Here is a 72,089-nt window from a genome sequence, read left to right on the forward strand (position 1 = left end):
TATATAGACGAAACAATGTCCCTAGTGAGCCTCTAGTTGGCAAGCTCGTTGATCAAAGATAGTTAAGGTTTCCTAGCCATAGACAAGTGTTGTCACTTGATAATGGGATCACATTGTTAGGAGAATGTTGTGATGGACAAGACCCAAACTATAAACATAGCATGTGATCGTGTTATTTTGTTGCTATTGTTTTCTGCATGTCAAGTATACAATCCTATGACCATGAGATCGTGTAACTCACTGAGCCTAGAAGAGTGCCGTGTGTGTATCAAACGTCGCAACATAACTGGGTGACTATAAAGGTCCTTTACAGGTATCTCCGAAGGTGTCCGTTGAGTTCATGGATCAAGACTGGGATTTGTCACTCCGTATGACGGAGAGGTATCTCGAGGCCCATTCGGTAATACAACATCACAAACAAGCCTTGCAAGCAATGCGACTAAAGAGTTAGAGATGGGATCTGTATTATGGAATGAGTAAAGAGACTTGCCGGTAACGAGATTGAAATAGGTATGGAGATACCGATGATCGAATCTCGGGCAAGTAACATACCAGAGGACAAAGGGAATGATATACGGGATTAACTGAATCCTTGACATAGAGGTTCAATCGATAAGATCTTCGTAGAATATGTTGGATCTAATATGGGAATCTAGGTCCCGCTATTGGATATTGACTGGATAGTGTCTCGGTCATGTCTACATAGTTCTCGAACCCGCAGGGTCTGCACACTTAAGGTTTGGTGACGTTTCGGTATAGTTAAATTATAGATGATTGGTAACCGAAGGTTGTTCCGAGTCCTAGATGAGATCCCATACGTTAGGAGGTTTTCCGGAATGGACCGAAGACAAAGATTGATATATAGGAAGAATCAATTTGGCTTCCAGAAGGTTTTCAGGCATTACAGGTAAAGTACTGGGAGTGACGAATGGGTTCCGGAGTTCCACCGAGAGGGACCACCCACCCGGGAGAGAACCAAAGAGGCCCAAGGGTGGCGCACCAGACCTTGGTGGGCTGGTGGCCAGCCCAAGAAGGGCCACTTCGACCGAAGAAGTAGAAAAGGAAAGGAGAGGTGGGAAACCGAATTCGGGAAGGACTCCACCTTCCAAGTTGTGTTGGAGGAGCACTCCTCCCTCTCCTCTTGCGTCGCCTGAACCCTAGATTTTTTACCTAGGAAGCCACCCCTCCCTCCCACCTATATATAGTGGAGGTGAGAGCTAATTTTGGCACTTAAGGCATAGCGCAGCCCTCTCTCCCTCCATTACTTCGTGAGACCCCGTAGCTAGTTCGGTACGGCACGACGAAGCCTTGCCGAAGTAGCACCACCACCATCATCGCCACGCCGCCGTGCTGCCAGAGAATTCAGCTAACTCTTCGTCTCGTGTTGGATCAAGAAAGCAGAGATCTTCACTGAGCTGAATGTGTGCTAAAGGTGGAGGTGTCATCCGTTTGGTGCTAGACCGGGACGGAGTTCGTGGGACGCTTTAGATTCGGATCGCAAATTCGTTCGACTACATCAACCGCGTTTCTTAACGCTTCCCGCTTAGCGATCTACAAGGGTATGTGGATCCGATCTCCACTCTCGTAGATGATCATCACCATCGATAGGTCTTGTGTGTGCGTAAGAATTTTTTTGTTTCCCATGCAATGTTCCCCAACAAACAGAACTGGGTTATCAGCCATCACCTCCCTTCCGATAAGCTAATTCTCATGCTCTACGCAAACATGAGTAGTTGTACCTGCGAGAACACTCTCAATATGACCCGCAATCAATGGCTAGTCGCTCGCTGCCAATGTACATGCGATGCTGTGCTAACGGTATCACATCATTAGGAGAATTATGTGATGGACAAGACCCAAACTATAAACGTAGCATCTGAACGTGTTATTTTGTTGCTATTGTTTTCTACATGTCAAGTATACATTCCGATGACCATGAGATCATGTAACTCACCGACACCGGAAGAGTGCCTTGTGTGTATCAAACGTCGCAACGTAACTGGGTGACTCTAAAGGTGCTCTACTAGTATCTCCAAAGGTGTTCGTTGAATTAGCATGGATCAAGACTAGGATTTGTCACTCCTTATGACGGAGAGGTATCTAGGGTCCTATTCGGTAATACAACATCACAAAAAAGCCTTGCAAGCAATGTGACTAAAGAGTTAGCCACGAGATCTTGTATTACGGAACTAGTAAAGAGACTTGCCGATAACGAGATTGAAATAGGTATGGAGATACCAACGATCGAATCTTGGGCAAGTAACATACTGAAGGACAAAAAGAATGATATACGGGATTAATTGAATCCTTGACATAGAGGTTCAACCGATAAGATCTGTTGGAAATATGCCATAGAGGCAATAATAAATTGGTTATTATTATATTTCCTTGTTCATGATAATCGTTTATTATCGATTCTAGAATTGTATTGAATGGAAACACAAATGCATGTGTGGATACATAGAAAACACACACTCCCTAGTGAGCCTCTAGTTGACTAGCTCGTTGATCAAAGATGGCAAGGTTTCCTAGCCATAGACAAGTGTTGTCCCTTCATAACGGGATCACATCATTAGGAGAATGATGTGATGGACAAGACCCGAACTATGAATGTAGAATATGACCGTGTCAGTTTATTCCTAACGTTTTCTGCATGTCAATGTATATGTTCCTGTGACCATGAGATGATGCAACTCCCGAACACCGGAGGAATACGTTGTGTATATCAAACGGCGCAACGTAACTAGGTGACTATAAAGGTGATCTACAGGTATCTTCGAGGGTGTCTGTTTGGTTGGGGTGAATCAAGACTAGGATTTGTCACTCCGTATGACGCAGAGGTATCTCGGGGCCGACTCGGTAATACAACATCACAATAAGCCTTGCAAGCAATGTGACTAAGGGGTTAGTCACGGGATCTTTTTTTATGGAACGAGTACAGAGAGTTGCCGATAATGATATTGGACTAGGTATAGAGATACCGACAATCGAATCTCGGGCAAGTAATATACCGAAGGACAAAGGGAACAACATACAGGATTAAATGAATCTTTGACATAGAGGTTCAACCGATAAAGATCTTTGTAGTATATGTAGGATCCAATATGGGCATCCAGGTCCCGCTATTGGACATTGCCCGGAGAGTGTCTCACGTCATGTCTACATTGTTCTCGAATCCGCAGGGTTTGCACACTTAAGGTTCAGTGACGTTTCGATAGTATTGATTTATGTAGGTTGGTGCCCGAAGGTTGTTCAGAGTCCCAGATGAGATCCTAGACGTCATGAGGAGCTACGAAATGGTTCGTAGGTAAGGATTGATATATAGGAGGTCCTGTTTTGGTCACCAGAAAAGTTTCACGTACTTTGGTAGTACACCGGGAGTGCCGAGAGGGTACACGGGGCCATAGGGAGGGGTGTCTCGACCCATTTGACCTCATGGGATGTGGGAGGAGTCAAACCAGCCCCTAGTGGGCTGGCCGGAGCACCCACTAAGGCCCATGCGGCTAGGGGTGGGAAAAACCCAAATGTGGAAAAGGTGGATAGGGTTTCCAAGTGGAGAGGAGGAATCCTACTCCTAGTAGGATTGGAGTAGGACTCGTCCACCTCCAATTTCGGCCAAACCTTGAGGGTTTGAGGCTGCCTCCTCCCCTACCTCCCTCCTATGTATACTATAGTAATTAGAGGCAGCCCTAACTCTAATTATCCACGTGCTACCTGATACGTCTCCATCGGATCTACTTTTCCAAACTCTTTGGCCCTTGCTTTGGACTCTAATTTGCATGATTTGAATGGAACTAACCCGGACTGACGCTGTTTTCAGCAGAATTGCCATGGTGTTATTTTTGTGCAGAAATGAAAGTTCTCGGAACGTCCTGAAAATTTACGAAGAATTTTTATGGAAAATATGAAAAATACCTGCGCCAACATCCACCAGAGGGGGTGGGCCAGTGGGCCACAAGCCCTGTTGCTGCGGCCACCCCCTGGCCGCGGAAACCAAGCTTGTGGGGCCCACGTCGCTCTGCCGCCCGCAATCTCAGCTCTATAAATTCACTTTCGCCCATAAAAGAATCAGAAGAGAAGATTTCGTCGCGTTCGCGATACAGAGGTGCCTCCACATCCTGTTCTTCATCTGGAGGACAGATCTGGAGTCCGTTTTGGGCTCCGGAGAGGGAAAATCATCGCCATCGTCATCATCAACCTTCTTCCCTCTCCAATTCCATGAAGCTCTTCATCGTTCATGAGTAATCTATTCGTAGGTTCGCTGGGTGGTGATGAGTAGGATGAGATCTATCATGTAATCGAGTTAGTTTTGACGGGGATTGATCCCTAGTATCCACTATGTTCTGAATTGATGTTGCTACTACTTTGCCATGCTTTATGCTTGTCACTAGTGCCCGAGTGCCATGATTTCAGATATGAAATTATTATGTTGTCACCAATATATGTGTGTTTTAGATCCGATCTTGCAAGTTGTAGTTACCTACTATGTGTTATGACCCGGCAACCCCGGAGTGACAATAACCGGAACCACTCCGAGTGATGATCATAGTTTGAGGAGTTCATGTGTTCATCAAATGCTAATGCGTTGTTCTGGTTCTTTATTAAAAGGAGAACCTTAATATCCCGTAGTATCCTTTTGGACCCCGCTGCCACGGGAGGGATGGACAATAGATGTCATGCAAGTTCTTTTCCCAAAGCACGTATGACTACACATGGAATGCATGCCTACATCACATTGACGAACGGGAGCTAGCCACATATCTCTCCGTGTTATAACTGTTGCATGATGAATATCATCCAAACGAATCACCGACCCATTGCCTACGAGTTTGTCCTACTGCTGCTGGTACTTGTCTTGCTCTGCTGCTACTGCTGTTACTTGTCTTGCTCTACTGGTACTATCGCTTGCTACTGTTTCTACTTACTACTGTTGTCACTACTGCTGTTCCTTGCCACTGTTGTTACTCGTTACACTGCTACTACCTTCTACAATTTTGATTCGCTGATCGTTGACGGGAACAAACAATTTCCGTCAACGAGGCAACTTCGGGCGCCATTGATAAGACAGTTAGGAATAGTCTGCCGTCAACAGATCGTTTCTGACACCATTGTTATCATACTACTTTGCTGCTGACTCTTTGCTTGTAGATACTAATCTTTCACGTGTGCTTGAATCCGACATATTCAGCTGCTAATACTCGAGAGTATCCTCTCACCTCCATTTGGCGTATCAACAAATTGGGTCGAATACTCTACCCTCGAAAACTGAAGCGATCCCACGCGCTGGTGGGCCATCAACAACATTCTTCTAGTTTCGTTACCGGGGAGTGCTAGGAGCACTCTTCTGGTGCCGTTGCAAGGGAAGGTCTGTTGTCACACGGAGTCACTACCCTCTCTCTCTCTAGATCCTTTTCTCCTCTAGATTAGTTCTGCTACATCAACTGCGTTATATTCGCTTCTGCTTAGCGATCTACAAGGGTATGTGGATGTGATCCCCCCTCTCGTAGATGATCATCACCATGGATAGGTTTTGCGTGTGCGTAGGGAAAATGTTGTTTCCCATGCAATGTTCCCCAACAAGATATTCGTGGAATATGTAGGATCCAATATGGGCATCCAGGTCCCACTATTGGATATTTATCGGAGAGTGTCTCGGTCATGTCTACATCGTTTTCGAATCCGCAAGGTCTGCACACTTAATGTTCGGTGACGATTCAACATACTTAAATTATTGATGATTGATAACCGAAGGTTGTTCGGAGTCAGAGATGAGATCCCGAATGTCACGAGGGTTTCTGGAATGGTACGGAGACGAAGATTGATATATAGTAAGTATCAAGTTGGCTTCCGGAAGGTTTTCGGGCATTACCGTTAAAGTACCGAGAGTGACGAATGGGTTCATGAGTTCCACGAGGAGAGGCCACCCACCCGAGAGAGAACCAAAGAGGCCCAAGGGTGGCGCACCGGCCCTTGATGGGCTGGTGGCCAGCCCAAGAAGGGCCACTTCGTCCTAAGAAGGAGAAAAGGAAACGAGAGGTGGGCAAACCGAATTGGGGAAGGAGGACTCCACCGTCCAAGTTGGGTTGGAGGAAGACTCCTCCCTCTCCTGCTGTGCCGCACGAACCCTAGGGGTTTTCCCCCTAGTGTGCCACCCCTCCCTCCCACCTATATATAGTGGATGTGAGAGAGAATTTTTGCACTTAAGCCATAGCGCAACCCTCTCTCCCTCCACCACTTCGTGACACCCTGTAGCTAGTTCGGTACGACAGCGCGCAGCGCTGCTGGAGTAGCTCAACCACCATCATCCCACACTTTCGTGCTACTAGAGAATTTAGCTACCCCTTCATCTCTCTTGCTGGATCAAGAAGGCGGATATCGTCATCGAGCTACACATGTGCAGAACGCGGAGGTGTCGTCCATTCGGTACTAGATCGGGACGGAGTTCGTGGGATGCTTGCGATTCGGATCGTGAAGACGTTTGAGTACATCAACCGCATTTCTAAACGCTTCCCGCTTAGTGATCTACAAGGGTATGTGCATCCGATCACCCTTCACTACAAGAAATATGCTCATACATGACGTTTTTTAAGACGTCGTTGATGAATTCGTCATAAGTCTATGACGATTTCATCCGAGATTGTCGTAAACCGTTTGAGGGGATCAAATCTACATATAAATTACGAAGATGTGAGTCGAAAACGTTGTAACCGCATAAGATGAGATCGTCATAACTTTTACGACAATTATAAAAATGTCGTAACATGTTCTAGCTATGTTGACATGTCACTCGTGGGTCCATTCTATGTCACGCGCCAAACCCGCCTAGTTTGTGAAGCAACCTACTATTCTGTCATTCCAAAAATTCTCGAAAAATTCTCATAAATACTTTGGATCATATATTCCTCAAATATGTGAAAACCCTTCCTTCCATAGTTAAAAAATAATTCAGCAATATTCATTTTCCTATTATGTTCAGAATAGCACTTTGTGAAGGAAGTGCTATTTCGATTTTTTTGATTGCCTCAAAATTGTTGGGCACTCTTTCCTATCCAAGTCATTGCCTCGTGAAAACTTTTGTAATCATTTGCCTAGTAAATCTTTCTTGGCAAATTTCCAAAGTTTGTGTTCAGCTTACAACTTTGTGAAGGAAGTACTAGCTAGGAATATCGTGATGAGTTGAATTTTTTCCACATCTTCTATATGCCAAAACTATAGCTCTCCATAAAATTTCAGCGACATGTTACAATCCATGTGAGCTCAGCATCCAATCTTTGTTTCTAGTAATATTTTCAGTTTGTGAAGCAATTACATTTTATATTGCTTTATAGTTGATGAAAATTTACCACGGAATAAATCTTACCATATAACATAACTCCACCAAATTTTAGATCATTTAATTTGGCCAGTTTCCATCGATATTTTTCCCAATATTCTGTTCAGCTGAGAGCATTGTGAAGGCAGTACAATTTTTATTTATCCAAAATTTATGAAATTATTAGAGTGCTTTAATGTGCCCAAGTTATCATCTTCCAAATTTCAGCTCAATCCAATCATGTATGTCAGCTTAGTTTCAATTACCATTTTCTGTCAGGATTAACACATTGTGAATGAAGTGTCACTTTGGCAAGTCCAAATGGTATAATAAATTTATGTTTAAGCTTAATTCGGTCTCCTCGTGACATTCTTCTATTGTATTCTTCTTCCTGACATCTACCGAGGGATTTTCCAACCCACCACACATGCCTATTCCACCCCGAACGTGTGGCAACACAACGGTTAGGCGGTGACCACGTGGCTCGCTTGCAAGTTTACGCGCTCTCGAGTTGGGTCCGTCGACCACCTTCCAAACCTCAACGTCAAGACACCACACCATGTATTTATGATGAAATAGATTCTTATGTATCTATAAATGATTTTTGAGGAAAATAAAGATCAAACTATAATGCAGCTGTAGTTCAAATTTGACCCCCTTCCAGCTGATTCGATGAAAATTTGTCTTTTTCACAAGAGCTGGATAAAAGCTTTTAACACCCAACCATTTTGTCAATTGTAAATTAAAGGTGTCCTAGTATTTTATAAAAAATGATTTGGTACAATTTTGAAGCAAATATATGATAGGTCCTTCACAAAAAAACTAATTTTGGACACTTGAAAAATGGAAAATGATTTTTACATACAAAGAAAATGAAAATTTCCTTAATCAACGTTGTTTGCCATTCCAACACACACTCTTGTGCATAATATTAGATCATTTGAACAAACTATGAAATGAATGTGGCCATAAGATTGATCATTTTGCTTGAAAACCATGGATCTTCACACATGATAGCCCATTTTTGAGAACACTTTTTAAAAATAATTGTCGTATTAAAAATTTATTATTTTTCCTGGTAAATTTTCCACATATAATGACACAATGCAAAGATTTTCCATTTTTTTGATTTTTTTAGAATTTTTCATGGTCATTTCAAAATGCGGTCAAAACGGCGGGTATGAACGTTCCTAGCTAGTAGTTGAATCTTGAAAAACTTTTGATATTTCTATGATTAAATAGATACTTTTGTACCTATAAATTATTTTTTGGAAAAATAAAAACCAAACTATAATGCATCTGCTGTTCAAATTTGACCCGCTTCCAACTCAGTTGCCAAAAATTTGTCTTTTCCACGAGAGGTGGATAAAAGATTTTTAACACCCAACCATTTGGTTAATTGTGCATTTAATATGGCCTAGTATTTCAGAAAAATTATTTGGTACAATTTTGACATAAATATATGGTAGGTCCTTCCTAAAAAAAACTCATTTTGGACACTCGAAAAATGGAAAATGATTTTTACATACAAGCAAAATGAAAACTTCCTTAATCAATGTTGTTTGCCATTTTAGTGTGCACCCTTGTGCATAATGTTAGATCATTTGAACAAACTATGCAATGAATGTGACCTTAAGATTGATCATTTGGCTTGAAAACCATGAATGTTCACACATGATAAACCATTTCTGAGAACACTTTTTAAAAATAATTATAGTATTACAAGTTTGTTACTTTCCCTGGTAAATTTGTCACATATCATGACACAATGCAAAGCTATTCAATTTTTTTTGAATTTTTCATGGGCATTTCAAAATGCGGTCAAAACGGCGGGTATGATCGTTCCTACCTAGTGGTTGAAACTTGGAAAACTTTTGATGTTTCTCTGATTAAATAGATACTTGTGTACCTAGAAATCATTTTTGGAAAAAATAAAGAGCAAACTATGAGACAGCTGCAGTTCAAATTTGACCCACTTCCACCTGATTCGACGAAAATTTGTCTTTTTCACCAGAGGTTGATCAAAACTTTCGACACCCAACCATTTGGTTAATTGTACATTAAATGTGGCCTAGTATTTTAGAAAATTGGATTGATCCAATTTTTCAACAAATATATGGTTGGTCCTTCACAAAAAAACTCATTTTGTTATTTGGTGTTTTTCTCTTTCTAAAAAACTCAATTCTCAAGACACCTTTTTAAAGATATGGATGCTCATGGATCCAACGGCACCAAACCTGGCCAAACGGGTCGTGCCACGCGGGCCGGCCCGACTGCCCACATGCCAGGCACGACACGGGCCGGGCCCGACACGGCCTAATCGTGCCTGGGCCAGGCACGAGCACGCCATCGGCCGTGCCCGGGCTGCCACCCCGAGCCCGTGTGCCGGCACGGCCCGACACAATTAGGAGGGAGCGAGGCGGGCCGGCGGGGGGCACGTCTTGGGCCGATAGATCTGGCCATCTGGGGGCGTGGTCAGCGACATATCTGGTCAGCGGGGCAGGGCCGCAGGGGCGGCTGAGCGGGAGGGTGGGACGCGCGCTGGAAAAGGGAGGGAGGCGCGCGGGAAAAGGGAGCATGTCGCGCGGGGATAGAAGGGGTCACTCTGGAAAAGCGAGGGAGAGATGATTTTTTTACGGGCCTAACGTGTCGCGGGCCAGCCCATTTGGCCTGTATGAACGACACTCCTCAGCCCACCTAAGCCGAAACCCTAGCCATGTCTTTGTGGACATATGCCATCCACCCCCCCGCCTCCATTCTTTCTCTCCTCCCCTGGATCCATTCCTCCCCCTTCCCTCGCCCCAGATCCACACACGGCCGGTGCTCAAACTAGCCCGCGCCGATGGAGCCCGAGTGCTGGAACCAGCCCTCGCCTCCATTATTTCTCTCCTCCCCGGGATCCACTCCTCCCCCAGAACCCGAGATGCATCGTCCCGGTGCACGGGTCCCCGCTCGCCGCTGGCGGAGAGAGCGCGCGGGGGACGGGGAGTGGCGGGGCGCTGCTTGTGACGGCCGGCCTCGCAGTCACAGGTGAGCTCCGGCCCATCTCCTCTGTTTTCTGATCAAAGCCCTGGTTGTCCTCTCCATTAATTTAGTTGGTTCATGAATCCGGTTGGGAACTTTCTTGCTTGAAGGAAGTTGTCCTTAAGCGATGGGATTCTACGAGTCCGGATGCAGAGTTGGGTGCCGTCACCGTGCGGGTCTGTGTAACGTTGTTAAATACGTCGCAGATGTGTATATAGAGAAAAACCATACGTCTTATCATATTGGACTACCATTGGCTGAATTCTCTCTGGTTTCATTGCTTCTGTTTCTTGAATTCAGGGGGAGATCATAATTGAGCGAGGACTGGAGGGGATTGCTAAGAGGGAGGCGTCGAGATGGGGTCCAAACCACTGGAATGGTACTGTGAGCCGGTGAAGGATGGGGGGTGGTCTCGCGCTGTGGAGAGTGCATTTGGCGCATAAACACCTTGCGGCATCGACACCCTGGTGGTGTGCATCTCGTACCTCGCACTTTCCGGCGTTTGCTTCTATCGGATATGGAGGACGACCAAGGACTACAAGGTGCAGCGGTACAAGATACGCTCGCCCTACTACAACTATCTGCTTGGGCTGCTTTTGGTCTACTACATAGCAGAGCCGCTGTACAAGATTGTCACTGGTACCTCCATCATGAACTTGGATGGGCAGTGTGGCCTTGCTCCATTTGAGGTGAGAATGCTTTAGATCGTCGTTGCCAAATCTTGGCTTGATTTGTATGCTGCTATGCTATTCCTGCTTGACAAGTATAATTCCCGAGAACTGCACAGCAATAGATTCTAGGGCTACCTGTACTTATGCAGTGAATAAATATTGGACTAACATTAATTAGTGTTAACTACTACTACTTCTTAACATATTGACTGCATCCCCAGATTAACCATGTCTAATGATCTAGTACCGTCCTAAATTCCTTTCCAAACACATCATCTGGCAGAAATATTTGGTTTGGATCTCCTTTTCTCCTGATATTCTCGACACATCCTTTAGCGGAGATATTTAGCTGGTTAATATATGTGTTTTACATACTTAATTATTCTGTTTGAACACTTCATGCAATTCTTTTAATTGATCAACATACTTGTAGATCTATAGTGTCATTTTAGGTGTTGGATGTAATGAATGAGATTAATCAGAAAATTCCTAGTAACTTAATTTGTTCTCTAACACTTTCCAACACTTGTTTCTGGATCTGCCCCCTTGCCTCCTCTGAAGAAGTGAGCCAGGCTCCTGGTGCTGTGGTCGATGGAACTGCTCATGAATATGCTTCTGCCACGAGCCTACTTGACAGCCACCTCACAGTCGGTAAAGATGATGGCCACGACCAAAATGGATCTAAGCCAGAAGCCTGAAGTGGCATATACACACACAGTATATTGGAAGGTAGTATCTCGTTGATTCTTCCTGCATTGTTTGCGACGATGAACATGCAGAGATGGTTTTACATGACCATTCAGATCTTTCTATGAAAAAGGCCATATACTCGTGATGATGCCTGTTTCGCCAAGTGTGTGTTGTCTTTTCCCTTAGCAGCCAGTATTTGTTAATTTCACTCAGATTCAGACAAATTGAAGAGATTATCTCCGAATCATCGAATTAAACAATAACTAAACTAGTATATGTTGTTTTCTGATTTTTGCTGTGCATACATTGTGGTTTTCCATTTCTGTTTGATTTTTTTCTGATGCTTTAATAACCTGGCCGCTAGTAGGTTTCTCCATTTCTGTTTGATTTTGTTCTGATGCTTTAATAACCTGGCCGCTAGTAGGTTTCTGTCTGAAATTCTACACAATTCTTGTTATGATACAGTCCGAATCCAGTGATTTCTCCATTTTAACGAATCAGTCAATTTAAAGGCAAAAGCACAGCCTAGGCATACTGTATATGTTGTTTGCCACACTGGGCGTGAAGTTGCGGCAGGACTGAAGCCTTTGTTATTGATAGTGACATATGTCACTATTAGTTAGTAAAACAATGAAAATTGCATTCTCGATGAACTTTGAAGCTCTTAATTAGCGACAATGTCGAGTTGACATGGACCTATTTCTTTTCTTTTGTCATTCCATACAACACTTTCACTAGTCTGATGCACTGGTTGGGCACAATGTTGTGCACAATGTTGACTAGTATAGTCCAAACAATACTATCAGTTTCCAGTTACCAATTCTTTCCCTTGCTTCCAGCCGGTCCTCATTTTATTTCGACAAGTCATCTGCCACCAAGGTGATAAGTTTCCTCACATGGAAATTGCCAAACTGAAAAGTCTTTCCAACTTGTACTCCACATTATGATCACCAGATGAAATTAACAAATGAGGATTAATACTATTACTAGTGTGGTGCAGTTGTCCACCTGCCTAATGGATTATTTTAAATAAATAAATAAAGAAAATCCATGGGCCATGGCATGACTTAGTATTGAGTTTGGAGGACTAAATAAATAAAATCCATGGGCCATGGCACGAAATTAACAAATTTAGCTGCTGACGGATTGAAAATTTTCTACTGTTATAGTGTTTATTATCACAGAAGAACAACTGCAGTATTTCGTGGCTGCATGCTTAACCTGTGATGCCTTGTGCTGCAGTTTGTTCAAATTCACCTAAATCATACACTTACTTTTCATATTCATTCTTTTCCTGCCATTTGTCTTTCCATGTGCGTTGTCTGGTTGGTAGGCCCATCTAATTTGAGTTGATCTTGGGCTCTCTGTCAGTTGGCTTCACCAACCAAAGTCCTTTATGCAACGTGCTGAATTACTTTGCCTCAAAAAAAAGCTTGCTGAATTACTTTGACTTATAAAGAATGTTTTCTGATGGAAACCCACTATATGTAGAGAAATTTATTTTCTTCAAGATATTTTTTCCGGGGTTTCTAGCTGTGTGCTTACAGCTCATAATGCTGTTGTTTACATAGGCTGCCTGCGTTATGCGTTATGCGTTATTACTATGTCAGTATACTCAAGTAACTGAATGAATTCATGTAAATTTTTTGAAGTACTAGTAGATTCAGAAATGCAGGTCTTAGAATTAATGGTAGGAGTAGTAAACGAGTCAAACAAAATATCCATATGCAAATGTCGGTCTATGTTTGATTCAATTTGGTTTGCTTTGGTACTGAAGATCCTATCCGGTCTAATTTTTTTGTTTTTTCTCTTTTTCTATTGTTAGGAAAGCGGTGAGAAGATATCGATGATGCCTACTTGGGACATTCAAATCAACACAACATAAAAATTTCTGAACCTATGTCTCATAGGAGAGTGGAATGAACTCCATTGTTAGCAGATGTGCTATTGTTTTATTGTGCAATTTTGTCCGTTCTTGCTATACTCCTGTGTAAGGAAATGTATTAATGAGATGAGTTATTGTGTTATGTAAACCTAGGAGATATATTATGTGATGTTATATGATGGATGATTTTAATTCGACTTGGAGTTTTTTTGATTTGAATATGAAATAATGTTGGATTTAATATTGGACAAATAATTGGGTTGAAAAGGCCCAACAAATAGAAATGAAACCAAATTCTGAAACAAAAAGTTGCTGAATTCAGAAATGAAAAAAGGCCAAAACTTAAACTGGATCAAATGTATTTGGGTACTAAAAGGCCAGGGCCCAAATTATAATGATATAAAAAAATTTGAAAAAAAACTAGAAGTGGTTGTAAATAGTCTAAGGCCCAAAATAAGCCCAATAAGAAAAAGCCCAGAAAAATAAAACCAGCCCATGTGATCAATTGAAATGGGTTGGGCTGATTTCAACCACGACGTTTTGATTTCGTCGTAATTTTGCCACGTAGGACTGCCACGTAGGAGTGGGTTTGATTGCCAACGACGATTTAGGATCGTCGTAAAGGTTACGATGATCCAGGAATTGTCATAATAGTTATGATGATTTTGATCAAAACATCGCTATTGTTCATTTGTGACGCTCCGTTTTTGACGCTTGGTTTTTCGTCATGAGATCGTCGTAAATTAAAAACCGTGACGATGTAGCGACCAAAAAATAGCGTCGTGTATTAGCATATTCCTTGTAGTGCCTCTCGTAGATGATCATCACCATGATAGGTCTTGCGTGTGAGTAGGAAATTTTTTGTTTCCCATGCAACGTTCTCCAACAATGGCATCGTCAGCTTGGTTCATGTGTAGATGATATCTATAGTAGAACACAAATGAGTTTGTGGGTGTTGATGTTCAATTTTCTACCCTCCTTAGTCTTTTCTTGATTAAGCGGTATTGTGGGATTGAAGTGGCTCGGACCAACATTACGCGTACACTTATGAGAGACCGGTTTTATTGACTAACATGCAACTTGTTGCATAAATATGACTTTCGGGTGTGTGTTTCTTCAACTTTAGTTGAATCGGATTTGACCGAGGCGGTCCTTGGAGAAGTTATACCAATTTTCATAACATCGTTATGGCTTTGCATAAGTAAGGTGCGGTCATACTAGATACCCATAGTAGCCACGTAAAATTTGCAACAACAAATTTGAGGACGTCTAACTTGTTTTTGCAAGGTATGCATGTGATGTGATATGGCCAAATACATGATATGATATATTGGATGTATGAGATGATCAAGTTGTAATAGTTAACATATCGACTTGCACGTCGATGCTACGGCAACCGGCAGGAGCCATAGGGTTGTCTTTAATAATTTTGCGCATGGTGATGCTTTGCTTTATCGCTAGTAGTAGCTTTAGTAGTAACAACATAGTTATCGCGACAACCTCGATGGCAGCACAATGATAGAGATCATGATGATGGAGATCATGGTGTGGCGCCGGTGACGATGGAGATCATGCCGGTGCTTTGGTGATGGAGATCAAGAAGCACAAGTTCATGGCCATATCATGTCACTTATGATTTGCATGTGATGTTAATCCTTTTATGCACCTTATTTTGCTCAGGACCACGGTAGCATTATAAGGTGATCCCTCACTAAAATTTCAAGATAAAATTGTGTTCTCCCCGACTGTGCACCGTTGCGATAGTTCGTTGTTTCGAGACACCATGTGATAACCGAGTGTGATAGACTCTACGTTCACATACAACGGGTGCAAAATACTTGCACACACGGAACACGCGGGGTAAGCTTGACGAGCCTAGCATGTACATACATGGCCTCGAAACACAAGAGACCGAAAGGTCGAGCATGAATCATATAGTTGATATGATCAACATGGAGATGTTCACCATTGAAACTAAACTCAACTCACGTGATGATCGGACTTGTGTTAGTGAATTTGGATCATGCGACACTCAAATGACTATAGAGGTATGTTAATTTGAGTGGGAGTTTATTGGTAATATGATTAGCTAAACTCAATTATCTGAAACATAGTATAAGTAATATTTGCAAAATTTTATGTTGTAGATCAATGGCTCGCGTAGTAGCAACCCTAAATTTTAATGTGTTCCTAGGGAAAGCTAAGCTGAAAGATGATGGAAGCAACTTTATTGACTTGGCCCATAATATGAGGCTTATCCTCATGGCTGCCCAAAAGAAATATGTTCTTGATGCACCTCTAGGTGATGAACCAACCCAACTGGCGTTGCTAGAAGTTATGAACGTCTAGTAGACGCGCAAGGATGACTACTCGTTAGTTCAATGTGCAGTTTTGTATGGCTTATAACCATGACTTCAAAGACGTTTCGAATATCATGGACCATATGAGATGTTCTAGGAGTTGAAGTTTATCTTTGAGAAGAATGCCTAGATCGAGAGGTATGAGACCTCCGATAAAGTCTATGCTTGCAAAATGGAGGAGAACGCGTCTGTCAGTGAACATGTGCTTAGAATGTCTGGTTACTCTAACCGTCTGGGTGAGATGGGAATTGCTCTCCGGCCAGAGGCTATCACTGACAGAGTTCTTCCATCACGGCCACCTAGCTACAAAGGCTTTGTGTTGAACTATAACATGCAAGGGATGAATAAATCACTCGCCGAGCTGTTTGCGATGCTGAAAGTCGTAGAGTCAGAAATCCAGAAAGAGCATCAAGTGTTGATGGTCAACAAGACCACCAGTTTCAAGAAAAATGGCAAGGGACAGAAGGGTAACTCCAAGAAGAGTGGCAAACCTGTTTCCCCTCCGACGAAGAAACCCAAGTCTGGACCCAAGCCGGAAACTGAGTTTTATCATTGCAAGGGGACTGGTAATTGGAAGTGGAACTGCCCCAAGTATCTGGCTGATAAGAAGGCGGCCAACGCCAAACAAGGTATATTTGATATACATGTTATTCATGTGTACCTCACCAGATCTCGTAGTAGTGCCTGGTTATTTGATACCGGTTCTGTTGCTCACATTTGCAACTCGAAACAGGAACTGTGAAATAAATGAAGGCTGGCGAAGGATGAAGAGATGATGCGCATGGGAAATGGTTCCAAGGTTGATGCGATCGCCGTCGGCACGATCTCACTTCTGTTACCATCGGGATTAGTGATGAACCTGAATAAATGGTATTTAGTGCCTGCGTTAAGCATGAACATTATATTTGGATCTTGTTTATTGTGAGACAGTCACTCATTTAAATCTGAGAAAAATGGTTGTTCTATTTATATGAGTAATATATTTTATGGCCATGCACCCAATGTGAGGGGTTTATTCATGTTGAATATCGATAGTGATGATACACATATACATAACATTGAGACCAAAAGATGTAGAGTTGATAATGATAGCGCCACTTTCTTGTGGCACTGCCGCTTAGGTCATATTGGTGTAAAACGTATGAAGAAACTCCATGCTGATGGACTTTTGGAGTCACTTGATTTTGAATCACTTGACACATGCGAACCCTGCCTCATGGGCAAGATGACTAGGACTCCGTTCTATGGAAGAATGGGGCGTGCAAGTGACTTGTTGGAGATCATACATACTAATGTATGCGGACCGATGAGCATAGAGGCGCACGGTGGATATCGTTATTTTCTCACCTTCACTGATGATTTGAGTAGATATGGTTATATTTACTTGATGAAGCACAAGTCTGAAACGTTTGAAAAGTTCAAGCAATTTCCGAGTGAAGTAGAAAGTCATCATAACAAGAAGATCAAATTCCTACGATCTGATCGAGGAGGTGAGTATCTGAGTTACAAGTTTTTACTCACTTTAGACAATGTGGAATTGTTTTACAGTTGACATTGCGTGGAACACCACAGGGTAATGGTGTGTCCGATCATCGTAAGCGTACTTTATTAGATATGGTGCGTTCTATGATGTCTCTTACCGATTTGTCGTTGTCGTTTTGGGGCTATGCATTGGAGACAACTGCATTCACTTTAAATAGGGCACCATCAAAATCCGGTGAGACGACACCATATGAACTATGCTATGGCAAGAAGCCAAAATTGTCGTTTCTTAAAGTTTGGGGATGTGATGCTTATGTCAAAAAGCTTCAGCATGAAAAGGTGGAACCCAAAGCGGAAAAGTGTGTCTTCGTTGGTTACACAAAAGAGATAGTTGGGTACACCTTATATCTCAGATCCGAGGGCAATGTGTTTGTCGCTAAGAAGGGAGATTTTCTTGAGAAAGAGTACCTCTCGAAAGAATTGACTAGTAAGAAGATAGAACTTGATGAGGTTGTAGAACCTTTGCTTCAACCAGATGGTGGCACACGACGGAAAGAAGTTTCTGTCAAAGCTACATCCAGTTGAAGAGGAAGCTAATGATGGTGATCATGAAACTTCAGATCAAGTTGCTATCGAATGTCATGGGCGACAAGGGCACGTACTCCTCTAGAGTGGTACGGTAATCTTGTCTTATCAATCATGTTGTTAGACAACAATGAACCTACGAGCTATAGAGAAGCAATGGTGGGCCCGGATTCAAATAAATGGTTAGCGGCCATGAAGTCCAAGATAGGATCTATGTATGAAAACAAAGTATGGACTTTGGAAGTATTACCTGAAGGCCGAAAGGCCATTCACAACAAATGGATCTTCAAGAAGAAGACGGACGCCGAATGTAATGTGATCGTCTATAAAGCTCGACTTGTGGCAAAGGGTTTTTCACAACATCAAGTATTTGACTATGATGAGACTTTCTCACCTGTAGCAATGCTTAAGTCGGTCAGAATCATGTTAGCAATAGTTACATTTTTTTATTATGAAATTTGGCACATGGATGTCAAAACAACGTTCCTTAATGGGTTTCTTAAGGAAGAGTTGTATATGATACAAGTGGAAGGTTTTATCGATCAAGGGAATGCTGACAAAGTATGCAACCTCCAGCGATCCATTTATGGAATGGTGCAAGCATCTCGGAGTTGGAATCATCGCTTTGATGAGGTGATCAAGGCGTTTGGGTTTATACAAGTTCTTGGAGAAGCTTGTATTTACTTGAAACTGAGTGGGAGCTCTATAGTGTTATATAAGTCGATGACATATTGCTGATTGGAAAAAATATAGAATTTTTGGGAACCACAAAGGATTACTTGTATAAAAGTTTTTCAATGAAGGACCCGGGAGAAGCTGCTTATATATTGGGTATTAAGATCTATAGAGATATATCAAGGAGCCTCATAGGACTTTCACAATTCACATACCTTGATAAGATTTTGAAGAAGTTCAAAATGGAACAATCCAAGATGGGGTTCTAGCTTGTGTTACAAGGTATAAAGTTGAGTAAGACTCAATGCCCAGTGACTACAGAAGATAGAGAAACAACGAGTGTCGTCCCCTATGCTTTAGCCATAGGGTCTATCATGTATGCAATGTTGTGCATGAAAACCGGATGTCAGTCTGGCCATAAGTATGGGAGGCAGGTTTCAAATAATCCAGGAATGGAGCACTGGTAAATGGTCAAGAATATTCTAAAGTACCTTAAAAGGACTAAGGAAATGTTTCTCATTTATGGAGGTGACGAAGAGCTCAACGTAAAGGTTTACATCGATGCAAGCTTTGATACACTAGTAGAAAATGGCCCATTTGTCCCGGTTCTAGAGGCCCATTAGCCCCAGTTCTTGAACCGGGACTAAATGGTCAGGACTAAATCCCATAACCTTTAGTCCCGGTTCCCTTACTAACCGGGACCGAAGGGTCTCCACGTGGCCTCTGCGGGTAGCCCGGGCAGGAGGTTCTTTAGTCTCGGTTGGACACACCAACCGGGACAAGATGGCATCCACGCGTCAGCATCTGGACAGAGCTGGGGTTTTTGTTTTTTTAATGGGGGGAGGGGTGGGTTTGGGGGGGGGGGGGGTAGAGCGTTAATTTAGAGGTTTCATATTGTGTTAGCTAGCTAATAGAGAGAAGTGTCCTCTGTTTCTCCATGCTTGGTCGAACAACAAGTTTTCATATATCTATCCGACGCTATTACATATATACAATATAACGTATTTTACAATTAATCCAAAACATCATCTAATTAAGATCCAATGACAAATCCACATGGCATTCTCCGTCTTTAGGTATGACGTGGTCAACAAAGAATCCGACCAATTCGTCTTGAATTGCTCGTATGCGATCATATGGTAGGAGTTGATCCTGCATCTCGTAGATCTAATTAAAAAAGGGGTTCAATACATGCATATATATGAATAAAAATCAACACAATTGTGAATATTATTTACGTATTTGAATTTGTTTCTCACAGAAGACCCGCTCAGAGGTCGAGTGGCGAATGAACTCGCGTACGTAGTATGCACATAAAACAGTGCCTTCTTTGTGGTACATACACTTTACGAGAATAGAGTTCAATCAAACTGATAAGCAAGCATGGTAATGATATATTGATGAAAATTTGAATCAATTAGAGATGCGCGGAACAAGCTAGTACTACTTACTTTGTTGTGCGTAAATTGCAACTCTTTGTTCAGACCGAGAACCATATTGGCAAAATTCGTCCAAACCCTGCGAGGCAAAGAAAATAATTACTTGATATCAGGAAATTAACGAAAGTTGCATGCCGATATGGTCTCCGTATATTGACTTAACTTACTTCTTGAGCATTGAAGTAATGTCCTCATAATCCTCTTCAGCTTTATGTCTCAAGTCTAAGACATTTACTACTGCCCTGCCAACGTCAATGGGTAGCAGAATAAAGTGGTCTCTGCACACGCATATATAACTCATCAATTACATTACTTAATTAACCTCGAGTAAGCAAAACCAATTTGACAGAGAAGACAACAACACTCACTTGAAGTTGTAAGGAAAGATTTTTTCCACTTTTTTATGTATAAGGAACGAGTTTAGCAAGTTCTCCTCGGTCTCTTTGATTGAGTTTCGTACCGTCAATTCATTTACGACATCTGGGGTACTGAACCCAACGTCGACGATTCCTGCTTTTTTAATTCAATGATCTTCAATCTGCATAATATATATAGTGAGGATAATTACATATACGTGCAATGAATGAGTTGAGCTAGAGACTTAACTATAGAAGTAATACTTACAAACAGTAGCAAGCCATGAGTTGTTTGTCGAGGGCGAGTTGATTGTATAACTGAAATAACTCCTCAAATGGAATAGTAATCATGGGAAGTCCAATGAATTCGTGCTCTGGTTTCACTGCCACATACATAGCTTTTTTCCCAGACTCCCTGTATGTTTTCATGTACCACTCATGCAATATGTGCATCATCGTTGTTAGAGCATGATGACCAGGTTTGACGAGAGGCTTCCCGTGCACGTATTTATATTGTTATTTTGTTACATCATCCCCCAAGTAATCATCAGGATTGGTACCGGGCACCATCTCCGGATGATTAGCGACGACGATATCGAGCTCGGGAATTGTTTTCCCACTTGTTCGTTCTGCTAACCTTGCATCACTAGAAGTAGTTCCCGACTGCACCGCTTGTGCATATGTCTTTTTAAGAATGCGGTCATAGTTGGAATCCGGCGGAGGCGATGGTGGACGCTGCAGTTGATTCATAGTGCGCTCCACTGTTATCGGATCTACGTTCTCCTTCGGAGGTGGAGTTTTCTTTTTAAAATGGGCCCTCAATTCGGCACGACATATCTCCTCGTTTTCCTCCTTGGTCCTCTCATATGGTAACTTTTCCAAAGGCTTGAGAGATGGACCAAATTTCCCGCCTCTGCTTGTACTGCTAGTTGCCGGAGAGAAGGAGGCGTATCTCTTCCGCTTGAGAGAAGGATGCGGACTGCTCTGACACGCCGGACAAGCCAGAGCAGTAGCGTTTATCTTCTGACGTTGCGGACGAGGCAAAGGAGGAGGCGGACTTCTCTGATGCGTCGGAGGAGGTGAAGGAGGAGGCGAAGTTCCCTCACGCGTCGGAGGAGCTGGAGAAGGAGGTGGAGTGCCCTGATCACTTGCCAGAGGAGGAGGAGGAGGAGGAGGAGGAGAGGGAGGAGGCGGAATGCCCTGACTCGTCGTCGTCGTCGGAGGGGGCGGAGGCGTCCAGTTTGGAAGCTTGATAAACTCCTTCTGCCATAGACATGTACTCCCCACAACACGAACGAGCTGAATCTCCCCTTCACCTATAGGGTGGTCAAGCTCGAGTTGCTGAAAATTCTCCACTACTAGATCCACCATCACAACACCATAGCCATGTCGAAACGGAATGCACTGAAAAGTTTTGCTGGGTTGAGGAGGTTCAACAGAGCCGACAACCGCCATAAAGTGAGGTTCTGACATTTCATCATAAGCTTGCAACATTGAGCCTCCGTGATAGTATCCACGGGGTAGCTAGGAGCCGTGAAGTCATGCTGAACGGGCTCGATGGAAGCCATGCTGCTTATCCGCTGAGATGGTGGGGTACCTTATAGGATAGCTTCGTGCCGCTGAGATGGTTGGTCGGCAGCTCGCTGGCTCTCAAGTTCTTCTAGCTTTTGCAGTCTTGCCTTGATCTGCTGCATGTCGCTCAGCTCCGCTTTCCTATTTCTTTCCCGGCTTCTGTAACCACTTGCGTTAGGAAACCCAAGCTTCCACGGAACAGAGCCTGGTGTGCCTCGTGTTCATCCAGGGTGCTCAACATTCCCTAGGGCCTCAGTCAGCTCGTCATTCCCTCTATCTGGAATGAACGTCCCTTCCTGCACTGCGGCGATACACTTCTGAAGCTTGATCATGGGTATTGCAAGTTGCTCGTCCGTCCAACAACACTTCCCTGTTTTAGGGTCCAAAGTTCCCCCAACCCCAAAGAACCAAGTCCTTGAACGCTCTGGCCAGTTCAATGTGTGTGGTTGGACCCCTTCAGCAATCAGGCCATTCTCACCTTTGTCCTAGAACGACCGAGCTTTGAGGTAGCCACCTGACCCCGTGTGATGGTGATACTGCTTCTTTGCGGCATTGTTCTTGTTTGTCTTTGACATTTTCTTACTCTTCTTCGATGACTTGTAGGCCACAAATGCGGGCCAGTGATCTCTTATCTTCTCAAATCGGCCGATAAATTCTGGAGTCTTCCCTTTGTCGACAAACATTGATTTCAAATCATTCTTCCACTTCCGGAATAGATGTGCCATATTCTTAAGAGCACACGCCTTGACAAGGGGCTCTATAAATGGCTTATTCAGATCTTCCTTTGGCGGTAGGGTGAAATTTGCCTTCAGCGGGGTCCAAAAATCATCTTTCTAGCTATCGGTGACATAATCACCTTCAGGGACATCATCGGCCTTTGGGTTTTTCCATTGCTTGATGCTGATCGGGATGTTGTCCCTAACAATAGCTCCACACTGAGCAGAAAATGTGTCCTTGGTCATCTTGGGTTAGACGGTAGGCCATCGGCCGTGATTGCTGTGATTGTGAACTTTTCATCCATGTGCAACCTTCTCTTCGGGCCTCGTTTGTTTACCAAAGTTTGGCTCGATCCGGAAGGCTATAGAAGAAGAAAGAATGAAGTGTTAATATATGTACATACCTTCGGGATTAATTAATATATATACCTCGCCGGACTTGCAACATCTCCCTCCTCTGTTCGGTCACCGGAGCCTTCATCATGGTCTCCTTTTTCCTCCGGCCTTCGGTCATCGGAGCCATCATGATCATGTCCTTCCTCCTCCATTATTCGATCATCCGAGCCGTCATCCTATCCTTCCAGACCATCGGTGTCACTGAGATACGACAAATAATCACCGACCATTATCTCCCCCAACAATTGTTCTCTTTGATCCATATAGTTTCTGCAAATAATCACTGAGCATTATGTCCCCCAACAACTTTTTATCAGTATAATGAAATTTTATATATTAACATTTTGTTAAATCTCAGGTACCTCAAATACTTCAAAGATAGAAACATACAGGTAGAAAACAATATCGGTCGATCTGGCGAACTACATTAAAATAGATAATTTGTATCTTTCTTATATTATCCGTTTAGTGCTACATGACTAGAATAGATAACTTTTTCTCTTTCACCTACAAAAATGTCGTTTAAAAATGCCGTTTGATATGTATTTTTTCTAGACTTTGGCATGTGCCTCCCTGGTGCCGGATGATACTATCTGGATGCTGCACCATTGGGAACTTTTGTCGAACCGACGAATCCTGCTTTATACTTTGCTACACTTGCACGTTACAAGTTATTGTTATTGTTCTCCTCTCCCGTTGCAATGCAAGGGCATGCTTACTAGTGATATATAATGCAATAGATCTCAAGAGGCAAAAAGGTTTTCTTTCAGTTAGCACCAATAATCAACTTAATACATCTCGAATTTAATCTCGAATACATATCTACTATAATCTATATATGAAAAAAAATTGTATGAATAGCAATATGCACTGGTGGCAGCGGCGACAAGCAGAGCACGCGCAGAGGAGGAGCTCACTTGGCCGACGGGCTCTGGGCGGCGACAACGACGGGCACAGGGCGGCAACGATGATGGGCTTGGGGTGGTGACGACGACGGGCTCGGGGCAGCGATGAGGACGAGCTCGGGGCGATGACGACGAGCTCGGGGCGACGGCGACGGGCTCGGGAGCGGCGACGGCATCTTGCTCGGCGCGTCGACGGTGGCGAGAAGGACTAGATCGGGAGTAGCGGTGAGGGCGACGAGCTCGGGGACGGCGGCGAAGATGAGGAGGACTGGATCGGGGTCGGCGATGACGAGGACTAGCTCGGGGGGCGGCGGCGAGCAATGGGAGAGTTTTGGCGGAAATTCCGATAACTCCCGCCTATATGCGAAAAGGATTGGTGGCCCGAACCAGCACCAATACCACCCTTTCGTCCCGGTCGACTCAGCAAACCAGGACTAAAGGTCAATTTTCAGTTGCCAAATGGCAGGGAAGAAGATACCATTACTCCCGGCTTGCGGAACAAACCAGGACGAAAGGGTGCCATTTGTCCCGGTTTCTTCCACCAACCGACACTAAAGTCCTTTTCTGGTCCCGGTTTGTAGCACAAACTGACACGAAAGGCCTGTGCCTGGAAAAGCCGTGGTGCAGTTAGATGTTTAGTCCCACCTCACTAGCCGAGCGAGAAGTTTGGTGGTCTATAAGCGCTTGTGCGCACACTATCTCGAGCTCCTCTCATATGGAGGCTTCCGGGCCTAAACTATCACTAGTTGTTGGGCTTTCTGCGGGCCTGAATCCTGGCCCAACTGTCTAGTTGGGTTTCTAGTCGTATTCAAGCCGTGGTGGCCCATTAGTTGACATTTTTCTAAAGAATATAGTTTTTTGTTCCTACCTACTGTTTTTGCGTGATTCTTTCATTTTTTTGGAATTATTTGAACTCCAGACCTTTTGTGTGTTTAAAATGCACCATTCAAAGCCACATCATCAATTTTCAACTATTTGTGACTTCATTTGGTATTTTTCATGCATTTATTGATTTTTTTTAGCTAAATGACCCAGAAATTGAAATGCACTACAAATGAACTCTGAAAATGTTGAAAGTCGGCATGGTATCATCATTTCACCCACATAGCATGTGCTAAAAAGTTGAGAGGGTCCGGCACAAACTGGACGCACTTCGTGTCCAAATCAGACAATCTCTTTCGAAGTATCAGGGTTTCATACGATAACTCATCTGTTACAAAAGGGATTTCATTTTTTGGAATTATTTGGACTCCAGACCTTTTGTGTGTTCAAAATGCAGCATTCAAAGTCACATCACCAATTTTCAACTATTTCTGACTTCATTTGGTATTTTTCATGCATTTATTTATTTGTTTTGAGCTAAATGACCCAGAAATTGAAAAGCACTACAAATGAACTCTGAATAGGTTGAAAGTTGGCATGGTATCATCACTTTACTCACATAGGATGTGCTAAAAAGTTGAGAGGGTTGCGGCAAAAACTGGACGAACTTCGTGTACAAATCGGACAATCTCTTTCAAAGTATCATGGTTTCATACGAAAACTCATCTGTTACAAAAGGGATTTCATTTTTTGGAATTATTTGAACTCCAAACCTTTTGTGTGTTCAAAATACACCATTCAAGGCCACATCATCAATTTTCAAATATTTCTGACTTCATTTGGTATTTTAAATGCATTTACTGATTTGTTTAGCAAAATGACCCAGAAAGTCAAAAGCACTACAAATGAACTCTGAATAGGTTGAAAGTTGGCATGGTATCATCATTTCATCCACATACACTACTGGAAATCAGTTTTTTGCCGTCTGCCAAATCTTTGTCATCTTCTGGCTGATGGCAAAGACTGTCTTTGCCGTCAGCTCCCACTAAGTAGACGGCAAAGAACTTGTTGATGGCAAAGAATGTCTTTGCCATCAGTCAATTCTTTGTCGTTAGCCGCAGACGGCAAAGATGAGGACATCAGACGGCAAAGTTTTGGGCTGGTCCCTCCTGGCCGAGGAAAGGTTAGGTCAAACTACAGTCGTTTCTTTGTCGTCTGCTAGCGGACAACAAAGAGTCCTGAGGCAGAGGGCAAAGAGTGTAGACCCTTTCTCGTCCGCCAACACACGACAAAGCTATCGAATCTACTAACGTCCATCCCGATCCACCCCGTCCCTCTCTCTCTCTCTCTCTCAAACGTCCACTCTTTCCCCTCCTCTCCCCCGACCCCACCACCGCCACAACCATCGCGCCGCCGCCCCCGGCTCCCACAGCCCCGCCGTCGCCGCCCCACCGCCCCTGGCGCCGCCCCGGTGCCCCACAGCTCCCCGGCGCCGCCGCCCCATCGCCCCCGGCGCAGCCCCGCAGCCCCAACACCCCGGCGCCGCCCCGCCACCCACGACACCACAACCGCCCCTGCCAGTGAGCCCACACACCCCCTCCCTCCCATGGGAAATTAACTTGTTGTTGTTGAGTTTTTTGGAGGAAGAAGAAGAAGATGAGGAGGAGAAGAGGAGAAGAAGAGGAGGAGGAGGAGGAGGAGAAGAAAAAAATAAGAAGGAGAAGAAGAAGAAGAAGAAGAAGAAGAAGAAGAAGAAGAAGAAGAAGAAGAATATGAGGAGAAGGAAAAAATAAGAAGGAGAACAAGAAAAGAAGAAGAGAAGCATAAAAAAATAAGAAGGAGAAGAAGAGAAAAAAGAAGAATAAGTAGAAGAAGAGGATAAAGAAAAATAGAAATAGAAATAAGAGGAAGAAGAAGAAGAGGAGGAAGAAGAGGAGAATAAGAGGAGGAGGAGGAGGAGGAGGAGAAGAAGAAGAAGAAGAAGAAGAAGAGGAGCAGAAGAGGAGAAGGAAGAGGAAAAATGAAAAGAAGAAGAAGAGAAGAAGAAGGAGGAGGAGGAGAAGGAGCCCTCCTCCTTCTTCTTCTTCTCTCCTCCTTATTTTTAGCTTGTTTAGCTACTTATCCTCCAAAATTACATAATAAGCTAAAAACCTTGGTTAGCTCATGAATATATATTCCTAGCTTGTTTTCCTAAAAAATGACATAATTGAACATAATTAGCATATTTGTGTTGATTCGGTGGATTTACATGTGACAGTTGTCTTGTCACTGTGAGGTCTGCTGTGCGAAGACCTCCCCGTGCGTTATACGAGCTCCGCCCCTGCATTCCTGGGTTAGTACAAATGTCATCTCCGCCTCGCCCCTTCATTTACCGTGGGTCGGTTTCGGATGAAACTTGCTAGATTTAGGTAATGAAAATAATTTATCAGTATGCGTGACCAGTATGCGTCTCACGTTCGAAAGGGTTACAGTTATAATTATGCATGCATTTGCTTATATTTATAACTATGATTCTTTCCAATTGTCCAAAGTTATCCATGGACAGCCCGAGTATGTGTAGATTGGGTTCGTTTTCCCATATGCTGTGTTCCGGATCCGATGCATAATTTCGTTAGTGCCTCCCTGTTGTTCTCCGGATACACATCCTCTCTGTTTATTGCGGAGACGTGTATGAGGAGAACATCGGGGAGGTGCTGCCGAAATTTTGTGTGGGATCCGAAGCAGAGCATGGGAAAACGAACCCAATCTACACATAGTCGGGTGGGATTAGGACCTATCTTTACCTATTAGCGTGTAGGTTGCATGGACGTAATAAAAATGGCGAACTTAATTAACTGATGAATATATATGCTAAATTATATATAAATATATTTCTTGTGTCTTTAGTAGCTAGGAAAGATGAGTGATCGTGCGTGGATGTATACTGGTCACCCTAGTCATTAAGAGATGACGAAAGAATGGTTTCTAATAACCAACGAATTTGTGAAAGCTGCATTTGCAAATGGCCAGGAAAGAAACTATTGCCCATGTCCTAGATGCGACAACTATAAAAAGACGACAGAGGCTGTAATGATTAAACACCTGCAGAGAAGGGGTTTTAAGCATAATTATACGGTGTGGACATTTCATGGTGAGTCTATACAACGCAACAGAGCTGAGGTGGTCCGTCGTTGCACCGACGAGCATGGTACCGAGATCGAAGACATGGTGCAAGACTTTGATGATGCTCGGGATTCGGCAGATGAGATGGAGGAATCTACAAAGGCCTTCTATGAAATGTTGGACTCTTCAAAACATCCTCTCCATGAGCACACTGAGCTTTGTCAGCTGGGTGCAATTGCACAAGTAATGGCTCTGAAGGCTCAGTTCAACTTGGGAAGAGAATGCTATGACGCGATGATGAAACTATTTGGACGCTTCCTACCCAAAGGCCATGTCATGCCTGCAAACCTGTACCAGTCGGACAAAATACATCATGTACTTAAGATGCCCTATGAGCAGATAGATGCATGTGAGAAAGGATGTGTCTTATTTAGGAAGGAGTATGAACATTTGGACTATTGTCCCAATTGCGAGTCTTGTAGGTATCTTGTGGTAGACAACGGTATGGGTGAGAAGAGGCAGACCAAAATCATAGTTAGTGTTCTTTGGTATATGCCAATCGTACCAAGGCTTCAACGTCTTTTCATGGTCGAAGAGACATCCAGACAGATGACATGGCACAAACTGGGCAAAAGAACCGAACTAGATGCGGATGGGAATAAGATGTCGGTACACACATCGGATGGGGAAGCTGTAACGACTAAGATGCGGTCCTTTCCGATCTGGGGATCGAGGCCCCGAATTGGAAAGAAGCGCATTGATACGTCTCCATCGTATCTACTTTTCCAAACTCTTTTGCCATTGTTTTGGCCTCTAATTTGCATGATTTGAATGGAACTAACCTGGACTGATGCTGTTTTCAGCAGAATTGCCTTGGTGTTATTTTTGTGCAGAAATCAAAGTTCTCCAAACGTCCTGAAAATTTACGGGGAGCAGTTTTGGAAAATAAGAAAAATATTTGCGCCAAGTTCCACCTCAGGGGGTGGGTCAATGGGCCACAAGCCCTGGCTCCGCCACCACCCCCCTGGGCCGGTGGGCAGGCTTGTGGGGCCCACACGGCTCTGCCGCCCCCAATTCCAGCTCTATAAGATCCCTTTCGTCCCAGGAAAAATAAAAAGAGAAGTTTTCGCCGCGTTTACGATACGGAGGCGCTGCCACCACCTGTTCTTCATCTGGAGGGCAGATCTGGAGTCCGTCTTGGGCTCCGGAGAGGGGAAATCGTCGCCATCGTCATGGTCAACCTTCTTCCCTCTCCAATTCCATGAAGCTCTTCGTCGTTCGTGAGTAATCTATTCGTAGGCTCGCTGGGTAGTGATGAGTAGGATGAGATCTATCATGTAATCGAGTTAGTTTTGATGGGGATTGATCTCTAGTATCCACTATGTTTGGAGATTGATGTTGCTACTACTTTGCCATGCTTAATGCTTGTCACTTGGGCCCGAGTGCCATGATTTCAGATCTGAAATTATTATGTTGTCACCAATATATGTGTGTTTTAGATCCGATTTTGCAAGTTGTAGTTACCTACTATGTGTTATGATCCGGCAACCCCGAAGTGACAATAACCGGAACCACTCCCGGTGATGACCATAGTTTGAGGAGTTCATTTGTTCACCAAGTGCTAATGCGTTGGTCCAGTTCTTTATTAAAAGGAGAACCTTAATATCCCATAGTTTCCTTTTGGACCCCGCTGCCACGGGAGGGATGGACAATAGATGGCATGCAAGTTCTTTTCCCAAAGCACGTATGACGACACACGGAATGCATGCCTACATCACATTGACGAACGGGAGCTAGCCACATATCTCTCCGTGTTATAGCTATTGCATGATGAATATCATCCAAACAAATCACCGACCCATTGCCTACGAGTTTGTCCTACTGTTGCTACTGCTGTTACTTGTCTTGCTCTGCTGCTGCTACTACTGTTCCTACTGCTGTTGCTACTTGCTACTGCTGTCACTACTGCTTTTCCTTGCCGCTGCTATTGCTCGTTACACTGCTGCTACCTACTATAATCTTGATTCGCTGATCGTTGACGGGAACTCACAATTTCCGTCAACGAGGCAACTTGGCGCCATTGATACAATCGTTAGGAATAGTCTCCCGTCAACACATCGTTTCTGACACCGTTGTTATCATACTACTTTGCTACTGATACTTTGCTTGCAAATACTAATCTTTCAGGTGTGGTTGAATCTGACATATTCAGCTTCTAATAATTGAGAGTATCCTCTCACCTCCTATAGGCGTACCTACAAATTTCGGTTGAATACTCTACCCTCGAAAACTGCTATGATCCCATGCGCTTGTGGGCCGTCAACAACATTCTTCTAGTTTCGATTGCCAGAGAGTGCTAGCAGCATTCTTCTGGTGCCGTTGCAAGGGCATGAAGCATTTTTCTGGCGCCGTTGCCGGGGAGGTATTGCTATATTCTCTGAGTTACTTGGTATTTATATCTGCTGATCACTATGAAGAATCTGAAGGATCCGAAGACCAAAGTCTTGCTATCAACTACGAGGGGAGGTAAGGAATTGCCATCTAGCTCTGCACTTGATTCACCTTCAGTTATGAGTAAGTTTGTGACATCACCTCCTGCTAGAAATCTTGGTATGTCGCCTGTGCTTGATGATGCTTATGATACTACTGCTAGAGATGCTATGCTTGATACTATGCCTGATGATACTATGCTTGATACTATGCCTGATGCTATGCCTGATACTGCTAGAGATGCTATGCTTGATATTGCTATGCCTGATGATGCTAGAGATGCTATTTTGCCTGATGATGCTATGCTTGATACTACTAGAGATACTCCTTTGCCTGATGTTCCACTCGGGGTATTCCTTGATGCTCATATTGCTAGAGTTACTGCCAATGCTCGTGATGCGTCTGAAACTGCCGATACTATTGAGATAGAACCTGCTTTTGCTCCTACTAGATCTAGCTCTCCTAGATATGAATTGCCTGATATACCTGAGGGTTACGTTATGGAGTGAGAGATAGCTGAGGATTTTCTTGCGTGTAAGGATGCCTATGACGCTGAGAAATTACTTCTCAAGTGGAAGGAAAAATCTCAGGAAGCTAGGATGAAATATGACCCGAAGTTTGCCACTTCACCTATCTTTATCACCGATAAGGATTATGAATTCTCTGTCGATCCTGAGATAATCTCTCTAGTCGAATCTGATCCTTTTCACGGTTATGACTCTGAGACGGTCATAGCCCATCTTGCCAAACTGCACGAAATAGCCAACCTTTTCACTAATGAGGAGAAGATCCACCACTACTATATCCTTAAGTTGTTTCCTTTCTCTCTAAAGGATAATGCTAAAGCCTGGTTCACCTCTCTTGCTCCTGGATGTGTGCGTAGTCCCCAGGAGATGGTCTATTACTTCTGTGAGAAATATTCCCCTACCCATAAGAAGCAAGCTTCCTTGTAGGAAATATACAACTTTGCTCAAGTCCAAGAAGAGAGTCTTCCACAAGCTTGGGGGAGGCTCGTCCAACTAGAAAATGCTTTGCCTGATCACCCTCTTAAGAAGAACGAGATACTTGATATCCTCTATAACGGACTTACCGATGCCTCTAGAGACTACCTAGATAGTTGTGCCAGTTGTGTTTCTAGGGAACGAACTGTAGAACAAACTAAGACCCTACTGAATAACATCTTGATCAATGATAATGCTTGGACAATTCCCGAACCACCTCCTAAGCCAACTCCGAAGAAAAGAGGTATTCTATTCCTCAGTCCCGACGATATGCAAGAAGACAAGAAATCTATGCAAGAGAAAGGCATTAGATCTGAAGATGTAAAAAATCTACCACCTATCGAAGAGATCCATTGTCTCGATAACCCGATACAGGTAGTAGAAGTGAATTCTCAGCGTAGGTTTGATGAGAGTGATATTCCTTTTGATAAACCTGCTAGCCTATGCTTTGATAAATTTGACAACTTTGTTGCCAAACAACAGAGTTTCAATGATTATGTTAGCAGACATTTGGAACAAACTACTCGTATGCTTAGCCATTTAAGTGCTTGTGTAGACAGAAATGTCAATGATCTGAAGCTTCTGAGTAAACATGCCTCTATGATTACTACTCAGGTAGAACAAGTACTTAAATCTGAGAATGACCTGCTCAATGAATTAAATGACAACTCTGTCAGAGTCATTACTAGAGGAGGCAAAATGACTCAGGAACCTTTGTATCCTGAAGGTCATCCTAAGAGAATTGATCAAGATTCTCAAGGAATCAATGCTGATACACGTAGTCATCCTAAGGAGAAGAAGAAGGATGATAGAAGCCTACACGCCAGTTCACCAAATACTGTCACACCTGAAGAACCTAATGATATTTCTGCGTCTGATGCAGAAACACAATCTGGTGATGAACATGAACCTGGTGACAATATGGACAGTGATGTTCATAATAATGCTCAACCTAGCAATGATGAGAATGTGGAGATTGAACCTTCGGTTAATCCTGATAATCCACAACCTAAGAATTACGATAAGAATGACTTCACTGCTAGGAAGCATGCTAAAGAAAGGGAGCCATGGGTTCAGAGACCTATGCCCTTTCCTCCTAAGCCATCCAAGAAAAAGGATGATGAGGATTTTGAGCGCTTCGTTCAGATGATAAGACCCCTCTTTCTGCAGATGCAGTTAACTGATATGCTCAAGATGTCTCCATATGCCAAGTACATGAAAGATATCATGACTAATAAATGGAAGATACCAGATCTTAAGATCTCCACCATGCTTGCCAATTATACTTTCAAAGGTGGAATCCTAAGAAACTTGGTGATCCCAGAGTGCCCACTATACCTTGCTCCATTAAACGAAACTACGTAAGAACTGCCTTATGTGACCTTGGAGCCAGACTTAGTGTTGTGCCGCTCTCTCTTTATCGTAGACTTGAATTGGATAAGTTGACACCCACTAAAATTTCTCTGCAAATGGCTGACAAATCAACTGCTTTCCCTATCGGCATTTGCGAGGATGTGCGTGTTGTGGTTGCTAACACCACTATCTTAACAGACTTTGTTATCTTGGATATTCCTGAGGACGATGCCATGGCTGTCATCCTCACAAGACCCTTTTTAAACACCGCAGGGGCTGTTATAGATTGCAACAAAAGCAATGTCACTTTTCATGTCAACGGTAATGTGCACACCGTGCACTTTCCGAAGAAACGATATCAAGTACATTGCATCAATGCTATCGAAAAGACTTCATTGATTCTCATTGGGAGCTTTGAATGCCCTATTCCTCGTTTCAAGATGAAGTATGATTTTCTTGTTGGGGAGATACATATCCCCATTGAGGTGACTTAGTGGCTATTCGGAAATTCTTCGTTCTCTCTTGCGATTCGAGAAGGTTTTGTCATAAGGACTTGTTCAACCCCATTGACAGATTTCTTTCGATGACCATGAAACGGATGAATCAAAGAGTCACATACCTCTGTTTTGAGCTTTCATTTTCTGATGCTTAGAAGAAAAATGATAGAATTAGTTTAGTTTTTCCCTGTTTTCTGTTTTAGCATCCCGGAGAAAAATACCTCAAAAATAAAAGTTCTCCGATGGTCCTGAAAATTTAGTATGATTTTTTCTGGAATTTTTTAAAATTTCTGGGCCTAAGAGCTGGCCTGGGGCCCAGACCAGTGGGCGAAAAGCCCTGCCACCGCCACCTACCCCCCTAGTGGCGGGGTGCAAGCTTGTGGGGCCCACAGGCACCCCCTCCAATCATTCCAGCTCCCAGCCTCTTCTTCCACCTCCAGAAAAAATTGTTTCCCAGCTCAAACCCGTGTTCTTGCTCATTTGGCTGTGATTTTCGATCTCCTTGCTCAAAGCACCATTCTCCGAACCGTTTTGGGGAAATTACTCCTTGGTAAGTGACTCCTCCATTGGTCCAATTAGTTTTTGCTCTAGTGCTTTATCCTTCGCGTATTCTTGCTACCTTGGTGACCCTGTTCTTGAGCTAGAAATGTTGATTTTAGTTGGTCCCAAGTAGTTTTAGCGCGTGATACGGTCTCTAGGCACTAGTAGGAGTAGTTTCTACAAGTTGGGTTAATCCTTATTCACTTTTCTTTTGAAGTCTCTAAAAATTTCAGAATTTTTCAGAGCTAGAAAAAGGAAAAGTAGAGGAGGTTCTTGAGAGGCTCTTCAAGCCGTAACCCCAAGGAGGATGAGAAGAACCACCCCAAGTACGTAGTCCCTCGAGTCACAGAAGTTCGAGCGTGCGAGTGGCCAAGTGATGAATTTTTGCGCCCCGCCGGATTTTATGAAGACTTTTATTACTTGGTGGAGAACACAGGTCTTACTGCGTTCGTTGAAGATAAGTGCCCACAATACCTCCGCCTCACCAATACTTTCGTTCAAAGCTTCAACTTTTACCCGAGGAAGAATCCTCCCATGGTTGAGTTCATGATATACGATGTCCCCCAGTGCAAGGCCAGGACTTTTGCAATGTATGCGAATTACCTTATGTTGGGGATATCCGTGACCCTCGTCCACGGGACTTGGAGGATTCCATTGGTTCTATTGCTGTTGGAGAGGAGAGAGAAGTGTCTCGCGCTTCAATTGCTAGCATACATTTTCCTGTGCTTCGGTACTTCTCACTATTTGTGGGAAAATGTTTGATTGGCCGTGGAGAGGCTGGATCACTTAGTTCTCCAGACCTTGCGGTTTTGCGCGAAGGCCTTTATAACGATAAGACTTATAGCTTGGGCGCTATAGTAGCTCAACGGTTGAACCTGAACCGTTCTAAAGGTGTCGTCTATGGAGGTATCTATGCTACCCGTCTTGCCAGACACTTTGAGATACCCATTAGACTGGGAGAGGAAGGAGAGATGCTTCTCCCTGAGAGATATCTGGATTATGACAGCATGGTTTGCCATGATTTTCTGGATAAAGATGCTGGTAGACGGATGATTTATAACCTGGTGTTTAGTCAGGGTACTCGAGAGACTATTACTTTGCCTGCTCCTTCTTTGTTTGTTCTTCATGCAGACAGGTACACTATTATGCCCGCGGACATCTACGCATATTGGGGCTTGGCCCAACCACAAGCGCCCGTGCCCGAGCCGCCAGTCGAGTACCAGACGCCAGTTTATCAGTGGGAGCCAGAGGAGCTCACACAGCAGTGGCATCCACAGTCTGCTCCAGAGTATCCCGGAGCTGGTTATTTCCCACCTTGGGAGTAGACCAAGCTAGGCCAAAAGCCTAAGCTTGGGGGAGTACGTGTTCTCACTGACTTTACATTCATGCTTATGCTTTCACGTTGTTAGTCGGTGTTCACACTTTTCCACTGTATTATCCATGCTAGTCTATTTTCGTTTTCTTGTTTTCTTGTTTTGGGTCCTTTTGAGAAAACCCAAAAAGATTTTTCTTTCTTCTTTTGCTTGTTGGAAGCTTTCCCGTGTAAATAGTTTTCTTTTTCTTTGTGTCAAGGTAGAAGATATTGGTTACAATGTTTATTGGTTCTTGCATGCTTACCTGTTTAGCTTTCAAAGAGCCATATTACTTTGTCTTCTCCTCTGTGTTTGCCTGCAGATTCAGCTTAGTCCAATGCGCTTATTATTGTTCACATTGTTCCACCGTGCAAATGAAAGGCAACAATGATGATATATGATGTACTGACTGAGACTGAAAAGCTGGTATGAACTCTATCTATTTTGTTTTTGTAAATATGACTAGCTTGTCGACCCAGATTTAGCTTTGTTGTGAGAGAACCATGTTTGCAATGACAACTTAGAGATCATAGTGTCTGATACCATGCTTATTTAGCTGAGAGCTTATAATGGTTTGTCTTGAATGCCAACATAGATTTTGAGATGACTATGATGTAGTATGATAGGATGGTATTCTCCTTTGAATGTTTCAAGTGGCTTGACTTGGCACATGTTCATGCATGTAGTTGAAACAAAATCAACATAGCCTCTATGATGTTCGTGTTCATGGTGATTTATATCTTGTTCATGCTTGCATTTAATGTTAGTCAAACTCAATGCATCTTGATGACTGTTGTCGCTCTCTAGTTGGTCAAACACATTCCCAGTCTTTTGCTAGCCTTCACTTGTACTAAGAGGAATACTGCTTGTGCATCCACCTCTATAAACCCAAAAGTTTTTCCATGAGAGTCCACCATACCTACCTATTTGCGGTATCTACCTGCCGTTCCAAGTAAATTTGCATGTGCCATTCTCTAAACCATCAAGAAATAATCTGTTTTGCATGCCCGAACCGCTCATGTGGTGACAGAGGGCTATTGGTATCTTCCATGCTAGGAGTGTTATCCTCGACATGTGTTTATTCACTGTCATTCACGACAAAGGGGACGGTATTTGGAATGCCCAGTTCCACGCTTAAATCAAAAACATAACTGTAAAACAAGACTCCCCCCGGATTGATGTTAGTATGGACGGTACCTGAGGATTCGGCTAGCCGTGGAGTGTGATTGATTGGTGGTGGGGAGATAAAACTTTACTTTTCTGTTTGGGAACCGCCTATAGCATGAGTAGCATGGAAGATATTGAGAACTCTTGGTCATTACATTGACAATGAAAGCATGCCACCCAAAATTATTATCTCTGTTTTCAAAGCTTGAGCTCTAGCACCTCTGCAAATCAATGCTTCCCTCTTTGAAGGGCATGTCTATTTATTTTCCTGTTGAGTCATCCTCCTCTTATATAAGCACCAATTAGAGAGCACCTCTGTCATTTTTATGCTTTGCTTTTGATTGATATTGAGTATGACTATGACTGGATCTTCGTTGCTATGAATTACAATGTTTAGTGAGCCCATGATCTTTGAAAGTGCTCTGCAATTATGTTTTGCGGTCTCAGAAAGAGCTAGCGAGATACCACCTATTCATATTGCTTGATGCTTGTTTTGATTTAAGTGTTGGTATTTGAAATTCATTATTATTTTCTCGTTAGCTGATTATGCCATTGATATTAGTTTACCGTGAGACCTTTGTGTCATTTTCTTATGTGGTTAACTTGTGATCTTGCTAAAATTCTGGTTATGAGTTAGACATAGTTGCAACAACAAGATCAAACAGAGTTTTTCAAAGTTTTTATTTCTCTCTCAGTTTGTCAACTGAGTTGCTTGAGGACAAGCAAGGTTTTAAGCTTGGGGGAGTTGATACGTCTCCATCGTATCTACTTTTCCAAACTCGTTTGCCCTTGTTTTGGACTCTAATTTGCATGATTTGAATGGAACTAACTTGGACTGACACTGTTTTCAGCAGAACTTCCTTGGTGTTATTTTTGTGTAGAAATCAAAGTTCTCCAAACATCCTGAAAATTTATGGGGAGCAGTTTTGGAAAATAAGAAAAATATCTGCGCCAAGTTCCACCTCAGGGGGTGGGCCAGTGGGCCACAAGCCCTGGCTCCGCCACCACCCCCCTGGTGGCGGTAGGCAGGCTTGTGGGGCCCACACGGCTCTGCCACCCCCAATTCCAACTCTATAAGATCCCTTTCGTCCCAGAAAAAATAAAAAGAGAAGTTTTCGCCGCGTTTACGATATGGAGGCACCACCACCACCTGTTCTTCATCTGGCGGGCAGATCTGGAGTCCATCTTGGGCTCCGGAGAGGGGAAATCATCGCCATCGTCATCATCAACCTTCTTCCCTCTCCAATTCCATGAAGCTCTTCGTCGTTCGTGAGTAATCTATTCGTAGGCTCACTGGGCGGTGATGAGTAGGATGAGATCTATCATATAATCAAGTTAGTTTTGATGGGTATTGATCCCTAGTATCCACTATGTTCTGAGATTGATGTTGCTACTACTTTGCCATGCTTAATGCTTTTCACTAGGGCCCGAGTGCCATGATTTCAGATCTGAAATTATTATGTTGTCACCAATATATGTGTGTTTTAGATCCGATTTTGCAAGTTGTAGTTACCTACTATGTGTTATGATCCGGCAACCCCGGAGTGACAATAACCGGAACCACTCCCGGTGATGACCATAGTTTGAGGAGTTCATGTGTTCACCAAGTGCTAATGCATTGGTCCGGTTCTTTATTAAAAGGAGAACCTTAATATCCCGTAGTTTCCTTTTGGACCCCGCTGCCACGGGAGGGATGGACAATGGATGTCATGCAAGCTCTTTTCCCTAAGCACATATGACGACACACGAAATGCATGCCTACATCACATTGACGAACGGGAGCTAGCCACATATCTCTCTGTGTTATAGCTGTTGCATGATGAATATCATCCAAACAAATCACCGACCCATTGCCTACGAGTTTGTCCTACTGTTGCTACTGCTGTTACTTGCCTTGCTCTGCTGCTGCTACTATTGATACGATCGTTAGGAATAGTCTGCTGTCAATAGATCGTTTCTAACACCGTTGTTATCATATTACTTTGCTACTGATACTTTGCTTGCAGATACTAATCTTTCAAGTGTGGTTGAATCTGACATATTCAGCTGCTAATACTTGAGAGTACCCTCTCACCTCCTATAGGCGTACCAACAAATTTGGGTTGAATACCCTACCCTCGAAAACTGCTACGATCCCATGCGCTTGTGGGCCGTCAACAACATTCTTCTAGTTTCGATTGTCGAGAGTGCTAGCAGCATTTTTCTGGTGCTATTGCAAGGGGAAGAACAGTTGGCATCACGCATCTAAGCGTTTTGCAAACATGGTAACATAGCACATACATAAATAATAGAGGAATGACAATAAGGGGTTCAACTGTCATCTCATTAATATATCAGAGTACATCACGCATCCAAACAAGGTAGTTCCGCTACGGACTACAAAACATGAGAAATGACTATGCTACCCTGCATGCTGGCCCACGATCACGACCACACCTCAATCTTCTGGATTGTTCATGTACAGGCGGTCATTCTCCTCATCGTACTGCCACGCCAGCTGCATGCCGTAGGGATTACCTGTCTCGGGGGTACCTGAACCTGTTGGTGTTGTGAAGGAATCTGTGAGCCACGGGGACTCAGCAATGTATGACCTTGGTGCAAGAACTAGTCAAGTTATTGGGTTGGATAGGTGGAGTATTTAGGTTGTAGCATCCTAAGCTTAATATGGTGCCTAACTTACGTAGAACTCATATGAAGGTGAACTATTCTAGCGAACAGAGATAGTTGATCACTAAGTGATCCTGAACACCTACCTATGTCATTCATAATTCCCAGTCGAAGAGAGATCTTCGAAGGGGACAGTCACAGTTACACACACACTTGGCAATTTTATTAGCTTATGTTTAAGTTATCTAATATCGGATGTTAACAAGATATTCCAAGTTGCCACATAATCGCGGGCATGGCATTCCGAAAGATTCTGCAGGGGTGCTCCAACTAGTCCATCACAAACGTACATGGGCCGCAAAGTAATCCTCTATCACGAATCTCGTGATCTCGTCGGATTCCTCAGAGGAAAACCTCAACTCTGGGGAGAACCAAAGCTTCACCGGGATTCCTATACACAAGATATATCGCTAAGGTAAGGCAAGACTAGCAGGACCTCCCGTCGTGTCGACGGCCCTGATAAGAGCCGCGTATCTCAGTCTCAGGACACGACGGATGAGCTAGACGTCGGGATGGCTAAACCTCTAGGTGACCAGTGGGGCCCCGGACATCGCTCAGGTTGGACCAACACTCATGAGGAGCACCGGCCGGGTTGTTGATTAAATTCCTCGGGGTAGCTATTCCCTATGCAGATTATTATTAAGTGATTAACAGATTAAAACCAATGTTGGGTCCTGCCGGACAAGTCTTAACACTACGAGATTTATCGAGGGGGTCCCCATAACAACCCCGAACGTGTTAGGAGTGATCATTATCGAATCAAACACCGGTAGCCGGTAACTATGGCGGCAATAACGGAACAAAGCACCCGGCAAAAGGCTAGGCCTTTCGTTATTTACCAAGTATATAGGTGCATTATTAAATAACAGAATTAACATAATGATATCAAACTCATGTTATCACATGAGACAAGCACCTGCATCTAGCAACGCTAACATTAATAGCTGAGCAAGCCTACTTAGCCATTCATAATTTGCTAGGAAGGGATAAGTGTTTGGGGTTTCATGGCATATCAGGAGGGCAATGTATTTCAGTGGTAGGCAGCGATATATGACAAAGGAAACATAATCTAGCATAACAAGTCTAGAGATGGAATCAAGGTCATATCATCTTGCCTGTGATATCCTCAGCTTGAAATGGTTCTTGATCGTCCTGCACGTACTCTCCCGAATCCACGTACTCGTTCTCCAATCTCGGTGCTACCCAACATAAGAGTAACATCCAATGAACAACAGCACCTCAAGATGCAACAAGCACCTGATGCATGAGATGAATATGAGCATGCATCACTATTTCTATCACTAGCACAAGCATGAGAAGTAAATACATGTTCCTGGACAGAACTGCATCCTAATCAATATTGACATGCATGAGAATGACATGATCAAATGCGTCTCGTGAAAACGATGCAAAACCTTATAAAGAACATTACAATCGGAGCTACGGATCAACGGGAATCAACGAAACAAGAATTGAAGTGCTACGTGTCAAATTCATCACAACAAACTACAAAGGCATATCTCTGGTATTTCCAGGTTGCCAAGACATAAAACAAACCAACATGGATGGGGTGGAGCAAAGAAGAACACCACACCATCATCTATGCACTCACAAACATCAAAACATCAAAACTACACAATCTGCCATAAACTGCATCATAGCACTTTGTGAGCTACATGCAAAGCACCTACAGCCACCTAAACATGCCAAATAAGATATGTGGCTGTAGCTATCCAAGATTACTACCAGCACAAGAAAAAATATCTCACAAAGGGGTTAAACACAGAAAGTTACACAGGTGCAAACTTGCCCAAAAATATCAGATTTCACGGACTTAGTGAAAACTCCAGATTCTCACTATCTGTCTTTGCTCTGAAGCATTTTCACAGCAGCCAAAAAAATATCTACAGGACTCCAAATGGAATTAAATTTTACAGGGAGCTATACAAACATATAATCTTCAACTTTCCAGTTGAAAGCTAAGGCTGAAACACAACACATTGACCTGCACAACCTCATCAACAGGAGAAGAAAATATAAACAGATTCTCGGACTTAGTGAAAATCTCAGATTTTCAGATTTTCACTAATCTGGAATTTCAGTCACATGCCTATTTTGAATGGGCATAACTAGCACACATGGATTCCTAAGCATGAAACAAAAGCAACAAGTGGTAGAGGGGGTCACCCTCTAGTGCCACAACAAGGAGTCAACCTATTATGCACACCACAACATCATGAGACCAAGCTCCAAACAAAGAACAAATCTGAAATATGTCATTTCCAGGAAGTGTTCCAATGGAAACAATGATCTCACCAATGGATTCCTGGGATGATTCTACCCCAAATTTACCGTATATAAAACATATGCACTTGCTTGGAACAAGTGGGCACAAACTAGGAAAGAAAATCTACATAGAATCCTATATAGTGAATAGTGCATCATCACATGTGCAAACCACTAGAACAACTCCTACCCAAGCTAGTGCACACTCTCACAAGGAAAATGGTGACATGAGGGTTTAGACCCCATGCATGTGTGCCATAACACAGCACCATTCCCAAATAAACAACACTAGCACAAGCAAAACTACACTTACACAAGCTAGATAGAATTAACTCCTACATAGCTCTCACACAAGCACTTGCACTACACATGATATCTTGCACATGTGCTCCCCAAGTCATATCTTGCCATGACATGGGTGAGACACACACACATGACCACATACACACACACAAACATACACACTAGATAGGACACACTCACACACATGATATGTGGTGAGGGGGGGAACCCTTCCACACACATACACATACTTGCACAAGCACATCCTCTTCTCATGCAAATAAAACTACAAGCACAACATACCCACACTAAATCTCATAAGTTGCCTTTACATAATCTACCCTAGGGCATCACACACAACAACACCATGCTTGCAAGTGTGCAACCAAACCACACAAGAGCTACTACCAAGTATACCTACACCCTCATATAAACACAATCTAGCAAAACACCAAGCATCACATGCTGATCTTTAGGAAGAAAAAATGATCCTCCATGGTGCAAGTACATCACAGCAAAAGGTACACATGCCAAATAGAAAAGCACAAGAAGCAAAAAGGAGAAAAAAGCAGGAGGTGTCAGGAATCGAACCCTGCACCTCCTGGTGCTCAACTCTGCATCTCTACCACTCTACTAGGCAACCAGTGCTTGACAGAATTGGGTTACACAGCAAGGTAAGCTGCCCTGCTGCGGCAACCACTATACCGAAAATATAATACAAAAAGGGGGGAGAGATCCCCTCGGACTCGAACCCACAACCTCTCGAGAACAAACACACGTTGTTACCACTGCGCTACGATACGAACATCTGACAGAACAGGGGACTGAAGCAAGGTAAACTAGCATGAGCTCTGCTCTGCCTACAGAGGGTTGCGAGCGACAAGGAGGCCGTCGGGCATCCTCTGCTGCTGCTGCTGCGCCGTGCTAGGGAGGCGAGCCCCTACATCAGATCGCTACAAGGGGGAGAAGCCCCTGCTATGATTTGACCCTACCGCACACAAAACCGACAGACACACAACACTGCAGCGCTAGATCTCTCCCTGACAGAGGCAACTCCGGCGAGCACTTGCTAATCTAGACGAAGAGAAGGAGGGAGGAAGGAAGGGTCCTGACCTAGGGAAGTAAGAGGGAAACCGCAGCGCTTGGAGGAGAAGCTGGAGGGGAAGAAGCCGATCCGAAGGGGTTCTGCTGCAGGCGAAGTAGAGCCGAGGAAGAAGAAGAAGTTCACCGGAGCAGAGGTGTTGACGACCTCCTCGCCATCGTTGTAGATGTTCCCCGGCGTCACCGAGGTTGGGAATGGGGCGCGACACCTGCCCCGTTCCCCTGGACATGGCGGTTGCGCTGCTCGACGGTGCACGCGGGGGTATACGCCGGCGAGGTCTTCTCTCCTCTCTCTTCTAACCTTGCTACACAGCTTACTGGGAGGGGAGAATAGAGATGGGGAATGGAGCGGTTGTGGCGGATGGGAGAGAGGGGGAACCCTAGGACGACGGAGGCACGAACATCCACTTATATGGGGGGACCTCGACGTTTGAGCCCTCACGGCAGCAGCACTCTCTCTGCAAGTTGACGGAAAGGAGGCACGCGTGCAGACGACGTCTGAAGGAGGAAGTACGGACGCGGGAGTGGTCTTGGCGCGGGGGGAGGAGGAGTGATGGGCCGGCCTGTGGGAGTAAGCCCACAGGTGGCGCAACATAGAGGAAAAGAATTCCCTGGTTTCCTATTTACAGAAAAAAACACAGAAGGAAAGAAATGCACAAGGAAATCTACAAGTGCTAAAAATAACAGTAGCACATCCCTGGACATGAAAAATCAAGACCTATTTAATAAAAATAGAAACAAGAGTTTAGGAGCAAGTAAATATTTTACAAAAACAACATTAGCTTGATTTGTTTTGTAATTATATGCACCTTTAAAACATGTTTTCAAAGAAGCAATTTCACATCACAAATAATCCACAAACAAGAGCTGAATCAGGGACATTTTAAAAACAGAAAAGGACCAAGTGAATCTTGATGTTGAGGTGAAATAGAGAGGGGGGAGAAGATGGTTTGAAACCTAAGCAATCACAAGGTTCAACTCCTACTATCACATGCATCCACACAATCTTCACCTCTCACATCACCACATAAGATCACAAGTATCACATGAAATTATCTGACCACAAAGCAACAAAACATGACACATGGAATGATATGATATGTCATGCATGCATCCAAGGAAGAATAACAAGCGGCATCACATGAAATCACATGCATTCAAAGCTCTCAAGACATTGACAAGGTGGACCCACATGAAGAAGGTTCCAAAAAGGGAAGACATTACAGAAGCGTGGAAACATTTCGATGGATTGCATCAGGATAAAGCGGCAGATCCAAGGAATCATCGAGTCTGCGGCGCCACGGATGGTTTTAATCCATTCGGCATGACGGCAACCTAATACATTCGGCATGGTTTCAATCTCCCCCCCCCCCCAGCCAAATTATGCAAAGAAAGAACATATTTTTTACGTTGATAATTCTAGGGCCCAATTATCCAGGGAAGAATATGAATGTGTACCTGCAGCCGCTTAAGGATGAATTGGAAGAAGCTTGGGATAATGGGGTCAAGACATACGATGCCGATAGAAAACAAAACTTCAAAATGCATGTGTGGTACATGTACTCTATGCATGACTTGCCGGCGTATGCGCTATTCTCTGGATGGTGTGTGCATGGAAGGTTCCTGTGCCCCCAATGCAAGGCAGCTCTTCAGTTTCATTGGTTGCAGGAGGATCGGAAGTATTCTTGCTATGACTTGCATAGACAGTTCCTGGATCGTGACCATCAGTTCAGAAAAGACAAGAAGAACTTTACCAAAGGTAAAGTTGTCAAAAACTTGGCACCACCTGCGTTGACAGGCCAATAGATCCTGGATCAGTTAAACACCCTCGAGCCTGATCTAGAGCGTCCAGGTTTTTCAAGGGGTATAATTCAAAACACGCCTGGACTAACAAGCCATGCTTCTGGGATCTGCCTTACTTCAAAGACCTCCTTCTTCCACAAATATCGACATGATGCACACTGATATGAATATCATACACGCTATTTGTGGTACATTGTTAGACATAGATGGGATGACAAAGGATAATAATAAGGCTAGAGTCGATCAAGAGACACTATGTCATAGACCGTTACAAAACATGCGAGAAGGCAAAGGAAAGCAGAAGTGGTCGAAGCCAAAGGCATGGTGCAATCTTGGAAAGCCAGCTATGAAGGAAATTATGTTGTGGATCAAAATGCACTTGATGTTCCCCAATGGGTATGCAGGGAATCTATAGAGGGGAGCGAGTCTTGAAAAATTAAAAATCTTTGGTCTCAAGAGTCATGATTGGCACATATGGCTAGAGCGGGTAATGCATGTGATGTTACGTGGCTTTATTCCTGAGAATGAATGGCTAGTACTAGCGGAGCTGTGCTATTTCTTCCATGTTCTTTGTGCGAAAGAATTGTCGCCTGGCATGGTAGATGACATGAAGGAGTTTGCACCGGAGTTGTTGTGCAAGTTAGAGAAGATCTTTCCGCCGGGCTTCTTTAATCTAATGCAGCATTTGATTTTACATCTATCGACCGAGGCAAGATTGGGTGGGCCCGTGCAAAATCGTTGGTGCTATGCAACAGAGAGGATGCAGAAGACGCTTCGAGCTAAATGTAAAAATAAGCGTAGAATTGAAGCATCGATGGCTCAGGCTTTCATTACTGAGGAGGTGGCAAACTTTGTGACAACACACCACAAAGCCAAAAATCATCATTTGCATAATCCGAAGCCTCGGCACAATGATGCAAACCCTAAAAAAGGTGGGTCCAACCTCAGCCTATTCAAAGGGAAGCTCGCACTAGCCGGTGCTTCGAAACCAATAACATTGGATGTCGAAGAATGGCAGAACATTTCGTTGTATATCTTCAATGGCCTAACATAAGTGCGGCCGTCTATTGAGTAAGTTCTCAGCACATTTTTCCCGTAACTTCTATCCTTTGAACAACTCTTATTCCCGGATATTTCATACAGCCGATATGTCTCCAAATTCTCGGATGGAGTGGTGATCGAAAATGATTCCGCCGAAGAGTATGAGCTTCTGACAAAGACAGGAGGCGGCTATCCCGGTTTCATCTCTTGGTTCAAACAAACTGTAATTATCAATAATGGAACATTTCATTGCTTGGTCTAACTTGCGGCTAATGCAACAATCATTTCGTATTAAACTTGTAGGCTAATTCAGAGTCTATGGACGCAGAATTGAGACAAGCTGCTAATGGTTTTGACTATAAGTTCCATTCATTTGAGAAATACAACATCAACGGGTATCTCTTTCGTACCTTTGGCAAAGAGCTATCTATGCCCGACCGGAAATCTAAAAATTTGTGGTGTCTCTGCTATCGGCGAAGGTGTTATAGAGTATTATGGAAGAGTTGAAGCAATTTATGAACTTCAATTCTATGGTGAAAACCCACCGAACGTCGTAGTCTTCAAATATCATTGGTTCTAGACGAAGGAGACTAGAAGGAGTCATGAACATATAGGACTAGTCGAAATCAATCCAAACACCCATTTAGATGTTCCCGATGTCTATATTACGGCTCAACAGGTGATACGTCTCCAACGTATCTATAATTTTTTATTGTTCCATGCTATTATATTATCAACTTGGGATGTTTTATATGCATTTTTATACTATTTTATATCATTTTTGGGACTAACCTATTAACTCAGTCTCCAGTGCCAGTCTCAGTTTTTTCCGTGTTTTTGACCTTTTTCAGATAAGAATATTAAACGGAGTCCAAACAGAATAAAACCTTCGGGATTTTTTTTTTCCATAACAGAAGGGATCCAGAAGACTTGAGAACCAAGGCAGAGGGTCACAGAGGAGGCCACGACCCCCTAGGCACGCCCCAGGGGGGCGCCTAGTAGGCTCGTGGACCCCCGTGCCTCCTTTGCCCAACCTCTTTCACCTATAAATTCCCTAAAATCCCCAAACCAACGGAGAGAGCCACGAAAATACTTTTCCGCTTCCGCAAGCTTTTGTTTCCGCGAGATCCCATCTAGGGACCGTTCGGGTGCCCTGTCGGAGGGGGAGTCGGACACGGAGAGCTTGTTCATCAACACCATTGCCTCTTTGATGATGCATGACTAGTTCACCACACACCTTCGGGTCCATAGCTAGTAGCTAGATGGCTTCTTCTATCTCTTGGATCTTCAATAGAAAGTTCTCCATGATCTTCATGGACATCTATCCGATATAACTTTCTTTTGTGGTGTGTTTGTCAAGATCCGATCAATTATGGATTTATGATCAGATTGTTTATGAATATTATTTGAGTCTCCTCTGATTTCTTATATGCATGATTTCGTATCCTTGTAATTCTCTTCGAGTTATGGGTTTCGTTTGGCCAACTTGATCCAGTGAAAGAAGGGTTAGCGAGGCATGCATTGTGTTCTTGCCATCAAGGGTAAAAAGATGGGGTTTATATCATATTGCATGAATTTATCCCTCTACATCATGTCATCTTGCTTAAGGTGTTACTCTGTTGTTATGAACTTAATACACTAGATGCATGCAGGATAGCGGTCGATGTGTGGAGTAATAGTAGTAGATGCAGAAAGTATTGGTCTACTTGTCTCGGACGTGATGTCCATATGTATGATCACTGCCTTAGATATAGTCATGACTTTGCGCGATTCTATCAATTGCTCGATAGTAATTCGTTCACCCACTGTAATACTTGCTATCATGAGAGAAGCCTCTAGTGAACACTATGGCCCCCGGGTCTATTTTACACATGATATATTCAGATCTACATACAAAAATACCAAAAATACGTTGATGCACTTTTATTTATTTATTAATATTTACCTATTATCACTATCAGATCTCACTTTGCAAGTAATCGTAAAGGGATTGACAACCCCTTTATTGCGTTGGGTTCAAGTTTGTTTGTCTTTGCGCAGGTGCCTTGGTGCCTCATCTTGATACTCCTACTGGATTGATACCTTGGTTCTCAAACTGAGGGAAATACTTATCTCTACTTTGCTGCATCACCCTTTCCTCTTCAAGGGAAAAACCAACGCAAGCTCACAAAGTAGCAGGAAGAATTTCTGGCGCCGTTGTCGGGGAGTATTCAAGTGAAGCATATCTACCAAGTACCTATCGCAAACAGATCTCTTGCATTTACATTATTTGACATTTTCCTCTCGTTTTCCTCTCCCTCACTTCTAAAACAAAATTTACAAAAATATTTTCCTTTCTTTATTTGCCTTTTTCATTCGCCCTTTCTTTCGCTTCCTTTCTGTTTGCTTGTGTGCTTGTCTTCTTGCTAAGTCACCATGTCTGAAAACACTAAATTGTGCGAATTCTCTAATACTAATAACAATGATTTTATTAGTACTCCAATTGCTCCCGCCACTAGTGCGGATTCATATGAAATTAATGTTGCCTTGCTAAATCTTGTTATGAAAGAGAAATTTTCCGGCCTTCCTAGTGAAGATGTCGCATCCCATCTTAATACCTTTATTGAGTTATGCGATATGCAAAAGAAGAAAGATGTGGATAACAATATGATTAAATTGAATCTATTTCCGTTCTCATTACGAGATCGAGTAAAACTTGGTTTTCATCTTTACCCAAAAATAGTATTGATTCATGGAACAAGTGTAAAGATGCCTTTATTTCCAAGTATTTTCCACCTGCTAAGATTATCTCTCTCCGTAATTATATCATGAATTCTTAGCAACTATATCATGAACATGTTGCACAATCTTGGGAGAGAATGAAATTGATGATTAGAAATTGTCCCGCTCATGGCCTAAGTCTTTGGATGATTATACAAATTTTCTATGCTGGTTTGAATGTTGCTTATAGAAATATCTTGGATTCCGCCTCTGGTGGAACTTTTAGGGAAATCACACTAGGATAAGCTACCAAACTCCTATATAATATCATGACAAATTATTCTCAATGGCGAAGTGAAAGGTCACCTACTAGTAAAAAGTGCTTGCTATAGAAGAAATTAACTCTTTGAGTGCTAAGATGGATGAGTTAATGAAGTAGTTTGCTAGTAAAAGTGCTTCGCTAGATCCAAATTATATGCCTTTATCTTCCTTGATTGAGAATAGAAATGAAAATTTGGATGCTAATTTTGTTGGTAGGAATAATTTTGGTAACAACAATGCTTATAGAGGTAACTTTAATCCTAGGACTTTTCCTAGTAATCCCTCTAATAATTTTGGCAATTCCTACACCAATGCTCATGGAAATTATAATAAAATACCCTCTAATCTTGAGAGTAATATTAAAGAGTTTATTAATTCGCAAAAGATTTCCAATGCTTCCATAGAAGAAAAACTGCTTAAAATTGATGACTTGGCTAGGACTATTGATAGAATGTCTCCTGATACTGATGCTTTGAAATTGAGATGTGTTCCTCCAAAGATTAATATGGATGAAACTTTGAAAGCTATGTGTTCTTCCATGAATGAGAGTAAAGAAAGAACCGCCCAAATTCCTGCTAGACATGAGTGGCTTAAAAAAGTGTGTTCTCGTGATGAGAATCACGAAGATCTTAAAGTGCTTGGTGTGACTCCTATTGAATCCTTGTTTTATAATGTCAATCTTAATGATGATGGGGCTGGATGTGAATCCACTTTGGTTGAGAAACGCCCCAATGATTCGAAGTCTATTTATCTTGATGCTAAAAATACTAAAAGTGGAGTAGAGGATATCAAAACTTTGAATAGTGATGAAATTACTACTTTGGATTTCAAGGAATTTAATTATGATGGTTGCTCTTTGATTGAATGTATTTCCTTGATGCAATCCATGCTAAACTCTCCACATGCTTATAGCCAAAATAAGGCTTTTACCAAACATATCGTTGATGCTATGATGAAATCTCTTGAAGAGAAACTTGAGTTGGAAATATCTATTCCTAGAAAATTTCATGATGAGTGGGAACCTACTATAAAAATGAAGATTAAAAATTATGAATGCCATGCTTTGTGTGGGTGCTAGTGTTTCCACAATTCCAAAAAATTTATGTGATGTTCTAGGTTTCAATGAGATTGATGAGTGCTCTCTTAATTTGCATCTTGCGGATTCTACTATTAAGAAACCTATGGGAAGGATAAATGATGTTCTTATTATTGCAAATAGGAACTATGTGCCCGTAGATTTAATTGTGCTTGATATTGATTGCAATCCGACATGTCCCATTATTCTTGGTAGACCTTTCCTTAGGACTATTGGTGTTGTTATTGATATGAAGGAAGGGAATATTAAATTTCAGTTTCATTAAAGAAGGGCATGGAACACTTTCCTAGAAAGAAAATAAAATTGCCTTATGAATCCATTATGAAAGCTACTTATGGTTGAGCACTAAAGATGACAACACTTGAATCTATTCCCTGGCGCCTAGCTAAGGGCGTTAAACAATAGCGCTTGTTGGGAGGCAACCCAATGAATAAATTTATTTTTGCATTTTACATTATGATTTGTTGAGTCCACCCCATCATGATTCTTTTATGATTGTGTTTTTTATGTTTTAATTAGTGTCTGTGCCAAGTAGAACCTTTATGATTAGTTTTGGTGATAGTTCTTTAATCATGCAGAAAAAAGACAGAAACTTTGTGCTCACGAAATTATTTTTAATTCCTATCCAGAAAGGGATTTTGAGATGATTTTTTAAATTCTGATTGATATGAAAATTGCACTAATTTTCATAATTGTTTCAGAATTTTTGGGATAGCACAAGTATACGAAATATACAAATTTCTACAAACTATTCTATTTTTGTCAGATTCTGTTTTTGTTGTGTTGATTGCTTTTTTTGATGAAACTATGGTTAGTATCGGGGGCTACGAGCCATGGAGAAGTGAGAATACTGTAATATAACATCAATCTAAATGGAAATTAAGTTTACTACAGTACCTAAAAAGTTGGTGGTTTGTTTTCTTATGCTAATGATATCACGAGTTTCTGTTTATGTTTTGTGTTGTGAAGTTTCAAGTTTTGGGTGATGTTCTTATGGACAATGGAATAAAGAGTGGAAAGAGGCTAAGATTGGGGATGCCCAAGTCATCCCAAGCCAAATTCAAGGACACCAAAAAGCCTAAGCTTGGGGATGCCCCGGGAAGGCATCCCCTCTTTCGTCTTCAATCCATCGGTAACGTTACTTGGAGCTATATTTTTATTTACCACATGATATGTGTTTAGCTTGGAGCGTCGTGTATTATAGGAGTCTTTGCTTTTTGTTTTATCAGAAACATCCTTGCTGCACACCTTTTGAGAGGGACATGCACTCATCATAAATTTGTTCGAATACTCAATGAGCTTCACTTATATCTTTTGAGTTAGGCAATTTAGCTCACATGTGCTTCACTTATATCTTTTCAGCTAGATGATTTTTCTCCCATGAGCTTCACTTATATCTTTTCAGCTAGATAATTTTGCTCTAGTGCTTCACTTAGATCTTTGTAGAGCACGACGGTGTCATATTTTGTAGAAATAAAAACTCTCGATCTTCACTTATATCATTGTGAGAGCGCTCTCTCTAAGTAACTTGGTAATTGGCGTGTGTTATGAAATTAGTCCTAAATATGGTAGGCATTCGAAGAGGATATAATAAAAACTTTCATATTCAAGTGCATTGATTAGTAAGAGAAGTTTGATTCCTCACAATTAGTTTTGAGATATGGATATGGTAATATTAGAGTTATGATAGTAGGGTGTTGTGAATCTAGAAATACTTGTGTTGAGGTTAGTGATTCTCGTAGCATGCACGTATGGTGAACCGCTATGTTATGAAGTCGAAGCATAATTGATTAATTGATTGTCATCCTTTGTGTGGCGGTCGGGACCGCGCGATGGTTAACTCCACCCTTCCCCTAGGAGTAAGCGTTTAGCACTTTGTTTTGATTACTAATAAAACTTTTGCAATAAGTATATGAGTTCTTCATGACTAATGTGAGTCCATGGTATAGATGCACTCTAACCCTTCCACCATTGCTAGCCTCTCTAGTGCCGCGCAACTTTCGCCGGTGCACAAAACCACCATATACCTTCCTCAAAACAGCCACCATACCTACCTATTATGGCATTTTCATAGCCATTCCGAGATATATTGCCATGCAACTTCCACCGTTCCGTCTCATGACAGGTGCCATCACTTTCATATTGCCATTTCATGATCGTAAGATAGCTGGCGAGATGTTTCAACGTCATACACTAAGCTAGATCGTTGCACATTCTGGTACACTGCCGGAGGCATTTCATATAGAGGCATTATTGTTCTAAGTATCGAGTTGTAAGTAAATAAAAGTGTGATGATCATCATTATTAGAGCATTGTCCCATGTGAGGAAATAATAAAAGAGGCCAGTGAAGCCCAAATAAAAAAAGAGGCCAAAGAGCCCATAAAAAATGAGAGAAAAAGAGAGAAGGGACAATCCTACTATCTTTTTCAACACTTGTGCTTCAAAATAGCACCATGTTCTTCATGATAGAGAGTCTCTTGTTTTGTCACTTCCATATACTAGTGGGAATTTTCATTAGATAACTTGGCTTGTATATTCCAATGATGGGCTTCCTCAAAATTGCCCTAGGTCTTCGTGAGCAAGCAAGTTGGGTGCACACCCACTTGTTTTTATTTTTGAGCTTTCATACACTTATAGCTCTAATGCATCCGTTGCATGGCAATCCCTACTCATTCACATTGATATCTATTGATGGGCATCTCCGTAACCCATTGATACGCCGAGTCGATGTGACCATCTCCTCCTTTTTGCCTCACAAACTCCACCACACTCTATTCCACCTATAGTGCTATATCCATGGCTCACGCTCATGTATTGCGTGAGAGTTGAAAAAGTTGGAGAAAGTAAGAGTGTGAAAACAATTACTTGGCCAATACCGGGGGTGTGCATGATTTAAATTCGTTGTGTGGGGATGATGGAGCATAGCCAGACTATATGATTTTGTAGGGATAACTTTCTTTGGCCTTGTTATTTCAAAAGTTCACGATTACTTTGCTAGTATGCTTGAAGTATTATTGTTTTCATGTCAATATTAAACTATTTTTTTGAATCTTATGCATCTGAACATTCATGCCACAATAAAGAAGTTACAAAGAACAAATAAGTTAGGTAGCATTCCACATGAAAAATTCGGTCTTTATCACTTCCCTACTCGAGGGAGAGCAGGAGTTAAGCTTGGGTATGCTTGATACGTCTCCAATGTATCCATAATTTTTTATTGTTCCATGATATTATATTATCAACTTGGGATGTTTTTTATGCATTTATATGCTATTTTATATCTTTTTTGGGACTAACCTATTAACTAAGTGACCAGTGCCAGTCTCTGTTTTTTCCGTGTTTTTGACCTTCTTCAGATAAGAATATTAAATGGAGTCCAAACAGAATAAAACCTTCGGGATGATTTTTTTTCCATAACAGAAAGGATCAAGAAGACTTGAGAACCAAGGCAGAGGGCCACGGAGGAGGCCACGAGCCCCCTAGGCGTGCAACAGGGGGGCATGCCTAGCAGGCTTGTGCCCCCCCCCCCCCCGTACCTCCTTTACCCTACCTCTTTCGCCTATAAATTCCCTAAAATCCCCAAACCAACGGAGAGAGCCACGAAAATAATTTTCCGCCGCCGCAAGCTTTTCTTTCCGCGAGATCCCATATGGGGACCGTTCTGGTGCCCTGCCAGAGGGGGATTCGGACACGGAGGGCTTCTTCATCAACACCATTGCCTCTCTGATGATGCGTGAGTAGTTCACCACAGACCTTCGGGTCCATAGACCATAGCTAGTAGCTAGATGGCTTCTTCTCTCTCTTGGATCTTCAATACAAAGTTCTCCATGATCTTCATGGAGATCTATCCGATATAACTTTCTTTTGCGGTGTGTTTGTCGAGATCCGATGAATTATGGATTTATGATCAGATTATCTATGAATATTATTGGACTATCCTCTGATTTCTTATATGCATGATTTCGTATCCTTGTAATTCTCTTCGAGTTATGGGTTTCGTTTGGCCAACTTGATCTATAATTCTTGCAATGGGGGAAGTTCTTGGTTTTGGGTTCATACCGTGCGGTGTCCTCACCTAGTGACAGAAGGGTTAGCGACGCACGCATCATGTTGTTGCCATCAAGGGTAAAATGATGGGTTTTACATCATATTGCATGAATTTGTCCCTATACATCATGTCATCTTGCTTAAGGCGTTACTCTGTTGTTATGAACTTAATACACTAGATGCATGCTGGATAGTGGTCGATGTGTGGAGTAATGTAGTAGATGCGGAAAGTATCGGTCTACTTGTCTCGGACGTGATGCCTATATGTATGATCATTGCCTTAGATATAGTCATGACTTTGCGCGATTCTATCAATTGCTCGACAGTAATTCGTTCACCCACCATAATACTTGCTATCATGAGAGAAGTCTCTAGTGAACACTATGGCCCCCGGGTCTATTTTACACATTATATATTCAGATCTACATACAAAAATACCAAAAATACCTTGCTGCACTTTTATTTATTTATTTATATTTACCTATTATCACTATCAGATCTCACTTTGCAAGTAATCGTAAAGGGCCTATTTAATAAAAATGAAAAGAAGGAAGAAGAAGAAGAAGAGAATAAGAAGAGAAGAAGAAGAGAAGAAGATGGAGAAGGACGAGGAGGAGAAGGAGCCCTCCTTCTTCTCCTTCTTCTCCTTCTTCTCTCCTCCTTCTTCTCCCTCCTTCTTCTCCTTCTTCTTCTCCTTCTTCTCTCCTCCTTCTTCTTCTCCTTCTTCCTTTTCTTCTCCTTCTTCTCTTCTTGCTTCTTCTCTTTCTTCTTAAATTTAGCTTATTTTCCCCAATAAGGACATACTTAGCTAATTATCCTCCAAAAGGAGATAATTAGCTTAGTTAGGGTAAAAACATCATAAGAACCTTGGTTAGCTCACAACTTAGCTAATTATCCTCCAAAATGACATAATTAGCTTAGTTAGCTCCAAAATGGCCTATTTAATAAAAATGACCTATGCTTAGCTAAGTTCTCCACTAAATTACATAATAAGGCCTAAGAGAAGAAGAGAAGAAGAAAAAAATAAGAAGGAGAAGAATAGAAAAAAGAAGAAAAGAAGAATAAGTACAAGAAGAGGATAAATAAAATTAGAAATAGAAATAAGAGGAAGAAGAAGAAGAAGAGGAGGAGGAGGAGGAAGAAGAGGAGAAGAGGAGGAGGAGGAGGAGAAGAAGAAGAGGAGGAGGAGAATAGGAGAAGAAAGAGGAAAAATGAAAAGAAGGAAGAAGAAGAAGAAGAGAAGAAGTAGAGAAGAAGAAGAAGGAGGAGGAGGAGGAGAAGGAGCCCTCCTTCTTCTCCTTCTTCTTTCATCCTTCTTCTTTCATCCTTCTTCTTTTCCCTCCTTCTTCTCCTTCTTCTTCTCCTTCTTCTCCTCCTTCTCTAAGTTCTCTCCTAAATGACATAATTAGCTAAGTTCTCTCCTAAATGACATAATTAGCTAAGTTCTCTCCTAAATGACATAATTAGCCCATTTAGCTCCAAAAAGACATAGTTAGCTAATTTAGCTCCAAGAAGAGGAGAAGAGGAGAAATGAAAAGGAAGAAGAAAAAGAAGAACATAAAAAGAAGAGAAGGAGAAGGAGAAGGAGGAGGAGAAGAACAAGAGAAGGAGGAGAAGGATCCTCCTTCTTCTTCTCCTCTTCTCCTCATTCTCCTCCTCCTCCTCCTCCTCCTTATTCTTGTTTTTCTTATCCTTCTCCTCTTCTTGCTTCTTCTCTTTCTTCTTCAATTTAGCTTATTTGTCATATATATGTTGTTGTTCTTCTTCTTCTGACTTTCTTATTCCCATTTTGCAGATTGGATGTACTACATGCATGGAAGCTGGCATTGGAGTGCTTTAGTTCTAGTTTTTATTTGAGTTGATGAACAATGTGGAACAATATGTATATGGATGAAACTTTGTATGTGTTGGTTCTTTCGATATATGGGATGTACGTTGGTGAAAAAATGGCATTGATGAACTTTATATGTATATCATATATGTATTGTGACCTATATATCATATATGTGCTATGAATTATATATATATATGTGCTGTGAAATAGAAAAAATAAACAAAAATGTGACAATTTGGGCTCTTTGTCGTCTGCCAGCTAATGGCAAAGGCCTTTGCCATCAGACACCGGACGACAAATGTGCCACATGGCACCCAGCTGTGCAACCTAGGCAGCAGTAGCTGTCCATATGGGCTCTTTGCCGTCCGATGCCTCGGGAGGGTGACGGCAAAGCGGTAGGGAGGCAGACGGCAAAGAAGCCGACAGGCGCTAGTCCAACTCTGTGCTGGCCCATAGAAGCAGACGGCAAAGATGGGGAGGGAAGTAGACGACAAAGATGCGGAGGGAAGCAGACGGCAAAGCCTCCGTTAGCCCTAACGGAGGCGTCGCCTGTCGTCTCAATCTCTTTGCCGACTACTCAGTGTCTGACACGGACGGCAAAGAGCTTTGCTGTCCGCTTAGGGTAGGCTGACGGTAAAGAAGCTACAATGACATCATAGGCTAACGCAGAATATTTGCTGACACGTGGCAGACGGCAAAGCTCTTTGACATCGGTGTGGACCTCTTTGCCGTTTGTGATGGCGGACGACAAAGAAGCTGCTTCCTGTAGTGATAGCATTTTGTGTTTGCGCCAAGTAAGATCTTTGGGATGGTCTATGGTGTTTGCAATTTAATTTTGCTGAAAAAATAGAAACTTTCGACCTTAGTAGAGGAATTTTTTAAATTCACTGGAACGTGCTTTTGATCTCAATTTTTTACACAAGATTCATATACAATTTACCGAGATTGTCTTAATTTTTCATAATTTTTGGAGTTACATAAGTATTCTAATTATATAGATTACTTCCGAATATTCTGTTTTTGACAGATTCTGTTTTCTTTGTGTTGTTTGCTTATATCGATGTATCTATGGGTTGTATCGGGGGGGTATGAACCATGGAGAAGTTTGAATATAGTATATATAACATCAATATGAATAAAGAATTAGTTCACAACAATACCTAAATTGGTGATGAATAAATAAAGGTCTAAATAACCATTCAAATTTGGAAACTCTATATAATGGCACAAACAAAAACTAGATATATATAAATTGGTCCAAGCAGTACATAATAATACATGCAAGCAGTACATAATAATAGCTAGCATACATATATACATGTTTTCGTCATTCTGAACACTACTCGTCTGAATCTGAATCAGAATGTCCCAAAGCTGGTTCTTCGAGGTGACACTGGCCATATCTCACGATACTAATCTTGCGGTACAACTCGTATGCAACGTATGCATCTTTTGTTGCATACTCAAGGTTAATAGGGTCAAGTGGGGTCTTCCCCCAGTTCTTGTGTTCAGACTTCGGGAAAGCTTTCTTCATATCATGGTACTCCTCGTCGATCAAGGCGACTGCCATATCAGCCATCGAAGTCCTCGGATAATCAAGCTGGAATAGGCCTTGGAGATCAATGTGGCATGCACCTGGTATCTCAATACCAAAGTTTTGCCTCATATTCGTCATGTCGTTTGTTATGTCAATGCTAGTGAAACGTATGCTGCTGTGAAGGAAGTACATGAGTTCTGGACAATGCTTGTCACTACTGCAACATCAACCAATTAAAATGAAACAAATGTTACATACTGCTGCAACAAGGAAAAATATTTCAATACAACTAAAGAGAAATTTATCATAACGATGCAAATGGAAGATATTGCTATTGTATGCAATTTTCATATCCTATGAATTGATCTTTATAGGATTCCAATATTGTAACGTATTGCTATCAGATGCAATTTTCATATCCTATGAATTGATCAAGAAACCCTCAATTAACTATCCAATGGAACATATAAAGAAACTGCATATTGCTATCCAATGGAACCTAGAGAGAACAGTATATGCAATTTTCATAACCTTTGTATCACAGAAAGCCTCAAAACTTACCAATGAAAAATTGTTTCACTACAACTAAAGAGAAATTAATCTTTATAGGATTCCAATATTGTAACATATTGCTATCCTATGCAATTTTCATATCCTATGAATTGATCAAGAAACCCTCAATTAACTATATATCCAATGGAACATATATAGGAACTGCATATTGCTATCCAATGGAACCTAGGGAGATCAATATATGCAATTTTCATAACCTTGGATCAAAGAAAGCCTATGTTGTAATATATCCAATGGAACCTAGGGAGATCAATATATGCTATCCAATGGAACCTAGGGAGATCAATATATGCTATCCAATGGAACCTAGGGAGATCAATATAACCAATGTTGTAACACATATTGCTATCCTATGCAATTTTCATATCCTATGAATTGATTAAGAAACCCTCAATTAACTATCGAGTGGAACGTATATAGAAACTCCATATTGCTATCCTATGCAATTTTCATATCCTATGAGTTGATTAAGAAACCCTCAATTAACTATCGAGTGAAACGTATATAGAAACTCCATATTGCTATCAAATGGAACGTAGAGAAGATCAATACATGCAATTTTCATAACCTTGGATCAAAGAAAGACACAAAACTTACGTCACCCATTGGAAGATCAAGACATGTTGTTTGAAACACAGCTGGATGACAGCAACACCTTGATGGTTAGGCGTGCAGTCCAGATAAAGCCCCAAGAACGCCTCATGCTCCGGCACAGCATCAATCCACTCCCGGAACCGTGACAGAAAATTTGGCACCACCCTGTTCTCGTTCGTGTACCCGACCCTGAGCCAGGTCATGCATTGTGCGAGCACATCTCCAGTTTCATATGTAATGGTGGAATAAGAAAGGAAGAAGAGAGGGGAAGAAGATAGGAAGAAGAAGAACAGAGGAGAGGAGAAGAACACGGAATGGAGAAAGACTCTGCTTCGGTTGCAGTTTTCATCGCTGGAAACGAAGCGGGAGGGCAAACCGTTTGGACCTTTAGTCCCGGGTTGGACAACAAACCGACAGTAAAGGGGTGATTCGAAGGGCCGCCACCGCGGTTTGATCCACCAACCGGGACTAAAGGAGGATACGAATGGTTGTACGAACGCCCACCACCACACGTTAGTCCCGGTTTGATCCACCAACCGGGACTCAAGGGGATACGAACGGTTGTCGGCCTATTAGTCCTTGTTCTTGACTGGAACCGAGACAAAAGGGGTGAGACGAACCGGGACCAATGTCCCACGATGCCCGGCCGGCGCCCTGGCCTCACGAACCGGGACCAATGTCACCATAAGTCCCGGTTCGTATGTGAACCGGGACTAATAGGATTTCAGGACCTGGACCAAATCCCTCTTTTCTAGTAGTGATACTGATTCAGATGAATCTAAGTCTAAAACCGGATTCGTATTTACTCTCAATGGGGGTGCGGTAAGCTGGTGTAGTTCCAAGTAGAGCATTGTAGCTGATTCTACATGCAAAGTGGAGTACATAGCTACCTCAAAGGCGGCTAAAGAAGGTGTCTGGATGAAGCAGTTCGATAGATCTTGGAGTTGTGCCAAGTGCACTTGATCCAATAAATCTATTATGTGACAACACTGGTGCCATTGCTCTAGTCAAGGAACCAAGGTTTCACAAGAGGACCAGACACATAAAGCGACGGTTTAGTGCCATCCACGATTACATCAAGGAGGAAGACAGAAATATTTGCAAAGTGCACACGGATTTGAATTTTGTAGATCCGCTGACTAAGCCTCTTCCACAAGCAAAACATGATCAACACCCAAACTGTATGGGTGTTAGATTCGTTACATTGTAAATCAGAGAGAGATGTGAAGCTAGATTATTGACTCTAGTGCATGTGGGAGACTATTGGAAATATGCCCTAGAGGCAATAATAAAATAGTTATTATTATATTTCCTATTTCAAGATAATCATTCATTATCCATGCTAGAATTGTATTGAATGGAAACACAAATACATGTGTGGATATATAGACAAAACAATGTCCCTAGTGAGCCTCTAGTTGACTATCTCATTGATCAAAGATGGTTAAGGTTTCCTAGCCATAGACAAGTGTTGTCACTTGATAATGGGATCACATCATTAGGAGAATGATGTGATGGACAAGACCAAAACTATAAATGTAGCATGTTATCGTGTTATTTTGTTGCTATTGTTTTCTGCATGTCAAGTATACATTCCTATGACCATGAAATCATGTAACTCACTCACACCAGAAGAGTGCCTTATGTGTATCAAACGTCGCAACGTAACTGGGTGACTATAAAGGTCCTTTAAAGGTATCTCCAAAGGTGTCCGTTGAGTTAGCATGGATCAAGACTAGGATTTGTCACTCCGTATGACGGATAGGTATCTCGGGGCCCAATTGCTAATACAACATCACAAACAAGCCTTACAAGCAATGTGACTAGAAAGTTAGCCACATGATCTTGTATTATGGAATGAGTAAAGAGACTTGCCGGTAATGAGATTGAAATAGATATGTAGATACCGATGACCGAATCTCGGGCAAGTAACATACCGAAGGACAAAGGGAATCATATACGCGATTAAATGAATCCTTGACATAGAGGTTCAATCGATAAAATCTTCGTAGAATATGTAGGATCCAATCTGGGCATTCAGGTCCCGCTATTGGATATTGACCGGAGAGTTTATCAGTCATGTCTACATAGTTCTTGAACCCGCAGGGTCTGCACACTTATGGTTCGGTGACGTTTCGTATAGTTGAATTATTGATGATTGGTAACCGAAGGTTGTTCGAAGTTCGGGATGAGATCTCGGACATCAGGAGGGTTTCCGGAATGGTCCGGAGACAAAGAATGATATATAGGAAGAATCCATTCGGCTTCCGGAAGGTTTTCGGGCATTACCGATAAAGTACCGGGAGTGATGAATGGGTTCCGAAGTTCCATCGAGAGGGGCCAACCACCCGAGACGGGACCAAAGAGGCCTAAGGGTGGCGCACCAGCCTTGGTGGGTTGGTGGCCAGCCCAAGAAATGCCACTTCGTCCGAAGAAGGAGAAAAGGAAAGGAGAGGTGGGAAAACCGAATTAGGGAAGGAGGACTCCAGCTTCCAACTTGTATTGGAGGAGGACTCCTCCCTCTCCTCTTGGGCCGGCTGAACCCTAGGGATTTTTACATAGGGCTCCACCCCTCCCTCCCACCTATATATAGCTGAGGTGAGAGAGGCTTTTGGCACTTAAGCCATAGCGCATCCCTCTCTCCCTCCACCACTTCGTGACACCTCATAGCTAGTTCGGTACGACACGACGAAGCCCTGCCGGGGTAGCCCCACCACAATCATCGCCACACCATCGCGCTCCCGGAGAATTCAGGTACCTCTTTGTCTCCTGCTGGATCAAGAAGGCGGAGATTGTCATTGAGTTGCATGTGTGCTAAATGCGGAGGTGCCGTCCGTTTGGCGCTAGATCGGGACGGAGTTCGTGGCACGCTTGAGGTTGGAATCGCAAAGACGTTCGACTACATCAATCGCGTTTCTTAACGCTTCCCGCTTAGCGATCTACAAGGGGATGTGGATCTGATCTCCCCTCTCATAGATTCTCATAACCATGGATAGGTCTTGCGTGTGCGTAGGAATTTTTTTGATTCCCATGCAACGTTCCCCAACAAACATAATTGGGTTATCAGTAATCACCTCCCTTCCCATGAGCTAATTCTAATGCTCTACACAAACATGACTGGTTGTAGCTGCAAGAATACTCTCCATATGACCCGCCATCAATGGTTGGTCGCTCGCTGCCAATGTACATGCGACGTTGTGTTATGATGGTGAGCTCTGACTGGGTATCATGAGTGTTGTTTTCCCCTCTCATGCTTGAACAAGAATCCATGTCACCAATTTCTACATCAAATCGCATTCTTTCCTTGGCAGAGGCTCACGATTCCCATCTTCTGCAGATGATTCCCTGCCAATCTCTCATCCTCTCAGCGATTTCAACCCGATGGGTCCGTGGTCACAAGTATGATGATGGTACTGAGAATAGAGTATTGGAATCATGCGACCTGCACTTCGGTGGATTTGCTTCTAGTCACTGGTCGACAAATTTGTAGCTACTTCAGCATCATAGGGAATCACGGGCTCGCGTGTGGTCACATGTCATGCAGGAGCTTGTCCGCTATTGTAACAGCGAGAGACAGACGCTCCAGAAGATTCCCCTTTTATTCTGTTGTCGTCGTGTTAATTATTTGTTTGTCACATTCATCATTGCATCATTCCCATCATCCGAATTGCATCCACATTTCCTTGCTGCCAGTTTTCGAAACTTGCATCCGTTATTAGTTGTCGGTTCTCTTTGTTTTGTCATTGACCGTTTTGAGATCAACCACACACACACGCGCCCGCGACATCGTTAAAAGAGTCTTTTTAAAACTGTGTGTAAAACTTTCTCGCATTGGGTTGAAAGTTGTCATGTGGTCTTAATATAGTGTAGGAAGGGCGCATGTCAAATTCATCTCAATCGGAGTCCGTTTGATACCCCAACCATTAAACCTATAGCGGCACTATAGACGGTCATTTCGTTGGACGTTTTCCGTTTATAAAACTCTGTCACTAGGTTGCCTGTTTTCCCTCTCATCTCCGCCTAGCCCCTCTGCATAATGCACCAACCTTCCTACAACCTAGTCATCAAATTTCCCAGGACCCGAACCGGGTGGTCGTGACCGTTGGGTCCGGATAAACCCCATAATACCCTACACCGTCATCAATTTTTCAATAGGACCCCTAACCTATTTTTACCACGACCATTCGATTTAGATCGGAGGGCCAATTAGTCCCCATTTAGAAAATAGTGGCTATTTATATCCGAAACTAGTATAATCCTACCCTAACCCTAGACCCAATCCACTCTCCCGACAGCGCTGCCACCTCCCACCTCGTTTTCCCCATCAGGTCAACCCGCAGCGCCTCCTCCTTCCTCCCACTCGCGAGCCAGCCCGAGCTCCTCTGCTCCTCGCCGCGCGACCACAAGAGCCAGGCCGCCGCGCTCAGTCAGCCACCCCGCACCTCCCAGTCACCTGCCCCACGAGCCCACTCGAGCGGTAGTCGTGCCCCGTGCTCCCTCCGTCATGACCCGTCCGAGGGCCCTTGCTCCATCTACGCGCAACCGTACGCCGATGACCCATGCCTCCTCCTCCTCCTCGAGGTCGAGGAGATCCGGCCTCCCCTCGTCGGATCTGTCGCGTTGTGTCCATCTCCGCCTCTCCCCGTGTCGTCAGCCACCAAAGCCATCGCCAGCCTCATGCCATGGAGCCGGCCTCCACCCAGCCATGGCCATGGCCTGGAGCACCTGCCATGCATCATCGCTGCTCAGATCTGGGCAGACCGCCCCTGGATCCGGCAGCCCCGTCACCGCCGCGCCATGTTGCACCCTCCGCTAGGGTCCAGCCTCATAGCCATCCGCCTGCCTGCTGCTGCACTTCCGCGTGCCCCAATTTGCCTATTGTTGTTGTAACCTATTGCTTCCTCTACTGCATGCTGCTTTTGTCACCGATGTGTCGTGGCTCCTTGCTGCCTTGAGATGCTGCTGGTTAGGGTTGGCCATTTGGATGCGTAAATCATGGTATTTTGTGTGAGTTAGATTTGGATAATGCAAGTGCTAAGATGACCATGTGCCTCTGCTACCATCGCCGAAAGCGAGACATCTCCAAACGTGAGCATCCTTGGATCCCCAAGTACCCCTTCGGAATCATCAAGGCCGACGCTGCAACACATGAACAACTACTGCATCCACTTCCGTCGAAACCCACAGATCGTGGATTCGCCAAGTTCCTCTCCAACCCGTGTACAACTACCGTCGTTGAAGACCCGTGTACCACTACTTCCACGACGACCCATGTACAACTACACCACTACGACTGGACCTACTCTGAGACGCACGCTTCCAAGGTATACCGCCGGGACGATACCCGTGGATGAATGCGTTGTTGCATGAGAGTCGATGTTGTCCGCTCGTAGATGCCATGCTATTTGCACGTTGTCCCTCTTTTGCCGTGACCCAGACACATGTGAACCCGGTATCCGGGATCACCCCATCATTCTTGGCATGACACGCATACGCTCCCAATTCGGTGGCACCGGTATCTCATCTAGTTATCCGGACCGAAACATTGTCGTGGCATCGTTTCCGTTTTGCCATTGTGATTCCCTTTCATTCGGCATGGCGACACATGCTTCATATCATTCTTGCAAGTGTTCTCATAAAAATTGCATGCATGTTGCATTCATGGCATAATATCTTGTGTTGCACGTATATGTTAACCGTAGCTCCGATCAAATGAGCTATATGTGGTAACCGACTAGAATGACGTGTAGAATCACATCCTTCACCTCTTGCCATGTTCAAACAACATTTAATGTTCTTGTGTACCTAAACGGGAGTGAACTAAATAATTCATATCCGAAGTTCCGTCAATATCCAACTCATTGCATATTGAGCTTCACTTAATGTGTAGTGTTTGATTGTTGTGCATTGCCATGCCATGCCTTACATAATTGAAATGGCAGTGCATCATATTAGGTTGTGCATCATGTCGTGTATGTGCCGTGGTGAATATCGTGTGTTGATTCTTTTTTTCGGTTTGCTTCATCTCGATAGAGTTCCAAACCTCTTCGGAGTGTGAGGATCCGTTCGACTACAATGGTTCACATGCTCCACAGATTCGTTCTTCTTCCAAGAGGGATCTCAGGCAAGATGACCATTTCCCTAGACACCATTACCATCAATGCCATGCTATTTTTCTCGTTTCTTTCATTCTGTCTCGCTGCCTACTGATACGTCTCCAACGTATCTATAATTTTTGATGGTTTCATGCTATTATCTTGCCAAACTTGGATGTTTTGTATGCCTTTTATATCTTTTTTGGGACTAACTTATTAACTCAGTGCCAAGTGCGAGTTCCTGTTTTTTCCATGTTCTGGACCCTTTTCAGAGGAGGATTTTCAATGGAGTCCAAACGGAATAAAACTTCCAAAAAGTTTTTTTCCAAAACAGAAGACGGTCGGGGAACTTGAGAGCCAAGGCAGGGGCCCACCAGGGACCCCACAAGCCCCCTAGCCGCGGCCAGGGGGCCCGCACCTCCCAGGTTTGTGGGCTCCCTGGGCCACCTATGCCCTAGGTCTTTCGCCTATATATTCCCAAAAATTCCAGAAAAAACAAGAGATCATCGAAAGTACTTTTCCGCCGCCGCAAGCTTCTGTCTCCACAAGATCCCATCTGGGGCACGTTCTGGTGCCCTGCCAGAGGGGGGATTCGGATACGGAGGGCTTCTTCATCAACACCATGACCTCTCCGATGATGCGTGAGTAGTTCACCATAGACCTACGGGTCCATAGCTAATAGCTAGATAGCTTCTTCTCTCTCTTAGATCTTCAATACAAAGTTCTCCATGATCTTCATGGAGATCTATCCGATGTATTCTTGTTTTAGGGTGTGTTTGTCGAGATCCGATGAATTGTGGATTTATGTTCAGATTATCTATGAATCTTATTTGAGTTTCTTCTGATCTCTTATATGCATTATTTCATATCCCTGTAATTCTCTTCGAGTTGTGGGTTTTGTTTGCCCAGCTTGATCTATGATTCTTGCAATGGGAAAAGTGCTTGGTTTTGGGTTCATACCGTGTTGTGACCTCACCCAGTTATAGAAGGGGTAGCGAGGCACGCATCGTGTTGTTGCCATTAAGGGTAAAAAGATGGGTTTTTCATCATTGGTTTGAGATTATCCCTCTACATCATGTCATCTTGCTTAAGGCGTTACTCTGTTCATCATGAACTCAATACACTAGATGCATGCTGGATAGCGGTCGATGTGTGGAGTAATAGTAGTAGATGCAGAAAGTATCGGTCTACTTGTCTGGGACATGATTCCTATATGTATGATCATTGCCTTAGATATTGTCATGACTTTGCGCGGTTCTATCAATTGCTCGAGAGTAATTTGTTCACCCACCATAATATTTCCTATTTTGAGAGAAGCCTCTAGTGAACACTATGCCCCCCGGGTCTACTTCACACCATATTTTCAGCCTTACACTTTTACTTCGTTGCACTTTCCGCCTTCAAATCTCACTTTGCAATCAATCTTGAAGGGATTGACAACCCCTTTATAGCGTTGGGTGCAAGCTCTTTTGTGTTTGCGCAGGTACTCTGGACTTGACGAGATTCTCCTACTGGATTGATACCTTGGTTCTCAAACTGAGGGAAATACTTACTGCTCCTATGTTGCATCACCCTTTCCTCTTCAAGGGAAAAAGCAACGCAAGCAAGTCTCCGTCAACGTGTCAATTTCTGGTGTTGTTGTTTAAGAAGGAGCACCTACCACGTGTTAAATGTCAGCCTCTCAACATTGCCATGAAAACCGTCAACGTTTCTACAATCTAGCAAACCATTGATTGGCTATGTTACCGCTTGCTTAACCATTGGATAGCGTTGCTAGTTGCAGGTGCAGTTGCTTCCATGTGAAAACATGGGTTCCTTGTTATACCACCATATTAACGCTATTTAAAACTAATGCACCTATATACTTGGTAAAAGGTGGAAGGCTCGACCTTCTAGCCTGGTATTTTGTTCCACCTTTTTCGCCTTAGTTTTGGCTATCGGTGTTATATTCTATAATTGAGCACTCCTAACATGATCGGGGTTGTTATGGGTCCCCCTTGATAATTCGTCTTAGTGTAAAACTGGTCTGGCAAGGCCCAACTTTGGTACTATTTGCCTAATAATTAATGAATCGCATAGGAAGTAATTAACCCGAGGAAACTTAATCAACCCCCGGGTCAGTGCTCCTCATGAGTGTTGGTCCAAACTGAGCGATGTCTGGCGCCCCCTGGTCACCTTAGGTTTCAGCCAACCCGACGTCTAGCTCATTCAGTCGTTCCCTGAGAACGAGATACATGGCTTCTATCGGGTCTGTCAGCACCCGAGGCGGCCTTGCTGGATTAGTTTTACCTTTTACGAAATATCTTGTGCATTCGGATTCTGGTGAGACTTTGGGTCTTCTTAGAGTTGAGTTTTCCACTAAGGAATCCGAGGAGATCACGAGTATCGTGATCGAGGCTTTATATGCGGCTTGTGGTAATTTATGATGGCCTAATTTGAGCACCCCTGCAGGGTTAAATTTTTCGGAAAGTCGTGCCCGCGGTTATGTGGCAACGTGGAAACTATGTTAAACATCCGGTTCTATTTAACTTGAAGTTAACTTAATTAAAACTTGCCAACTGAGTGTGTAACCGTGACTGTCTCTTTCGTGAGCTCCTTGTCCGGTCGAAGACACGGTGGGGTTATCTCTGACGTAAGTAGGTGTTCAGGATCATTCATTTGATCATTATTAGTTCACATCCGATTATGCGTAGATCACCCCCTCTTATTCTTGTACTCGTAAGTTAGCCACCCAAATAATGCTTTGTCGCTTGCAGCAGCCTCACCACTTAACCATACCTCACCCATTAAGCTTTGCTACTCTTGATACCTTTGGAAATGAGTTTGTTGAGTCCTTGTGGCTCAAAGATTACTACAACACCAAATGCAGGTACATGTAAAGCGATACTTTGACTGAGCGCGATGATTGTTCTATTTGGAGTTTCTTCTTCTTCTTCTCCATGGATCTAGGATGGGCTCCAGGCCGGCAGCTTGGGATAGCAAGGATGGACATCGTTCTTTTATCGTTTGTTTTCGTCCGTAGTCGAACCCTGGTCTTCTACATGGTGAGTGAATATGTTGATGTATTGTTGTGATCTTGATGTAGCTTGTGGCGAGTGTAAGGCAATTTCATATACTCATCTCTTCAGTACATGTACTTGTGACGATATCCATTCTTGCAAAACGACGAGATGCGTTTCTATCCCTATCAAGGTCCTCACGCCAAAAATAAAGATAGGATCGCATCTTGGTTGTTACAGCTATCTCCTCTCCTGGCCCTCGGGTCCGTGCAAGTTTTTGGATCGGGGGCCTGGAGAATCACTTCTACTCCAATGGTCGATCCAGGATGGGTGTTTATGTGGCTTTGCTAGTTATCGGCATGTTTATGTATGTTGGTGTTGACTATGTGCATCTTAGCTATTTAAAGGATGTGCGGGCGCTCATAGTGTTTTTATACTCTTGATGCTTTATTTTGAGTCAACCAAATCCACTTTTTATAGAAAAATGTGTATAGCAAGATCGATCTAAGTAGGAACTTAAGTAGGTGTGTGCATTCTATTAATGCTAGCCCTTGATCCGCCCACATGCCTATGCTCCCTCCATCCGGTGAAAAGTGTACATATAAAAATTTTAGGAGAAATTATAAAGTGGAGTAAAAAATGCATTGGAAAGGTGCGAGCCACCATCTCTCTATTTTTTAATTACCTAACCCCAATGAGCTAAGTGCATGTAGAAATTAAGAAGACAACATGTAGAATGTTATTGGTCTTGATTACTATGGAATGAGAGAGAAGTGTTTTCTTCTACTTTAAAGTGCATTAGAAACATAGAAGTACACTCTTTTGTGCACTAATTTTAAAGCTAAATATACACTTTTCACCGTACGGAGGGAGTATACCAGAATGGGTATTCCAATAATGATAAATATATGTGAGAGGCGGAGAATGCCATGAAAGCCAAGATCGGAAGACTAGTAATGGTGATTGGAGCCTTTGTGACGATGAGGAACTTGCTTGGTGTTTCGGATTTTGTAGCATCGGTAGGTAAGTTAGGGTGACAACACAAGTGTTGTTCAAAGTCTTACCTTTGAGGGTGAAAATCTAAGGTCTGGTCTTAATTGGTTGTGCGTGACAATGATTTTGTTGAAGGCATTGTTTTGAGAGCGGGGACTATCTTCACGGTGAAAACCCAAGATCTGCGATTGGGTGACGACGACGCTCGTGCACTGTCTCCTTCTTTGAGGCGTCCCTTTTGAAGAACTTGAACTTCTAGTGTTGTTTTAATGGTGGTTGTACTATTGCTGCAAGGACTGAAACTCTGTAGCGGCCTTTTCTTTTTTCTTGTTTTTTAGCTTCTTCTTCTTTTTTTTTGGTTGTGCGCATCCGTAATGCCATTAGGATATTGCCTTGTTGCAAAGATTGTGTGTAATTGATATCTTCACGATATTAATATATATCCTTTATGAAAAAAATAATTTTTACTCACTGGTACCACTCTTGTACGTACTACATTTCTGATAACCTCATGTTGAATGGTCATCAACAATTCGGACCACTCACAAATACTTATCCGTATTTTTTGGCTATATCATCGCGTGTGCTCCCTTCCGGTAGCCGACACCAAGGCTAGCTTCACCGTGTCACAATTTTACTAAGAATCTCCAAAAGATAGCATGGCCCCAAACTTGCCACACATGCATATGCTTCATAGGTTCCAAGCTAGTTAAGTTAATCTCTGTGGTCCAGCCATGTGGCTCCAAGATTTGTGCATGCAGGTAGTACCTTTTTGCGCTTGCTGTCGTGCTCGATGCCGATCAGCTGCGGCACTTTGCTCTTGGCCTGCCTCATGGATCTCTGGACTAAACATTAAGCAGGACACATACGGGTAGGCAGCCTTCGCTAATCAAAAATATCCAATGCCATCCACCCGTCCACGCTGCTTCCAATCAGATAATCAACACGTTGTTGAACACTTAGTTTCCATGTGCCATGTGGGGATCGCGTGGACCAGCGAAAAGGATATACAGATCGATGGAGACAGGCAGGGCGCTGCCGCATTCATAGATCTCGCGAGAAATTATTCGGGGATAGATGCAATTGTACGTCTAACCGCGCCAGCTACGGCAGTACAGCGCCAATGCTAACTCGAGACAAGCACGGCCGGTGGTGGCCCTACGTACGAGCGAGCGGATTGCCCGTAGTTTCGTCTTTGCGGGGATTAATTATCTGCTCGTGGTCCTCTGCTAGCTCGATCGATCGATGGAGTGTGCATCTGCTCAGCTCCTCCTCCATCTACCAGTTGTGATCAATGCATGGTAGACATGAAGTGGTTAAAACGTAAGTTTTGCAGGGCATGCAGGTTTTTGGGACCTGCCTGTACTTCCGGGTGAACTATTGATGATTTCTAGGTTGATCAATTCATGCTTGGGTCGTCGACCGACAGTGGGGCCATTAGTACAGATTCATGCTATTAGGCCAAGACGGCCCAGCGCGGACGTAAACGGACTTTTGTCCGTTTTTTATCCCCTTTTGAACCATCCCGACCTAAGTTTGAACCGTCTTTGAAGTGAAATGGACAGTGTATGGATAAACCGTACGCGCATGCTAGTCCTCCCGTGGCAAGTCCGTCGGTGGCACATGCCTCCCTTTTTCTACCCCCCACCCCACCCCACCCATCGAGCCCTCCAGCCGCACCACCCGCCACTCTTGTCCCTCGCCGCCGCCGCCACCACCATTCGCCGTTGTGTGCTCGTCCCAAACCTTCGCAGGCCCCGCTCCCTCGACGCCCCCGAGCTACCCAACCAGGACCACCTGATTTGCGCTCCCGACGATCGGATTTGAAGCGGATACAGCCGGACTTGGGGCTCGCCCGGCTGCGGGAAGGACATGCCGTGCCATGGACTGGCCGAACATCGGGCCAGGACCTCCCGGCAAGGCTGCAATGCCACATGCAGGTACTGACTCCTCCTCTAGTCGTTCGGATCTACGCTGTCGGTGGTTCGCAGGCAGATATAAGAACGGCGGGGGCCGGGGTTGGTGCTGGCCCAAAGGATCGTCGATGCACCGTTGCCACTTATTAAGTGCGAAGACTGCCCAAGGAAGGTCCAGCGTGGCATGTCTACAACGCCGGAACATCCCGGATGGGTCTTCATTAAGTGCCCAAACGATGGGGAGGTAAGTGTTACTTTAGCATAATTTGTGCTCTCGGATTTGACTACTTGTGCTAACTTAATTTTGTTGTTGTGTAGAATGGAAGCGACTTTTGGTATTAGAAAGAAGAATACATTGATATTTTGATAGAACGTAAATTAGTATGTGTTCGTGCACTTTTAGCCACAATAAAGGTTAAAAATAAGAATAGTGCACTTGTGGCTACAATAGATGCTAGAGATGAAAGTAGATGCGAGGAAGCAACGTCAACTTCTTTAGACACGAAGAAGACAGAAGCACGCAAGATCGAGCCTCCACAGATCAACAACAAATGCATCGAAAAGGCACTAATCCAACTTACGGGAGCAATTATGAAAGTTGGATTTATTTTAAAATATCTTTTTGTGGTTCTTATTTTCTTTGGTCTTGATATTTTAGTCAAAATTTGATGATGTACTACCATGTATCTAAAATCAATGATAAAAATAAAATGATACGTGCTTCGAGAAAAATGTATGTGGATGAGATGCGGTTGAAATGCGACCGTGCGTCCGACGCACGACGGACACATCCCAAAAAAGCGTCGGACGCGACACAATTGTTCGTCCCAGATGAATAAAAAAACAAACCAAACAGATGTGTGAATGGGATCGTATTTTGGAGTTGGCCTTAAGCCCTCAAAATCCCCTACGCAGCGCCGATCTGTGCGATGATACAAAAGCAAAACCGCATGCAATGGTTAAATTATCATACACGAGTATGACTAATCAACCGTGTGATACACGATGTGAAAAGGAAATGTGTGAGGAAAGTCTTATTCTACTTCCGAGCACACATGCTCCTTCGTAAACAGTAAAATTAAAATAAATAGTAAAATAGTTCAAAAAGAATTAGATTTTTTCATGATAAGCTTTGATAAATGTTTTACATACGTACCAAAATTCAGTACCAAACAACATTCGTGAAAGTCACAGCAAAAAATACAATCAACTGTCTAAAATGTATCCAAAACTAGCATTTTTAGAGCAATGATTTTGTTTTTTTCGTCACGACTTCCACAAATGTTATTTGAAGCTGACATTTGGTAAGCATACAAAACATTTGTCAAAGTTTATCGTAAAAAAATTCAGATATTTTTAAATGTTTTTACTATTTTTTTGGTTTTTACTGTTTCTGAAGGACCATATGAGCTCGATGGGGATTAAAAACTCCGTGTAAATGTGTGACCACTACACATGATCAGAAAGGGCTAACCGTGTTCGATGTCCTGCACACAGTTCATAACAATGAATAGTGTGCGATGTGGGTTACCATCGCATATCACTAGTGGGGACGGGGCCTTTAGCCCCGGTCCATAAGGGGCTTTAGTCCCGGTTCACCAACCGGGACTAAAGGGGCGGGACTAAAGGCCTAACCTTTCGTCCCGGCCCTCTTACAAGCCGGGACTAAAGGTGCCCCACGTGGGCGCCTCGTAGCGGCCCAGGGGCAGGACCTTTAGTCCCGGTTCGTTACACGGGCCGGGACTAAAGATTTTCAGATTTTGCTTATTTTCGTGTTTTTTAATGAAATTATTTTTGGTTTTTAGGGTTTT

The sequence above is a fragment of the Hordeum vulgare genome, chromosome 4H (assembly GCF_904849725.1).
Source record: "Hordeum vulgare subsp. vulgare chromosome 4H, MorexV3_pseudomolecules_assembly, whole genome shotgun sequence".
In the NCBI taxonomy this organism is placed as follows: Eukaryota; Viridiplantae; Streptophyta; class Magnoliopsida; order Poales; family Poaceae; genus Hordeum; species Hordeum vulgare.